The following is a 72,089-nucleotide window of genomic DNA, read 5'->3' as shown; positions in this document are numbered from 1 at the left end:
ACTGGGCTGGGACTGCTAAGAACTTGATCCCATTGGATCTGCAATTAAAAATACACACAATACAGTTTAGAATTTTAGAGGTGATAAACAAAATTCCTCTTTTAAAACAATATTTTCAAAATTTCCAGCTAGTCCTATCCTAAGCCCACGAATATTCCCAACTAGAAAAAAGCTGGTCTTGACCGAAAACTTCCTTCTCTCTGTATTATGTTCCACTGACGAAATAGGCATAGGCCTACCTGGCTCTGTTTCCACTGACCATCTTCATTGTCAATAAGATTCAGTAAATGGTTCAAGCATATACGTGGCCTACTATAGCGAGGCCTTTTGTCAATCTTATACACCAAGCCAGCTTTGACAGATGTAGGATAATTATTATTTGTGTGATAATTTGGCTCTCGCTCATTCACCAGGACAAGACAATTGTTTTTTTTTTTAATTGTCTAGATCTATAAACATGTGAATCTCTACATCTAAGTGAGTTCCTCTTTAAGTTTGATTTTGATTTTAAAAAAAAGTTAGCTTGCTCGCAAGTTTAAATGACCCTTTGCCTTTCACCATAAATATGGTCAAGTGAGGAGGACAATAAATATAAATCAATTGGATCAGCCCTCTCTCTACTTATACTTATACAATTCAGAATGGGGCACTTTAAATTTTGTCACCCCTTCCCATAAAAAAATTGCACTCATGGTATACGATAACTGAGCAGTTTGAAACCTGACAAAGAAATGTTGTCCCCCCAAAATAAGAATCATTTAACTCCGTTATATAATTTTAGTCCAACGGTCCAGGCAGGGACTAGAATAAAGTTAATTTAAATCTTCGTAGAAAAAGTCAAACCAGACAGATCTAGAATTTCATTTTTAGAAATCAAGATCTAAGTTAGACCTATCCTAGGGCCTTACTTTTTAGTAAAAAAAGACTAATGTTAAAATCTGTCTCAAACCATTCCACCAGTGGCAGTGGGCAGTGGCAAATCTACCGATATCAATATCATTCCAAATAGATTTAGTTCATTTAAATAATTGATTTAAAATTAATATCTTTTTTTAATGCAGAGAATTATATTGATTCATATAAAGATGGAATAGCGGTGTCAAAAAATCAGTAGGCTCAGGCCCAACTTTAACTCAAGCTTGTCAGTGACATCAATTCCCAACACCTAATGACCTAGCCTACATCGCCATCGGCAATTTCGCAGCCGGCTGGCACCGGCGGTATCAATGCCCATTTCCCGCTCTGACTATATTATTTGGCTTAGATTTAATGCAGCTTTGCCGTTACTGAACAAGTCCACATCTACCCCTGATATATGACAGTGTACTGAAATACAGATTTAATAAGGACGGACATGAAGCATTCTTATTAACCAACTTAGTTCTACGAAAAACTATTATTTTCTGAGAAAATATGTCAGTCAGATCCGGAGTCACATCTCAGTAATGGAAATATGGAAATTGTGGTTTCCGTAGTAAACTACACAAAGTACATAAGGCCCTGACTGCGACGCCGAACCCCAGCAGCAAACACATTACAATTACAACCGAAACCAAAGCACGTAATTGAACTTAACTTACTTTTATTTGTATGGAATGCCATTACTTTGATATAGATGTTCCCTCATAATTTTCTGCTCAACTGAATTTCACTCAGAAATCATGATTCCGGATACTAATTCTATAAACAGATAATTAGTCTTGCTATTGTATTTCAAATGTTGAATTTCGCAAAGTAAAAAAGAACGACACTTCGCACAGATATCGTAGGGAATTGTGGGAAGGAAAAAAATGTTTAATGCATGAGGACATGAATAAAACATTAGCGTTTTATCCAATCATACAAGTGCATTATGCGTATTTTGACGTCATTACTCATGAATTAAACATTGACCTTCCAAAATCAACCTTCAAATTGGCCAAATGGCAGCCATGTTTGTTATGTACAAAACCTATGGAAAATCAAAAACGCGCGAAAAGAGTTCCCTCTCTAGCTCCCTTCGGGAGCTTACGTATACGTAAGATCGTATCTCTGTGTTTAATACTTAGTAAATGCTACTCTCTCGACTATACAGAAGCTGTTTGTTTCTGACTCATAATATAACTTGAAACAAAATAGACATTATCAAATATACATACTAACATAAACATCTTACAATTATTATGCCAACCTGTCAATATAAGATATCTCGACCAGTTGTCACATCAAATGGCACTTTAAACTTTTTTTCTTCAAGAACATCAGTTAAGCTGATGCGAATCGTGCCTGTAACCATCTTTATAACTTTTTCTTAGAAGTTTGATGCATATGAAGTGATAGCAACATACATGGCCCTGGGAAGTGGGGGATGCCGAAGCACCCGCAAGATTTTTCCGAGGGGTATTGCGTGTATAATTTAGCTTTGGCAGCACCCCTTGGAATTCTGGAAGAGGTAGAATTATCTTCCTTTCTTTTTAGTATAACCATTTTTTTTTGCTTGTCAAATTTCTCGGGACCAAAATCACCTTCATTTTTTTAGTAAAACCCTTTTTTTTATTTACTTTAATACTTTAATTTTTAATTGATTTTATTTTTGTGCTTGTCAAATTCGCATCAGCACACCCAGCAAAAAATCGTTCCCAGGGCTCTTGCAACTTATTATATTTGTTTTGCTTCATTATATTTTTGTATTTATCTATCTATCTATCTCCTATAGCTCAGTGCAACACAACCGAGTTAATTGAAGACGATGACATAAAATCAACCAATGATAGTGACAGTGGAGTGGAAAAAAATGTTTTTAATCACGGGGAAAATGCTTATTTTGAATGTGCGGATAAAGGCCAGTTTACTGGGTCCGCTGTGGGTACATGCGACAATGGCACATTATCAGTGAGCAGTGACCCATCATGTTTAGGTAAGTCGGTTCAAAGGTTTGTAGACTTAAAAGGCACTTAACAATTTTAGAAGATGTAGGCTTATTTTTATCATGGACTTCACTTGATAGAAGGGCCGGCCGGCTTTCGGCTAACATAATCTTCAACAGTCTTGATCAGTTGATCATAACAAGATTTAGATAATTGATGACTTGTATTAAGGTAGTGGGTTGTAATTGACTTTATGATTAAGATTTGAGAAAAGAAGCTATAATCCGCGTCCCTCCAACACTATGTTTTAGATTTTTAATTGTGAAGTCATGTGATAAAGTATTACATTCAATAAAGTTTGCTTCTCTGGGCTCGTCGAACATTACATACTCTTGTTGTCTACAATCAAAACTCAGCAAGGAAGGAGTGCATTTTGTGATTCATGTATCAAGTGTATCAAGAGTGGTTACTCTTGGAAGCGTTGCCAATTTTAAAGAGTTGAATATGCTATCAGATACTAAAAATTATCAACATCTAGTGAAGAAAATCATGCATACTTGTATACCATTGGAATGGGATGATGGGCTTAAATTCAAGTCCGGCAAAATCCATAAGAGAAGCCCTAGATGCGTATCTTTAAAACGGGAGACCCGACCAGAAAATTTTGTCTAATGGGACATTCCATACAATTCATGTGGAAATTCAAGATTGGCCTACAGTGCTCCGGAAAAAAAACGAAACAAGGATATCGTTGTTTCATCATCACGTTATTTCAGAAGTATGAAAAAAGGGCGATGTACGCACGTAGAGTGAAAAGGGTAGGCTATACTTCTAGTCCTATCGAGAAAATGAAATATCAGAGGCATTATGTGTGGTAGGAAAACAAAAGTGGCAAATACTTGTTTCGGGTACACAGACCGAAGGATGTTTATTAGGGGCCATTTTAAAAGTCCATTTATCAAGGCCGCCATCAATTTCATGCTTAACCGCTCACGATTGCGTTCTCCTGCGCTCATAAGTATTTTTATCATCATCAAAATGTCAAGTTGTTATTGTCGTTATTTTGTGATAATTATTAGTTATATATCATCTATGTTATCGATTATTTTGTATATTGCATAGAATGATGTCACATTTGATATTGTTTTATTTTGAACGCAGAAATAAAGGCAAACAAACACCGACAGCCCGTGCCTCGGAGCCATTTGCCAAATTATGATCTTGGGTATTTGCTTAGTATTCGTTTGTAATGTTTCTTCAGTTCCAAAAAAATCACAAGAAAGAGTTTTTACAGGTTGCTGTATGAATATTTATATATTCAAGCTTACTGTCCAGTGCCTGCTGATGAAGATGGCATGATTGGCGACGGGCTGTACTACGACATTGCCGACGTCCCTGAACTCAATGAGACCACCACTATCTACTATGGGAACAATGACGTAATTACTTATAAGTGCCTAGATGGGTACGTCGGCCCCCAAAACTGCTCAACTCCTGACTGCAGGAGTACATGTGAAGATGGATCGTGGAATCCCGATCCACCTGAAATTCTGGTGTGCGTTGGTAAGTATGAATTGAATGGGTGGAACTTTGATGGTGAGATTAAAATTATCATCATGAAAAACATCTCTGTTTATTGATTTGGTAACAATTATATTCCCATTTCTTTCTAACAATATCCATATACCCAGTGTGTATATAATGATGACCCCCCCCCCCCCCCCCCAGAATGTAATGTGGTAATTTCAAGTTTGTAAAGAAAATGCTATCACATCTATATTGCATCTATGGGAACAGTAAAAATAGTTACTGGTGTGTGATTTTTTCCCTTGAAATTATGTTCTCTTTGTTTAACAGTGACATAGCCCTCGCGTTATTTGGAAAGGCATTGGTCTACATTAGCCTTTCTCGACCCACGTGAGGTAGATAACTTAATTCATTCTATGAAAGGGTAAAACGCCGTAAGTTGTGGAGCGCCTGTGAGGCCACATCAGGCAGATATGAGCGCTGTCTATCAAGGGTGCCGCTACATAATAATATATCTTCAATATATTCCGATGATTGTTATTTCTCCATTGAGTTATCAACTATTGCCACACATTTTTTTGTCTCGCCTGCATATCAGAGCGAGACTACAGGCGCCGCTATTCCGACGGCGGCGGCGACGCACAGTGGGCCGGGGCGAAACCAAAGTGCGCCCAAAGTCATTTTGGGCAATTTCAGATTTTTATTTTTGATCATACTCAGTTGAAAGACAACACTTTGAAGAATACTTATGTAAAATATTTTATTCCGAAATGTGCATTAAGGTTGTTAATTTCCTACTAATAAATCTTAAAATGTGACATTTTGCGAGTTTCCGCTATGTAATGACCAAGTTGGGAAAAAAATCATTTGACTGAAGGTTTTTCATGTATGAATCTGAAATGGCTTCCACATTATCCTGATATATTTATTGTTAAAAGCATATTGAAGGAAACAAAAACACCAAAAGAGAAGCAAATCTATCGGAAAGAGTAAAATGAGAGAAACAATTAAAAAAAGTTTCATCAAAATCGGTCATGAAATCAGCAAGTTATAGACGTTTAAAAAGTCTTGTACTTTCTATGGGGATCCTCAAATTGGCAAACGTGCTTCAAAATGGCTGATTTTGTGGAAAACTCTCCATTTGTTTCGTACAAAAAATTTCAGTTTTTCCCCTTATTATTATTTCCTCCTGACCTAGACATATGTGGTGTTAATTATGTTTTCCCATGACATATGTTGTGCTCAGAAGGAGGCAAGATGCAATTTGACTAAGGTCACATGACTAAGGTCAAAGGTCATAGGGTCAATGGACTTAGACCATGTTCGGGAATAAAAATCGAAATATTAACCAAGGTTAAGTTTTTTGAATTCGTCATAACATTGAAAGTTAATGGATCTAGTTTATGAAACTTGTATATGAAAACGATCAAGTATCACTAAACACTTTATGTGAGTTTCAGGTCACACGACTAAGGTCAAAGGTCATAGAAGGTCGCCGAATCTTGGCCATGTTGGGAGTATTTGTTTAATTGCTATCATAACCTTGAAAGTTTATGGATCTAGTTTATATAACTTAGACTAATAAGAGTAACCAAGTAAGAGTAACCAAGTATTGAACAAGCTGCGTGAGTTTCAGGTCACATGACCAAGGTCAAAGGTCATTTAAGGTCAATGAACTTTGGCCATGGTGAGGGTATTACTTAACTGCCATCATAACTTGAAAGTTTATGGATATATTTCATAAAAAAAGAACGAAAGGTTAATCAAGTATCACTCATTGTTTTGCACGAGTCTTAGGTCTAATGGTCAAGGTCAAATGTTGTTTAGTGTAAATGAATAATTATAGTGTTTGATTACCATATGAATGGTGCTTTTTTGAATAGTTATTCAATAGTCGTTTTCAAAGTTAGCACGGCTGCTATATATGGAATCGTGTAATGCAGGCGAAACTGCCAAAGGCGGTCCACTTGTTCTTATAGTCAAATGCATTTTTTTATGATTGTGATAGTGAAAGTGTATTAGGGGTGGTGCTAAGGCGGCGGTTATAATGGCAATAGTAGTAGTTGTAGTAGTAGTAGAAGTAATAGTATTCATGGTAGTAGCATAAGTCGAGGCTGTAATTGTGTTAGTAGAATAAGCATAAGAAAAAAGTAGTAGATATGAGGAGTTGGAATATTACTAAGTCAGTTAAAGTAGAAGTAGGAGTAGGAGTAGTATCAGTAATAATAGAACATGTGGTAATGTTAAATTGATTATGGATTTTTAAAACTAAAACCTAGGACAAAATAGTAACAATGCGACAATACAGACACCAAGCCAAATATCAACAGATGTCACGAGATCATCAGCCAGGCTTCCAACTACAATGAGCTATGATTTCACTACCAATACTCTTAGAATGTCAACTACTGGTAAATTATTTCACATACTCTCACCATAATGTAAATAGATAATATTGGGTAAAGCATGGTACTATTAAATGATGCAGGAATTTATTTTCTAAATACCTTTTGTGCACATCTTGATTAATGCTCTGCATTTTATTCCCATATACGTTGAAAAGTTTGGTCAATTAATTCTGACTGCAATCATATATCACCACTGTGCTTTACCCAGTATCTTTAGGAGTAAAGTAGTAATGTGAGAAAGAAGAAGGAGACGAAGAAGAAGAAGAATAGGAATAAGAAAAAAATAAGGAGAAGAAGAACGAAGGGAAGAAGAAGAAGTTGTATTATTAGCAGTAGATCAGCAGTAATATTATTAATTGCAGTAAAGCAGTAGTAGTAGGAGTAGTAGTAGTAGTAGGAGTAGAAATAGTAAATAGCTGTAGCAGTAGGAGTTGTAGTAGCAGCAGTAGCATACTATTAGTTATTCTATAGTAGTTGTTGTAGTCGAAGTACCAGTAATCACGGTAGTTACAGTAGTAATAGTAGTAGTAGTAATAGTAGTAGTAGTAGTAGTAGAATTAGTAGTAGTAGAAGTAGTAGTAATAGTAGTAGAAGAAGAAGAAGGAGAAGGAGAAGAAGAAGAAGAAGTAGTAGTAAGAAGTCGTAGTAGCAGCAATAGAAGTATAGTAGACAGTAGTTATAGTATAAGTAGAAGTAGAATAAGTGGAAGTAGAATATGTAGTAGTAGTAGTAGGAGGAGGAGTCGTAGTAGTAGTAATATTAGTAGTAGTAGTATTAGTAGATTAGTAGTAGTAGTAGTAGTAGTAGTAGTAGTAGTAGTAGAAGTAGAAGTAGTATTAGTAGTAGTATAGGACGGCTTGTCCTCACTATTAAAATAGTGTTTGTAAATTATTCAGTGTAAGAAGAACCAAAAACGAAATTTAGTTGTTGAGAGTAACAGGGCATAGTTTTTACAGTCGTAGAATAAAAAAACATGACGATTTAGAGGCGATGCGATAGAAGTTTAAAACCAGTGGCAAACAAATTCGTTACACGAGGAGTTAAAACGGCTTGCATTCGAACTCAAACTGACCATTAATGGCTAAATTCAGGGATATTAACTAAGATTAACCCAGTTTAAGTTAAATTTGAATGTAGCGAATATCTGTGTGAGACTGATCAAATTTGTGTGCTACCTTGTGGTGGTGAGCCAGGATGTGACCTTAAAGTCCTTCTAAATGTCTTAATAAAGTTTCACTAAATTATAAATATTTTCATATCAGTTTAAACTATTAATGCATTTCTAAAAAATCAATGGAAATTTTCTAATTCAAATTTAAGACTTAAAAAGGAAATGAATAATGTTTTATTGGGCATTCCAGTTGTTTTTAAAGTTCTAGAACCTTGTGGTTTTTAAACTCCCGAATGCGCTGGGAAGAAAATTTGTAGGCTCACAAGAGAAGTTAGTGATACCATGATTGCACAGTCGCATTAGTATGAACCTTTCATACACCTTTAACAAATCTTATATTTTCAACCAGAATTTAGTTCAAAACAAGTGTTTTATCTGCGTAGATCAATATTCTAATTGTGGGATTTAGATTCTGCTGATTGTTTTGAAAATGACACTCGTTTTTTAAACCTTGGAGTTTCTCATTAAACCAATAGTAGTTTTCTCTGAACGCCTTTATAATCTACTGGAATCCTTGCATGTGATTGGCGAAGAACAATATACTCAGTGAATACTCATTTGTTTGCTTTATGAAATGATCTCCCACTGACAGAAATTGATGAATGCTCTTCGAACCAATGCCAGAATAACGCCACCTGTGTGGATCAGATCAATGGATACCTATGCGAATGTGCTGAAGGATTCAACGGAACCAACTGCGATAACAGTAAGCAATAAAGCTTAGATATCGATGGAGGCGTATGGTGTATGTGTGTGCATGGAGTGTGGGTGCGTGTGAGTGTGTGAGTCTATCAGAAGGTGGAAGAGTGAAGGGTGTGTTATATCGGGGAGGCTGTTGTGGGGCTTTAGACAGACAGTGGAAAGGCCAAACCGAACTAAAACCTGATGTTATCACACAGTAATGTTTATTTCTCCATTCATGTATTTTCATAGAACTTAAACATTTTAAGTTTTTTGCTTATGATATTTTATGGTACAGTCACACCGAAGAAACTAATTCCAGACTGACAAAATATATAACGTTATTACAAATGGCAGACCATCGACCGGTTTGGTGTTCGTTTCATTGATGTTACTGTATCATTCAGCATCAAGAGTCATGCACTGCTCAAAGTGTTTAAGTTTGGTCTACAAGTACATGGGCTACTCCTCAGATAACCCATCCCATCCCATTTACCCACTTAATGAAGTTTGGTCGTATTTCAAATTCAAAATGTTTTATTCCCTCAGTAAAACCTTACATAAAAACAAATATAATACAAAGTTAAAATATATGAATTACAAATCGATGTACAAGACAGTCTAAAATGGCATTATGGTTCAAATTCGTACTGAGGGGTAGCAGCCAAAAAGGAAAAAGAATCTTTATATTTAGGTCAACCCATCAGATAACGAAAAGGTGACATACATGTAGCAAATGCAATAATAACATACAGTGATATAGCAAAAACAAACAAAATAACTTAAACATACACATAAACAATGAACCAAGACACCAAAAATGCCATGCCTTACTATATTTACAATGATCAAAATAATACTAGTGGTCAGGGGCGTCGATCCGTTTTTCAGATTGGGGGGGGGGGGCAAAATCATAAATCAACGTTCCAAAGGCGTTCGATCGCACAAAATGAACAAACCACCCCCCCCCCACACACATAGGCCTATATATATATATATAGGCCTACATATATATATATATATGTACATGATTCATGAGAAAGAGACACATATCTCACCAACAAATTAATATGCGAGCGCGAAGCGCGAGCTGAAATTTTTTAGTATACTGACCTGGAAACGGGAAAAAGGTACCTGTTTATTTATTTATTTATATTCTGACCTGAAAGCTTGATATTCTAAGCGTTTTGAGTACCAATAATTAAGATGGGTATTTAAATGAACAATAGATGCGAAGCGCGAGCTGAAAATTTTGACATTTCTAACTGAAAAAATGACAGTTTAATGGACGTTTGAGATTACTTTGTAATTCAAATGGATCTTTATGTGACATAAAAATGCTAGTGTCATCTGCAAATAAAATGTACTTTAAAACCTCAGACGTATTGAACAAATCATTGATATAAATAAGAAACAACAGAGGTCCAAGAATTGACCCCTGGGGCCCTCCACACCTCAATGGCTTCCTTTCAGATTTAAAACCATTGACTATGACAAAATGCTCCCTATTTCGCAAGTAACTATGGAACAAAGCTAACACAGCTCCTCTAATACCATAAAGTTGTAATTTGTAAATCAAAATATCGTTATCAAGCGTGTCAAATGCTTCACTTAAATCTAAAAATACGTCTAGCATCACTTATTCATTATCAATAGCATTCGTTACATTGCAAATAAAATTGGTTACAGCATGATATGTGGAGTTCCTTGCTCAAAAACCATATTGATTTAAAGACAAAATATTGCACTTCGTATTAAAATATAAAAAAACGATTGTATATGCATTTCTGAAAGACCTTTGAAAAAACTGGCAAGACGGAAATTGGCCGATAATTTAATAGCACTTCTCGAGATCCATTTTTAAGAATTAGAACTACAAGAGCTAATTTCAATTTATCTGAAAAAAAACCCACCACAGATGAAACATTTATCAACCATTTCAGACAATGGTTTACATATAAAAATATTGGTTTTCTTAACAACTTTCAAACTAATATCGTCATAACCGTCACTGGTATTGCTCTTGAAATTCTTAATGGTCCAACCATCGCTCTGTCTCATTTTCATTAACTGTGAGGGTCCATTTCCCCTTTATACCTTTTTTTATTTTACAACGGAATTTTTTTATCATAAACAGTTCTTCTAATCATAGAGATCAAGTTGATATTATTCGAATTGGTATACAAAATGGTAAATAGGCTAAATGTAAATTGTATAGACGAAATGGTTGTAGATCAAATAGGATTAGACAAATTGGGAAGAGCCAAAATGTGAAGTAGAGGGTAGAGGTTGCAGGCCAACCGACAATTTACTATTTTAATAACCATATGTATGAAATGGAGTTTCCAGTCAAAATTATTCATGCAGTGTGACTGATGTTTAATAAAGTGTGCTTGCTGACCTTAATCATTCATTTTGATGTCATCACTTATATGCCTTCTTAGGCCGGCCGTCGGTTTTGACGGGTGTGATTTTTTAATAAAGAATAAACAAAACAAAAAAACTAAACTAAGAACCGATTTCTGTTTCCTTTTTTTTTTGGTTATTAGATATTGATGACTGTGTAAGTCATCCCTGCCAGAATGGAGGAACTTGTGAGGACAAAATAGATTCGTACGAATGTCAATGCCTTGACGGTTTTAATGGTGAACTTTGTGAAAATGGTAAGCACATCTGTAGCATCATCTAAAAAGATGCAAATATGTATTAATGTATGAAATGTTTTCATGTCGTCCGTATAATGATACTGATGGATATCAGTAGCTGTTTTACTTTATCTAGGGTTTTTATAAAATAATTTTCCAGTTTCGTAATAAAATATGACATTTCCTTTGCAGAAAACAACTACTTCTCTGTGTACAAACGGTTAATGATCGCATGCGGAACCAGTTGGTATAAAAAAGGCAAAGTTAACCATGCGCTCCTGAATATGATGGAATAGAAAGGGGGGGGGGGTATATGTGTGTTATCGCAATAGAAAAGGGGCAGATAATAACCTTTAAAAAATACTAACAATACTTGAAAAATATTACGCCTTATTAAAATACTGAAAATATTACTGTCGTTAATCAAGGAGATGAAGAGTAAGCTTCTGTTGACGAACAAAATTCTTTCAATCCGATCAAATTATAGGTTGTCCACTATTATCTTTGTAAGTGTTGATGTTGAAATAGCGTACGATTCTGAAAATTCACAATAGTTGATACGGCGCTTTTCTTCCACGTTGTCGTGAAACTGTAATAAATGCCATTAGAGATGAGTACAACCCTATCAAAATGTGTAACGTTCATGCAGCTTTAAGCAACCTCTTGGAGCATTTACCTCCTCCAAAACCATTTTGATTTATACCCATGCTTAAGACACGGATTAAAACCAACGTACCTGCAATAGTGTATGTGCACCTTGGCATCACAATCACATCACATCACAATTATATCAAAACCATTTTCCTCGCCTTCATTTTGCAGAAATGACGACCATGGTGATGATGACGACGACAGAAAACGTTACAGCGACTGAAAGTGGCTTGACGACGGTCACTGATGATGTGACAATTACCACTTCAGGTATGACGACATCAATTACCGGCGCGACCACTGTCACTTTAGATGTAACAACGGTCTCCGTCACGTCAGATGCTACCACAGACACTCCTGATACTTCCACTGTCCTGTCGGATGCTACGACAGTTAATGCCGACGTGACCACTGTTACATTTGATGTTACGACGATAACTCCTGATGTGACCACGGCCATGTCAGTCACTTCTGACGTGACCAGTGTCACAACAGATGTGACAACTGTCTTGTCTGATGTTACGACGGTCACTCTTGATGTGACCAAGGTCACTCCGGATGTGACCACGGCCATGTCAGTCACTTCTGATGTGACCAGTGTCACGTCAGATGTAACAACTGTTATTCCAGGCATTACAACCGTCACTCCCAACACAACCACTTCCCTTCCCGACACAAGCACTGTCATTTTAGATGCGACCACGACCATTTCAGGTGCGTCCACTGTCATATCAGATATGTCCACTGTCTTTTCAGATGCATCCACTACCATTTCTGATTTGTACACTGTCATTTTAGATGTTACCACCGCCTTTTCAGATGCATCCACTACCATTTCAGATGCGTCCACTGTCATTTTAGGTGCGACCACTACCATGTCAGATTTGTCCACTGTTGTATCAGATGAACCCACTACCAATTCTGATGTGTCCACTACCATTCCATATGCATCGACTACGATTTCAGATGTGTCCACTGCCATTTCAGATGCGCCCACTACCATTCATGTGTCCACTGCCATTTCAGATGCATCCACTTCGATTTCAGATGTGTCCACTACCAATTCAGATACGTCCATTGTCATTTCACATGCTTCCACTATCATTTCAGATGCATCCACTACAACTCCGGATGCGTCCACTGCCATTTCTGATGGAACTTCACATATACCAACCGCAACCCAAGCCACAACAGTATCGTCCACAACGGTTCCAGCGATATCTACTTCTACAACAGCGTTGCCAGAGACGACAGAGGCCAGCTCTGTTCAATCAACATCGCCTCTAGCAAGGGAGACCACGACAACTACACCAACAACACCCAAGAGAACAGAAAAGCCCCACACTACTCCTTGTAAGCCATATCGCAATGATCTATCTTTATTATAGCGAAAAGATCAGTCGATCAGTACAATGGACTTTTGAAGTTTCAATCATGTAAATAGAATAACGCCTGTTTTCAGCATTGAATTTGTGACAGAAAATGTTGGTTAAGTTAGTAACCAAAATAGAACATGATTAGGAAGTATAATAAGATGATGAGAACGCAAAAGTGATCTTACAGACCAGTAAGTTTTCTACAGATCGAGACCCTAAGCTTATACCTGACCAATCTGAAGTATAATCTAGGAAATAGGCGACGGGATCAAGCCCTGAAATTGCGGCTAAACCCTGTATTCGGGCCGTTCCTCAACATCAGACGATCAGTTTGAGCCATAAAATCGAGCCTTTCCTGATGCTTCAGACCCTTCTTCCATCCCCCTTGCTATTCCTGGAGGCCGTTTCATAAAGCTGTTCGTAAGTTAAGAGCGACTGGTGATCCTTTTTTACGCGCTAAACCATCGCCTATGGTGTATACCATTTACCAAGAAAGGATCACCAGTCGTTCTTAAATTCGTTATCTTACGAACAGCTTTATGAAACACCCACCGGGTGCATCTGTATTATATTCATCGAAAAAAACCCATTACTTTGATGTACCGTTGGAAAATAAGTTTAAGAATCCGGCAGTTGTTCCAGTGTGTCTTTTTGAAAATTCTGCAGGATTTACCTGACCTTGGTCATGTTTGTAAAGTGCCGATTTCAGGCATCCTTACCAATTTTGATATTCCAGTAGGCCCACTTATTAAATTATACTTACCTTTTTTTTTCTTTAAAAAAGTGCCTTGCAAAGGAGAGTGCCTACCCACCCAGGTGTGTAACGTAAGGAACAACAGGTGCGAATGTAGATCGGGATACTATGAAGATGAAACAGACTCAGAAACCCCGTGCAAAGGTAAAGTATACATTATGGGTGATTGAAGGGGACAATTACTCTAATCCTATTACAATATAATATTTCATTCATCCAGATTTCAAATTACGATTCGGGAATCCTAAAATCAGAATCATAATTCAATACAGGTTCATTTCTGCCATTGTGGATTAATGTGTGATATTAGTCTTGTATAACTGAACGTTTGGTATAATACCAAACGTTCAGTTATACAAGACTAATATCACACATTAATCCACAATGGCAGAAATGAACCTGTATTGAATTATGATTCTGATTTTAGGATTCCCGAATCGTAATTTGAAATCTGGATGAATGAAATATTATATTGTAATAGGATTAGAGTAATTGTCCCCTTATTATTTCCTTCGTTGTCTTTAGCTCGTGCCCTCTTTTCTTCCCTCCCCTATTTTTTTTTCTCTCTCCTGCCTTGTTATCTCAATTTACACGAGATGTATTGGTGAATACTATTTTTACCAATCGATGACTTTAGTTATTGAATGATCATCTACACAGTTATTTGTCAGGAGGAAATATGTTACTGTGTCCTTGTGTAACACTAAATTATATAGAAACTAATGACGTGTTCTCTATCAGCATTATTTCTTAACTGTTGATGTTTTGTTTAATCCATCAAGAAAGTGTGAGGTTTAGAAATGCTATAATATAGAAATATGCGATATTGATTTGCATATCTTTTTTTTAATCATATGGAACCTTTATGTTTTCTTATATCAACGTGTATCACCAGAACCGGTCAGTATCGACGTAATCCTTACGATCACTAAGGTCAGCGGTACAGCTGCTAATTTTACTGAAGAATTAAATAATTCAACGAGTAAAGAATTCAAAGAGCTTGAAAGCGAAGTCTGTCAACCGGTAATTATTGTTAATTAATTTATCAATTATTGGAAGGGTAGATCCATCCATTTCTTTTCCACTGAATAAATTTATAAATGAATTTTTGACTATCTCCTGTGCACATGTATGTGCATATGTATCTGTATGTCTCTCTGCGTCTGTCTGTCTTCTTCTTCCTTTTCTTCTTCCTCCTCTTCTTCGTCCTTTTCTACTTCTTTTTCTTCTTCTTCTTCGTCCTCTTCTTCGTCCTCTTCTTCTTTTTATTCTTCTTCTCCTTCTTCTTCTTCTTCGTCATCTTCTTCTTCTTTTTTCTCCTTCTCCTTCTCTATATCTCTCTCCCTTCCCTTTCCAGTGCCTTTATTACCATCGATTTTCTCGACTCTGCTCTTCTACAATTTTGTTATTTCACATCTTATTTCCTACTAACTAAAACATTCAATAATTATATTGATCATGATGATGTTAATTTTGTGATAATGATGATAATTTTAATGATAACAACAAAAAATGAAAATGGTAGTAACGATAAGAATAATTATGATGATGGTAACGATGATAATAATAGAATATCTATTATAATATTCATAAAATGAAGACGACGATGGTGATGAAAATAATCAAGATTTTAATGATGAGTTTGAATAGTTGGTTTTTCCAGCATTGATTATCAGAGAAGCATGTCATAATTCTGCGATTTTATAAATACATAATAATATTCCGCCTGAATGTAGCGCTTGATACATCGGAACGATGTCTCTGTATAGGCGCTTTATTTATATGTTATCAGATACTAATATTACCCGCACACCATGTATGCAACTTCTCCACTCCCTGGGGACGATTCTAACCAGACTTTCCAAACTAAATGATTGCTACATGGGCTTTCATATACTTTCCCTATAAATGTCTAGAAAATTTGAAATAAGTCCCTATCGTACATTTTCTCTTGTATTCAGTTTAATGAGATTTACGCCGACGATCCTGAGTTTTTGGGATGTCAAGTACTTAATTTCAGTAAAGGCAGCATTAAAGTCAACTATGTTTTGAAGTTTGCTGAAAATACAACACAGAATCCCTCAACTGTCAATCAGACGATACAGGATAAACTTGTAAATTCTAATGGATCATTTGCTGACGAATTCACAATTGACCCCGATACCATCGTCGTTGAACGTAAGAGCTAAGTCATATTTTGAAGAGTTTATTATTTTTGTAGTTTACTTTAATCTCCTTTATACATTGATTACTTGCAATGTATTAGACATGTTAGATGTTAGGCCTACATTACATAATCTATGCCTATGCTTAAACCGATGAAGCTGTGAATTCTGAAAGTTTCAACAGTCAATTAAGGTGTTATGTTTATATAATTTTGGAGCGCCTTACTGCCCCCGCTCCGGGAGCCCATACTGAAATGTATAAATTTTGAGAGCCAAAGATTATCACATTGCGCCATTTTTTTTAAATTTACATGGAAGGAGCCAACATAATTACTACCAATCCGTTCGACTTTATTTTGCTGTGATGCCCGTTTAAGACGGAAACAGCATGTTTAAATGCAAAAAAAAAAAGATTCTAGATATAGGATGGAGCGCAGCAACCTTTGGACAAAAGGGGGGTGGGGTTCAAGCTGAATGTATGTCTCTTGAGCTGCACTTATCTGGTCCTGTTACATGGGTGAATATTTCTTTCCTTGACGAATGGTGCCCTTTTATTGCGCGAAATCAATTTTGCTCCCCTCCCAGCATTCCGACGCTTAATTACTACTACTTCTACACCTACTTCTGTTGCTCTACTTTTTTTTCTAATGATTCTATAATAATTTCTTATTTTCCAGCTTTGAACGAATGTAACAAGGAACTTGACGATTGTGATGGAAACGCAGAGTGCATAGATTACGATGAAAAAGGATACACGTGCGTATGCAATCCTGGATATGAAGATAGTGTTAAAAGTTTGCCCGGCCGAGACTGTATTCCACGTACATGTAAATATTAATAGAATTTGATACATACTGTATATTTATTGACCACTAATCAGAATTTGTTTAACAATAATGAAACAGAAAATTGTACGATATTGATGGAAGTAGCACTATAATAAAATTGTTTAAAAAAAAATCCTTTTCGTCTTTGTTTTGTTCCCTTTTCTCTCTTATTCTTTCTCTTCTATTCTGCCCTTTCTTTCTGTTCTGCTTTTCTTCAATTTTCTTCCCCCCACCTTGTCTTAATATCTTTTCTTTGCTTATTATCTCTTTTTTCTGTTTTGTTTTTCTTCAATTCATATGTTTATTTTACCTGCTGTTAATACATTTATACCAGACAAAGCTGCTGTTTCAATGGTAAAAAATGGTTTATATCTAAGAATAAATTAACATAACGCCTTTTATCTCTTGATCAAAGTTTGATTAAAGCCAAGTCAATCTCGACGAAAATAGATCAGCGATTATTTCCACACCATGGATGGACAGAGAGTCAAGGATATTCCTTATTCACAATATTTGAAATTTGAAAATATAATAATTTATAATATTTATAAAATTTGATAACGAAGTACTTGATTAGACCTAAACAATAATGGTGATTCCAAATGATTAAGTTGATGTCTTGTTTTTAAGATACAGGAGCAAAATTAAAATATTTCTACATATATTTTTTTAAAAACAGAATCATGTCATCGATTCTCTAATTAGCACACAGCCAGTGTTGTTCTTATGAATTTGTGGAAAATTAATAAAAATAATCATCTGATTTTGAATCGAATTTCCTTTAAGATTGTCAGTGTTATAGCGGTTAGTCTATTCTTCTATATATTCAGACCAACTTGTTGTGGGTGAATTTGACATTTTATAGCCATTTTAAGATATTATCATTGCACTTAATGGTTAAATATATTCATTGCCTCCACCCCTCCCCCGTCTATGGTAGCAACCGAACCTCTATCGACTGAGTCCCAGACAAATAAACCCGAGACTACCACAGAGCCTGAAGAAGCAGGACTAGGTTTGTACTCAGTTTGAATAATTAGACCAATAATGATATTCCATACTTTTAAACTCCCATTCCAAAACATACAGGGTGTATTTCATATACGAATTTAAGCTCCGTTCCTGTAAATAACTAACAAATTATAGCGAATGTTTATCATGGTTATGATTATGAAATGTTGAAATAATTCAGTCAAGACAAATTATATATGTAATGCGTTGAGATACGATGGTATTTAAGCTAATTTTTTATATTAAAATAAAGTCGAATCCCGTGTTATCTGCAATATCAAAGTGGAGTGAAAACCGCCAAAGACATGAAAGAGGGAATAGAAGGAATAAAAATCAGGAGACGCTGCTCAGGCTGACCTTCCATCTATAAGCTGCAATTCGACTTAAGGGGGTCTTGAACAATAAATTGAAGAGTACTAGAAACATTTAATTTGCAAACCAGATTATGCCAACATATCTAATTCACAATTCCTAACTCGATTTTTGTCTCGCCTGCATAGCAGAGCGAGACTATAGGCGCCGCTTTTCCGACGGCGACGGCGGCGCGGCGGCGGCGTCAACATCAAATCTTAACCTAAGGTTTAGTTTTTGAAATGACATCATAACTTAGAAAGTATATAAACCTAGTTCATGAAACTTGGACATAAAGTTAATCAAGTATTACTGAACATCCTGCCTGAGTTTCAGGTCACATGACCAAGATCAAAAGTCATTTAGGGTCAATGAACTTAGACCATGTTGGGAGAATTATTTTCAAAATCTTAATCGAAGGTTAAGTTTTTGAAATGACATCATAACTGAAAAAGAATATAGACCTAGTTCATGAAACTTAGGCATAAGGTTAATCAAGTATTAGTAAACATCCTGCATCAGTTTCAGGTCACATGACAAAGGTCAAAGGTCATTTAGGGTCAATGAACTTTGGTCAAGTTGGGGGTATTTTTGTAATTACTATCATAACTTTGAAAATTTATGGATCTAGTTCATGAAACTTGGACATAAGGTTAATCAAGTATTAGTTAACATCCCCTGTGAGTTTCAGGTCACAAAACCAAGGTCAAAGGTCAGTTAAGGTCAATAAATCTAGGCCATGTTGGGGTAATTGTTGAATTGCCATCATAACTTTGAAAGTTTATGGATAGAGTGAATGAAATGTGGACATGGGTGTAGTTGACAAGTCTTAAGTCACCGTTCGAATGTCATCTATGGTCAATGAACGTGGTATTATGTCATTATATGAATGGTGTTTTTGTGAATGATTATTTTATAGTAGTTTGCAAAGTTAGCACTGCTGCTATATTAAATCGCGTAATGCAGGCGAGACTGCCAGAGGCGTTCCTCTTGTTTCCTATATAGTGCGTATCAAAAAAAAGTTTACACTTAGAAAAAATCCTGTACAATTACACATTTCTAATATGCTGAAGATTTTTGCACATTTTAACATTGGTACAGATCCATTTAAGCAAATGACGATATAACTGTCGAAGAATATTTCCGCTTCAGTGAGCACCACTTACTTTTGAAAAATTAGTGAAAAATAATTTGCGCAGAACTTTGATATAGTTCATTGTAGTTATGCGAATAAATGTAGACCTTAATCATTGGGAACACATGGAATTTAGCTAGTAAAATTGATTTGAAGATATCTTTTACCTTTTTTAACTTGTTTCCTTGCCCAAAACACTTCGAAGAGTACATTGCGCCCCAACCCACTCCCCCCCCCCCCACACTGAGGCCGTCGCGACGATATTTGCTTTACACTGAGCTGTGATTTACATGAAATGGCTTAGGCTTGATTTTCATTTTGTTAATCATTTTCAAGCTTGGGAAAAGTGTAGAGAAACAAGTATTGAATGAAAATTGAAATGTAAACCCACTTTAAATGATAAAAAACATAGTGAACATATGCTGTAGATGTCTGATATAAACTTTTGTTCAGATTCAGTTATGTCCTCAGATCCAGCTGGCACAATAAGGGTAAATGTTGTGCTTACTAAGTGTTGAAATTTCAATTTGGGTGAAAAAATTGTTACAAAATGCTTGAAAGTACCCGTTTTATTTTAACTGACTTAAAAGTGCAAGGGAAATGTATGAGAAATGTTTCGCAGGGTAAGTTTGATTTCGCATTCCCCCATGACACAGCATTCTTTGTGATAAGCGCTATATAAATGATGTTAATTATTATTATTATTATTATGAAAACGAGCATTTCTGCGCAGATTTCTGCGAGCTTTACAAAAATGGACAGTGCTCACTCAAGTGTAACATTCTGTCAAAACTTTTACTTTCATTGGATAGAATGTGATCCATACCCAATTTTATATGTGAAAAAATTACCCACATGTTGCATATTTTTTAATTCCCAGGGCTTTTTCAAAGTGTAATTTTTTTTTGATACTCACTCTAGATTTATGTGGTCCAAAAAGATTCAATTTGGACAGATTTACCTGTAATTTCTTTCATCTCCCTTCAGTGCCGTGGAATGTGATAGTTGGCGTAACGGTACCCATCGTTGGTATATTGACCATCACTACCATCGGGTTGACCTGTTGGCAGTACCGACGTCAGCACCGGACGTCGCCGTCGCCCTCGAAAAAGATGAATACCTTTCCTTACGATGAAGAAGATAAAAGAAACTCTTCTGCAAGACCGGATAGTATGAGGATTATAAATAGCGACGGCACAGTACAAGAGGTTGGTTTGAGTGAGCTCTGCTGAGGTTCCACAGTGTGTTCACAGTGTGAATTCACCTTTACACTGTTAAAATTTGAGCATGTTAACATTGTAAAACAACTTTATTACATAGTTTACTATATGGACACATTGTGAACACCCACACCACCAGAGGTGTCCACGACAGTAATCTTTCCCCTCTCTCTCTCTCTCTTTTCTTTTTTGGAACATTTTAACAGTGGGATCACATCCTCTCATACTGCACTTTGTGAACATACTTTAAGCACTCGCACTGTAGAGGGGTCCAGTGTGAAAGTATCTTCAGATTTTTAATTTCGAGAATTTTTAAAAGTGTGAAACACATTTTTTTTTACATAGACGAATATTCTGAGCACACTATGATCATTCACACTAGAAGGTGTCCACAAATCTTCACACAGTCAATTTTGTTAACTTTTGCAGTAGGAATCATTGCTTGAACACACTGAACACTTATACTGTAGAGGTGTCCATAGTGTACAAAAAAATACGTTCACACTGTTAATGTTGAACACAGTGTGAAACACATTCCTGCATAGTGGATGATATGACCACACTATAAACAGTAACTAAAGAGGTGTCCACGGTATAAAGTTGTCTTCACACAGTGAAATTTGAGCAGTTTAAGTGTGAATCCTCCCATACTCCATTGTGTAAACACACTTAACACTCTCACTGTAGAGGTGTCAAATCACCTTCATACTGTTAAATTGGAGCATTGTAACACCGTGAAACACGTTTTTACGTTGGCGAAAATGATGAATACACTGTGAACACACATACAGTAATATGAGGTGTCCATACTATGGAATCATCTTCACTCTGTGAAATTTAATAAGTTTAACAGTGTGATATGATCTCATACTCTACTGTTTGAACACACTCTGAACAATCACACTGTAGAACTGTCCACAGCATATTCATACTGTAAAATTTGATCATTTTTATAGTGCGAAACACATGTGACCTTGGGCTACATCATATGAACACACTGTGAACTCATGCGATAGAGGTTTCCACATGATAATCATCATTCTCTGATTTGTATTATCATTGTATGATCGTTACCATTATAAGTGTAATGATGATAGTATTAATTTTCACCGATTATCAATATGAATATTTTTTTTCGTTACTGTCGTTATTGTCAGTATTCTGATGATTTGTTCATCTTGATGAATAACAGAAAATGATAGGGTTGGAGATTTACTCTAATCCAGCTCTAGAGAATTCAACGTTTTTTATTTATTTTTTTCCATAGGTGGTTTTACCGTGGCGCAATTTCGTACCCGAGGCCGAGTTCATCTTCGGACAGGACAGCAACAAAAGACAAACACAAATGCTCCCCATGGTCGACTACCCCAACGACTACTCCGGGTCGACTTCGGATGAAAATTACCCAATGAGAAACATCCATGATGCATATGACAACTACACCTACGAGCACCACGATACAAGAAGAAACACATCTGAAATAGATCATGTAGATACTGGCAATTTTTTCTGAACGAACATAAATTTTGTATATAAATTGAAATTTTCAATGAAATTTGTAAAATAAAATAAAAATAACATGAAATAAAATAATATGAAATAGAATTTTAATCTCATTTAATAGTGTCTTACAAATCTTAACTGAGATATTCTGGAATAATCTTATTATGCAATGAACTTCCTCAGAGAAAAAAATTAAATGAATGAATGTAATTTCTCTAAAAATTATTTTTATATATAACACTCTCGACAGAATTTTCAATTCTTTTAGATGATCACCAGGCAATGAAATAAATAAATAAATTTTGTATTTCATTGGGTATTTTTAAACAGGGCACATGGCAAAAAAGACTCTGTGATTGACTTGATTAAATACAATCCTTGCATGGCTAACATTTAGAATGACAACATATCATCAGAGTTCTCTCTCTTCCTCCCTACCCCCCTCCCCCGCTCTCCTTATATTTCTCTCCCTCCCTCTCCCCCTCTCTCTCTTTCGCCGTCCCCTTTCTCTGATTTTAGAATTATATTGTTGTCTCGATTTTAATGTTTTTGGTTGATCAAGACAATTATCAAATGGATTTTCGTTTCTCCGTCCGATTCTTATTATGATTATGCTATACTTTATCATGCTCATTGTAATGCATAGGGGGTAGCCTGAATATACGTCCCACTCATAGGATTATTTTTTTATACATTATGTTGGAATTTTAATGTTGGTATTCGGATTCTTGTATTGTTCGCCATATATTATTTTCATTTCATATGTGTATATTACCATTTGATCTATCTATTTCAATACTCGTTATATTAGGCAAACTGGATGAGTTAGTACAGTAATTTGAATAGCCTGATATTAGACCGACTAATTATTAGACTAATTGGTAATTTATTGGACCAAATACTAAATAGACAATATGACCTTATTCATATGGAGTAAATATAACTATAATGTATATAAATTCCAAATTAGATTGTTTAACCATCTTTTATGTCCAGCTAGGATGGTCATTGTTACATAGCTTATTTAGAAAAAAAAAAGGTCATTTAGCTCTGTGTAAACGTTTTGAACCTACTTATTGGTCTTCCTATTATCTTATTATCTTATAATGGTCAACATGCATGACGATAACTCTGTTCTGTGTATTTATATTCTGTGGGGATACAGTTCTTTTTCTTGGAATGATAGAGACTATTGTTTTTTACATTGTCATTTAGGATAAATATCCTTAATTCAAAATCAGATTTTAAACCAACTATTGACGTTCAGAATGTCCATTGGTTCTTGACAACTTGATCAAAGTTATTGACCTCTTAATTCGTTTTTAAACTGATAGGTCATCCTTTTTTGCCATGTTTAACATGCATGACGTTAATTATTCATTTCACGTACTTTCTATTGAGATAAGTCTTATTCTAGAATGATAGAGAGGAGGACTTTGTCTTTCACTCTCATTGGGATAATAATAATACTGTCAATTCAAATTCCAAAACAGACTGTCTAACCATCTTTTATGATGCTCAAAATGTTTCTCTTTTAAATATTTTTTAGGGGTGGGAAGGCTTGGGTGATTGTTTTTGTATATTCTTTCTTGAAATGTATTCGATTAATTTTTTTTTTTTTTTTCGTAATCATATATATGTGTTGTACATGCATGTATTTACGTTTTAAAGGACCCCATTGAAGAACATTGATATTTTGTTAATACCGCTGAAATGGGCCATCCTCCATATTTTATATGATGTATACGAATTTGAATATGTATATATTTAATTATTTTATATGGAAATAAATACAAACAGACAAACAAACAGGGAGGGGGGGGGGTAATCTATTAGTACCATACTAATTTTAGAATGCTGTAAATCGTGTCTATATATGCTTTTATTTTTTTTAATTTTTTTTCCATTCACCTTGATAAGAACAAAGAAAATTGGGTTATCATTTTCTCTTATTCAACTTCACGGCTTCAAATTTTTACAGAGTAAAGAAGAAGAAATACTCTTTCAGATTAGTTTTTTTCTGATTTTTGGAGACTAAATTACTATTTTGGCTTTTTAAAGAGAACCTTACCTGGCGACTTATTGATGATTTTGGGGGTGGTAGGTTACATAAATACATAGGGGCCTGAAACTGGGTTTAAAAAATTTTGTAATACATTCTACCTATTAAATGAAAAGGAAAAAAAAATCGAAATGACTTTAGCACCTTTATCTGTATGTTGAATGTGTGTGTTAAATCAGATTCATTTTACGAGTTGGTCTTTTGCTATTTTGGTTCATAGCAATACTCTGGAACTTCGCCCTACATGCACTCCTAACCCATCCCCCGATTTTGCATTAGTCCGAGTTACTTTGAATTCATCGAACTGCTCACATTGCCCTGAACCCCCGCACAAAATCCATAATCAATCCTCACCAATGGCGTGGTGCGGGCGCTGGGGGCCTTCAATTGTCGTACATAAAACGAGCAAATAGGGATTAAATAGTCGAGTTTTGTTCAATGAAAACTCACTTGCCCATTGGTAAATGTGAGATGAGAATGAAAACAAAAATAGGATCATGATTATCAACAGTGGCGTACCGTGGCTCACGGCATTGAAAGGGGGCACCAGCAAATTTTGAGTCACTTAGTGAGCCACGTATACTGACCTTAAATAGAGATATTTTAAGGACTGTGCCATTAAACGGATATGCATCTGACTCTCTTTTATATTTAGACCTAAAAGGGACATTATAAGCATTTTTTGTAATTATGATACGTACCTGTCTCTCTAAACCAAATGATGCGAGCGCAAAGCGCGAGCTGAATTTTTTTTAATATTTTGATCAGAAAGAGACATTTTAAGGATCGATTTTAGGAATTCATGAAGAGCATACCTCACCAATCCCCTAATATGCGAACGCAAGCACGGACAGGAAGTGTTTTATATGCATACCTTTAAATGGGACAACCACTAGCTTTAAGTAGCCATGAAAAAGAAGCATATGTCACTACATAAAACAATAATAACTCGAAGTGCGAAGAAATATATTTGGTGTATATTGACTTGACAACAGTATGTTTTAGTACAACAGGATTATATATCTTGTTAAACAGGCAATGCGGGCACCAGGAATGATGAACACATAGGCCCTGGGCAAATTATATTTCATCAAGTTATAAAAAATATTTCTTATTTAATGTAAAATCATATATGTAATATAATATAATAATGTACAATAATTATTTTCTTTCCCATTACGTTTCTCTTCCTTTCTCCCCCTTTTTCTCCCTTTGCTGCGTTTTTTTTTTTTTTTTTTGGGGGGGGGCAGCCGATTGGGGGGAGGGGGGGGGGTACGTGCCCCATGCCCCCCGTAGTTACGCCACTGATTATCAAGAATAATGGTTCCATAATTATAAATTGATCGTAGGCCATCACAGGCCACAATATAAACTTCCAAAAGCGTGGGAATATCACAATGATGAATATGAAAATGAAATATTTTTAATATTCTTTAGGATTATATTGGGAGATGATGCAACATTCCAAATTTTGAGCAAAATTAATTTATGAAATATTTATTACATTGTTGTGTTAATTAATGTGATTTAAATCCCTATAAATCGATAAAAAGTTAAGATTAATGTTTTATTAACGGCATCGCATGGATTCTATCAGATCAACATGATCAATAACATCAGTAACTCATCGTATACTTATGAAGAATACGGTATAGGCCAAATATTTTTCGTACAAAATCCCCGCTTCCACAGAAATACCATATGACCCTTCCCATTCGTTCATGAAAAAAATTATAATCATATATGAAAGTCATTGGAATCACATATTCATAAATGGACTTATTTCAACTAAACTCCCATAGTGGATATAACCTTTGCAATAAACTAAACGTATAGGGATTTGTCACGATCAAATTCTTGTAAGAATAGGTTGATCGCGGGAGCGGAGAAACCGTGCGAGAAATCTGCATTTTTTTAGAATAATAATGATAATAATACATAAAAATAATCATCATCATCATAACATTTGCAGGGTGCTTAATACAGGTGTTTCATAGTACAAGCGCTCAGTTTTCTTCCTATCAATCATAATCGGGGTGAATAAAAATGTAGTCTTAACAAATCAAAAACAAAATTTAAAGAAACAAACAACGAAGCGTTACTAAGATCTGCACCTCCATACACCCTAAACTAATATCTAGACATTGAAAATCTGGGCCTTTTAGCAAGGTCTTAAATTGATCGAGAGAGTTAGCATTATGGATATGATAATTTATTCCACTGGATTGGAGCAAAAACAGAGGAGGCTCGATCACCATAATTTTGTATTTGAATACCGGTTATGGTTCTTACGCAACCTCCACACAACTCGTCAAAACTTACTCAGTACTTCATGATTGCAACTTAGAGCCTAAAATGAATTGCGGCCCTTCCAACGGCGCCGTTGATCTCCGACCTTAGCGGAGGAAGAACAGAAGAGAGATCGAGCCTTTTCTGTTTTTGTTCCATTCCAATGGAACAAATAATCATCTTACATCAGAGAGTAATATCAAATTGCACCCTTTTCCATGTCCTTTTCTTACCCCCTCCCTTATTTTTTTGTCTTAGTCGTGATATATATATATATATATTTTGGGGGCTAATCGTGCCAATGGCTTCCTCTTTAGTATTCAAATGAATTATAAACGGTGCAAAAAACAAACAAACAAAACAAAACATCCCCATCCCCCGTTTTGGGGTCTTCTAAAGAAATAGCTTACTAATACTATAATTTGTATCGGTTACGTACTCGTAAATACAGTGCGTATCAAAAAACAAAAAAACGGGGCAGTTTTGAAAAGTCTATAAAAAAATTGTTTCAAATTATGATATCTATATTTTGATGTATATAGATGCTCTGAAATCTTAGCTTTGAAATGCAAAAAAAAATAAACAATTGTTCATGCTTGAGCAAACACGGGACGTTTTTGTCGGGGGTTCAAAAGAGGCTTTCGCCAGAATGGCAGAATATGAGTAATATGATGATCAGATGTTTTGCTAACCGACAGACTTCCTCTTATCCTTTTCATTATCTGTGCCATATTTTTCGAATTATGCTGTCAATATTTATTTACAAATTTATTTATATACTTGAATTATTTTGTTTTTCATTTAAACTTTTTTTTACCTTTGAATTTTCCTTCATAAGTAAGAAAAGAAGACTTTTTGTCAACCCAAGCAAGAAGATTTGTAATTATTCAAATACTTTTATTATGTGAAACAAATTATGTTATGGTACCTTTAAAAGACATGAATCCATTTTCAGGGGATTATTGATTCCTTGACCAATGTTAATTATATGCTTGTCAAGGACAAACAAGAATTAAGGGATTCATGTCTTTCAATGACAATGGTGTATTCGGAGTCAATTTTGAAGGAGCTAGACATGGCAGATCGGGTAGAATGTATTAAAAAGTTGTGAGTGAGCGAAGCGAGCACGCAAATTTTTCTACTTTTTTATTACAATATCAAATTTTGTGATAGATTTTGACAAAATATTCAGAAAATAATATCATAGTTTACTTTCTATCTGCCCTTTTATTTCCTTTCCACTTTTTTTCTTGGTTATGATTTTTTGAAAATGAGGGGGGGGGGGGGCATCTCCGAGCCCCCGCCCATCTGTATGGCTCTGTTCAAAAGGCACCACAACATTTGTTGCACACAATGAAAGTATTTGAAAAAAAATACACGCTCTCCAATACTTCGGTTGAAAAAAATGTTTTAACTTGAATATTCAAAGCTAAAAGAGAACATATTAAAAAGTAACAAGATTTGAAAAATGAATTTTGACCACATAATTTGAAAATTATGGCAAAGATAGTGAAAAGGTTCGGAAGTCTGCTGATTAGCAAGAAGTCCGGTCATCATATATATCATTTTATGTCATTTTGGCTCAAGCCTCCTTTTTAACCCCAGACAAAAACATTCCGTGTTCGCTCAAGCATTAATAAAACTAAATTTTTGAACGGCATTTGAAAGATTAGACTTCAGAGCACCTATTAACACCAAAATATAGACATCATAATTCAATTGAAACAAAAAAATTAATAGACTTTTCAAATCTGTCCCGTTTTTGTATACGCATGCACTGTATAGTAGTTTACAAATATATGATTTAAAAGAAATTACCCTGGGTTAATCAAAAGAAAAGATTTGGAAGATATAAGAAGAAGATAATCGGATCGTCCCATCCCTTATATGTTTAAAGAGTAAAAAGAAAACATTTCATACTTTAATGGGAAAGTTCACCAAAAGTTTGTGGCAAACATGCAAAAAAAATAAGAAGAAATATTCGGTGAAGATATGAGGACAATCGAAAGATAAAAGTTGGAAGTTTTGAGTTTTTGATTTATGACGTGCTAATCATGCGAGCACAAGTTTTATTTTCAATGGTTTATGAACACTTATATATATTTTCTTTCAAGAGTGGATGTGAATTACTTTGATGATATACTAAGGTACATTATACGTTTTCATCTAAAAAAAAATGATTTCGCGAAATCGGGAGTCTGCTACAAAAAAATCTCTCATTAATTGCAATTTCATAATAAAACTTTTCGTCAGGGTGACCTAAAATGAGCACCCGATTTTAATATCTTGGTTATATAGGAGTACTTGGCTCTATAAGTTTTACCACCGCGAAATGAAAATTTAAATTTTGATAAGAGTAGCTAGGCCTACAACCCCCCTACAACATACATTTTTGTTTTTCTGTCATTCTTCATCCCTTCCCCCATATTTTTTCTAAAACCATCCGAAAAGTAAGCATCTGATGATTTTGACCCTTTTTGCATGCATGGTCACTTCGTTTCGGCTCAGCCCCCACTTCGAAAACCGTTCCGCGGCACCTATAGCTAGTCTGCTGGGCAAACCCTTCACTCGAGTAAAGGGTCTGAATTGCAGCCTTCTCATGCCTTGTGTACTGATCGAAGGCCATTGGAACAGCAAGTTTAGTAACTAGTCTTTGCGTGGAGGCACACTTGTTGATCAAAGTTCCAATCAGGGTCTGTACCTGCAGACTAGCACCTAGCTTGGGCTGCTGCAGATTCATACATCGACTGTACACGTTGCACGTTGGCGTTAGTTGATTGGTTCTGTTCAGTGTCAAACTAGTACAGTTCATAAATAGAATAGTACAAAAATAAATTATTATACTTTAAAGCTTAATAATTTAAATTTAAATTTATTTTTTCGAGTTTATAATTATTATCATACTTTTTAAGGATTACCAAATAATTACTTTAAAAAAAAAAAAAAGAGTTTTGAATTAAATATCATCTTCAAATTGGCTAATTAAGTCCTTCAGTATTTTGACCAAAATGGCAGTCGGCGTGGCACTTGTTCTCTGCGGGCTTCTGGCCATCCTTAGCACTGTTCAGGGTGGAGGAAAGACCCTGGTTCTCCTAGATTCAATGACTATGCGAGAGTCGCATTCGATGTTCTTCAAATCTCTACAGGGTATGTAATATTAGTGTTATTTGTTTCACGATGAATCAAATGTTTGAACTTTTAAATTCACCACAGTCCCACATGCAAAAAATCATGTTGGGCGTTATTCATGAATGTAGGGCCAGCGCCAGCCACAGGTAATTAATCGTATTCATAACTAACTCTAACGGTTCTAACCTAGCCTGGATGCTCCTGGAGAGTTAACCCAGGGAGCTCCGGCACGCGTGTATAGCTGCCAACTTAGATTTTAAAAATACTTGCATCGGCCGATAAATATCATGAATCGTAACCATCGCCAAAGGCATCGGTCGATAAATTAAATGTAATTTTTATTAAAGATCGCTTTTTGATATTTATCGACCGATGCAAGTATTTTTATTACGATTCCTGATATTTATCGGCCGACGCAAGTATTATGCAAGCTCAAAAAATAATGCTAATAACGTGAAAGGTGAAGATGTATTTATGCTAAATATTTTTGTTAACGGTAGAGGCGCACGGCCAATATTGGAGACTGTCTCCAAAGTCAAGAGTCCAATGTGGGAGATTATCTCCAAGTCCAATATCAGAGACATTTGTCATTGGTAAAGAATTTGGGTATCCAATTTCAGAGACAGTCTCCAGTTTTGGAAATTGGAGACCAGTTTCCTTTGTTTACATTTGCTGCATAGCTGCATAAGGATTACCTTGGCGGCAAATAAAAATGTGATAAGCAGATTCCTCATGATAAATAATCCCTTTTCACCGTCTACTTTAAAAATTCACTGTCTACTTTTGTTTTGATAAGGATTTTTGTTGTCAATCACACACAAGACAAATGGGCTTCTGACCTCAGTGAGAACATTTTGGGTGGAAAACATTATGCTTTTGTTGGTGTTGTTTCTTTTGTCCTTTTGCAAAGCAAGTCTCCAATGTGGGAGATTGTCTCCCCTATTGGAGAGAGTCTCCCATATTGGCCGTGCGCCTCTACTGGTTAAAAGATGTTATGTAATCATTTACATCCGATGAACGCGGATTTTAACCCTAAAAGCCCGGGTTCCGCCCCCCTCATTTTTCACGATTAATCTGCCATGCAAACTTTTTCAACCTCACCGCTCGCTGACTTTTTACTTTCAAATCTCGTGCAACTTTTGAGATCAAATTGGCGATGCCCGGGTACGGGATTACGAAATTACTCAACATTATGTAAGTGCGTGTCAGACCCAAAACTGCTCAAAAACGTGAATTTATGTACAAATCGAACGCAAATTGTGTATTTAGCCGAAATTCATAAATGTATCATTATTTCTACTTTTACTGATTAAATTCAATAAATTTAAGTTTGCCACAATTTCCATTGAAAGAACAAGAAAAAACGAAGTCGAAATGCAAAGAAATACATAAGAAAATAAAAAAACAATAAAATATATTAAAAAAAAATTGCGATACCAAAATTTATGACATTTTAAAGTTTCGCTTAATTTCACAAAACAGTTGTATGCACATCCTGGTTGGGATGCAAATGAGGAGACTATGACGTCATCCACTCACTATTTCTTTTGTATTTTATTATATGAAATATTCTAATTTTCTCCTCATTGTCAAGTGATACAACGATTAATTCCTCCCTGAACATGTGGAATTAGTATTGTTTAATACTATATGGTTCAGTCAAATTGGTCCTTATTGTCAAATCTATAAAAAATGAAATATTGTATAATTCAAACAATAAAAAACAAAAGAAATAGTGAGTGATGGACATCATCGACTGACTTACCTTGTTGTGCATATCACTGTTTTGTGAAAAATAAGCGAAACTTTAAAATGTCATGTAACTTTCTTATTTTACATCCGATTTTGATGAAATTTTTAGCACTATGCTAGTTTGATTTTTCTCTATTTATTCAAGTCAGCATTTTCCTGGGGTGGACTTGACCTTTAAGTACATTTGATCGGGATCCCACAAAGAGTCTGTGAATAAAAAATTAGCAGTTTTGAGGCAGTATAATTGTTGATTGAGCAAATGTTATATTTCATAAATAACTTAGCATAATTAATTAATTAAATGCAAATCTTATTTCAATAAAAGTATATGAATACAGATACAAATTTTGACCAACGCGAGTATGTGACATCGCTATGATGCATAAAAAATGCGTATTGATTATGTTCTTCTTTTTTTCTTTTGTCGATAGTTATCAATATAGGTAAGATATTTTTAGCGAGGTATCGACAGAGAATCTTCTTAATGATAACAACCCTAAAGAAAATATTGACTTTGGAAGAACATTTCATATCCAGAATGTGAAATATACCAGTATATGAGTTGAGGATGTTTGTTCTCCTGTTTCAACTTTCCAGATCATCTGGGACCGACGGACTCGTGCGCATTTAGTTAGTATATAATGGTTACATTAAGTCTAACCAGGTGGATGTTCATATACATGTACATCAGTACATGTACACATTTGAAATCACTTCCTCTTTGTGACAAAATCATGTCGGTAACTTTGCATCCTCTCATGATAAAACTTGTCTTTATAGTCAATATTCCTATATTATTTTTTTTTCCTGTAATGTAGAGAGGGGTTTTGACCTGACATACAAGACTGCTGATGACCCCAACCTGAAGCTAAGCAGCTATGGGGAATACCTTTATGAACATCTAGTGCTATTTTGCCCATCAGTAGAAGGTAGGATGATCCTCTGTTTCAGTTTCACTTATATTTCTGCATTGCTCTTATTGTATCAAATTAATTCTGAAGGTTGTGATGTCCATGTACATACATATATATGTATATTGTAGAATTTGGGAAGTGTTTCAGGATTTTATCAGTGAGTTTCATCTACGAATTTTCACTTGGCCAATCAGAAATCAAATGCAAGGATTCCAGTACATGTAGCTTGTATATGTAGACGTTACAGTTGTCATTGAAAATTACTGGACTATTTGCGTCATGAAATGCTTCATTGTAGAATTTGTTTTCATTTTCAAAAAAATATATTAATCTGAGCCCTTACATTTTCCCTTTTTAATGCAATATTAACAAATATCAGTGATACTTCAACTTACATAAGGATCAAAGTGTTTTATATATTTTCATAAATTTCATTTTGTGCATCTTAAAATGAGTTGTGAGAGGTTTTGTGATAGGAAGGCAATAGAATAACAATTTAGAGAATAAAAGATAATATTTCTCATCAGTGATTAGCCAATTAGATTCAAGGATTTCAGTAGAAATAGTGTAATGCACTGACTATTTGTTTCATGAAATGCTCCCCCTGATTTTTCTTCTTAAAAAAAAAAAAAAAAAAAAAAACGCTTAGATTTCGGAGATGTAATGGATGTTCTATTTAGAGCATGAAATATACATTGAGAACATGTGGAATAAAGTTCTATCTATATATATTTACAGTCATTGTATATCGGGTATATTTAGTAATTGCTAACATTGTCTTTTTGCAGAATTTGGTGGAGATATTGGAGAAAATACTTTAACAGATTTTATTGATGAAGGAGGAAACATTCTTGTAGCTGGTAACGCAGATATAGGTAAGTGGTTAGGAAGAGTTGGTTATTAAAGGGGAATCCAACCCAAATGAAAAGTTGTTTTTAGAGGAAAAAGAAAAATCAGATGAGTTCAAAGTTTGAACAATATTGGACAAACAATAAGAAAGTTATGAATTTTTGAAAGTTGTAAAAATTGGTAATCACTTTAATTACCCATGGAGACTTCAAATTGGCCGCATTTGTGATGTCATAGTGATGTCATAGTGATGTAAGGCAAGGACTACTGTTCCACTCACTCCAACATACATGTATGTAAAATGGCTAAAATGTCAATTTTTTTTCAAAAGTTTTCGTCAAATATATTTTGCATTCATGGCAAAATAAAACAATATGCTACCTAGGTTATATTTTGGTTACCGCCCTAGGGGAATAGGTAGGGCCTACTTAGAGGAAAACCACAAAATCCTGATAATTAAGTACATGCCTATGGGCAAGTTGTCCTTGCCCTCTTGTCATGATTTTCTTACCCAGTTGCCAATTTGAAATTTACAGTCTTAGGAATATCAATTTTTAAGCAGCCATAACTTTCTTATTGCTTGTCATGATTTCTTTCAAACTTTCACCTTTCTGTTTTTCTTATATTTCTTTTTCCCAACTCTACCTTTTTTTACCAAGGTTTTTATTCCCCTTTAAGCTTCTACTGTATATTGGATATTGCTGTCAGATTGTTAGTCTCGAGATAAGAAATTAATTCTACCTTTTCTGTGATGTACATATACTGGAGAGTGAATTAGAAATGTATTTAGGGGACAACATGCATACAATCTCTCTGAAAATATAGGCTGTGTTTGTGGGGGGGGGGGGTTGAAATGGCTCATTACATCGGTTGTTTCAAGGATGGACTGAGGTTCACTAGTGTTGATGGAAAAATTCAATTACATAGTAAAGAGGAATGAAGAAGCTTTCACCTTTTTTTTGTTCAGTAACCACCAAAAAAAGTAAAACCCCTCACACATGAGTTGCTTGACTTTTTGAAGTGTTTTTAATTTTGTTTTATATCTTTATGTTCCTATACACGTAGCTGATTTGACCTTCCTTTCACATTCAATTACTTTTATACATTTTTTTGCAGGAGAACCATTAAGAGAACTTGGAAGTAATTGTGGACTTGAATTTGATGAAGAGGGCACATCAGTTATTGATCATCTTAATTACGATGTTAAAGATGAAGGATATGTGAGTGTGATGAAGTGTGCTTTTTACCATAATTTTTATGTTTTGAAGACTGGGGCTCTGTAACACAAAGGTTTGCGATGACTTGCAAATATGAAAGAACATCTGATTGGTCCCTGGTCAGTATTTTAAACTTAATGCGCGTGTAACACAAGCCTTGAAATAAGCAGCTGCAGACCAAGGGCAATTTTTCAAAAAAAATTGCCCCCGGCTCACAGGCTTTTTACAGGAACCGGGGGCAATTAAAAAAATATATATATAACGGTGAACCACACCGCAAATTTGTATATAGTAAGCGCAGCTCCTGCAATTTTTTAATTAGTACATGAATAGCATGCTAAGTATTAGGCTTATTCAAACATATTTAAGAAATCAGATTTAAATGTTTAAGTGTGTTTTGACACCCTCACTCCACATCCCCTTTACAACCACACACACATGGGCTTATTTATTTCTCATCTTTAATGAACCACGAACAATGAACCCCCCCCCAAAAAAAAAAAAAAAATCTAAATAAATGAAAAAAAAAAGAAAAAAAAGAGAAATGGAGAAAGAGAGAATTCAGATCAAATAATAAATTTAGAAAAAAATAAATAATTTTTAAGGTTTTTTTCATGGTTAGAATCACGGGTGTGGGTGAGTGTTTGTGTGTGATTGTGACTGTGAGGTGCACTCGGATTGCATATGAATTATGTTAAAGAAATGAAGAAATGAAATCAATATCTAACTCAGTCTATTCAAATTCCAGCACATAGCCACAGGCTATGTACATGTATTGTAGGTTCATGTACCTTAAGTTTTTCACAAGTTATTTGAAAACGCAGATCTCCACAGAAAATGCCTTTCATTCTGGGAGAGTCTAAATTCGGTGAAAATGTATTCATTGATAACTTAAATATTCATCACAATGAAGAAATCATAATGTTTTTTGACAGTTTTCAACAATTAACATGAAATCTAAACTATATCTGAAAACGGAAAATCACCATCACTTTATAGGCCATTACTGATAGAATTCTCACCCGGAGCTCTGGCAGAGAACATGAATAATAATAATAATAATAATTATAACATTTGTAGGGCGCTTAATACAGGTGTTTCTAAGCGCTCAGTTTTCTGCCTATCAACTAAATTACCGGGGAAAAAAAAAAAAAAAAACACCTTGATGTATTCAAAGCAAAATTTTAAACAAACAAATGCAACTATAAAGATGTGCACCTCAATATAGACCAACCCACAACTGATACCTATACATTAAAAAGGTGGGTCTTTAGCAAGGTCTTAAATTGATCAAGGGAGTTGGCATTATGGATGTAAGATGGTAATTTATTCCACTGGATTGGAGCGAAAACGGAAAAGGCTCGATCCCCATAACTGGTATTTGTACGTGGTCCTAAAGTAAGCTGCAAGGTTGTTGAAGAACGAAGTGGTCTGAGTGAGCTAGAAGAGCGGAGAGAAATGAGATTAGAGAGGTATTCAGGAGCTAGGCCATTGATTATTTTATACGTCATGAGAAGAACTTTGAAAATGATGCGTTGGCGTATTGGAAGCCAATGAAGTGATTTCAGAATAGGTGTAACATGTTCAGATTTTCTTGAAAGAGTAACAAGCCTTGCAGCACTATTTTGAATTCTTTGAAGTGGGCGTAAATGTGACGGTGGGATACCAGAAAGAGCAGAATTGCAGTAATCAATGTGGGAAGATACAAAAGCATGGGTAAGTTTAGCAGTTGTGGGTTGGTCGAGTAGCCTCCTCATTTTTCCAATCTTAAAAATACCAAAGGAGGCAGACTTACAAATATTCTTAACATGCTGTTGAAATGTGAGATTCTTGTCAATTGTCACCCCAAGATCCCTTACCAACTCATTACACATCAAAATACTATCGCTAGTGCTACTTGTGGTTGAGAGCATTGGGAAGGACTCTGTGTTTCTAAATTTGGAGGAGATGTGGATCATTTCAGACTTGCTTTCGTTAAGACAGAGTTTGTTATCATGTGACCAGGCTTTGATGTCCTCTAAGCAACTATTGAGCTTCTGTGCAGCTTCATGTTTACCAGTGGGTTTCAAAGTGATGTAAATTTGTGTATCATCAGCATACATGGCATGTCGAATGTCCCGGTGAGAGTCAATGAATCTTGACAGAGGACTTGTGTACAAGATGAAGAGGAGCGGGCCAACCACTGAACCCTGCGGAACGCCGCAGACCAAGGGGAATCTCGCCGATAGGGTGCCGTTGATGGTAACTTGTTGACTTCGATTGTGGAGGTAAGAACGGAGCCAATCAAGGACAGTCCCAGTTATACCAAAGTCATTTTGCAGGCGATACAGTAACAGTTCGTGGTCGATGGTGTCGAATGCAGCGGTGTAATCAAGCAGAACGAGCACTGCCTCCTCGCCCCTATCAACAGCCAGGAGAAGATCATTGAAAACTTTCACCAGGGCAGTCTCTGTAGAATGGTGATTCCGATAAGCTGACTGATTGACTGGAAGCATGCCAAATCCTTCAAGGTGATCCTTTAACTGCGAAGTCACAACCCTCTCCAAGACCTGAACATGAGCTCAAACTGGCTAGCTAACAAGTCCACACTCAAGTGCACGGCGTCCTCCTATTTTTTTTTTAGATGGAGCCTTGTTTGATGATTTATTGTCTGATATTTACCCCTCTCCAAGAAAGAAATTAAAAAGCTATAATTCACAACTATAAGCTAAGTGATTTTGGATTATTAAGGCTCCGTTTTGACAAGCAAAGTCGGCGACTGTGAGGATAAAAGACTCGCAAATCGTATGTGCTGTGAACAGGGATTTATCTCCTGTGCAATTCAAATTACTATATCGCAGAATTGTGATATCCCAACTGGAAATGTGTGCATTAGAAATTGCATATGGTGAAGTATAGAAAAACTGTTACCACTACCGGAAGCACGAGCGCACATGTATTACAGAAAAAAAAGACGGACGTAGCCATAGAGATGTATACTAATTACGCTAGAGTGCGGAGTCGCCATAGGCGCGCGTACTTAACGTCTGTGATTGCGCGGAGCGTGGTCGGCCATTGCTCGATAGGTCTAGATTTGCAAAAGTACCCGGATGTACACATAGCTCGTACAAAAAGGGATGCCTTCTCCGGGTTTTATCTTGAAGAAAAGAATCTAACCTCATATACAATTGAAAATATGAATGACAAATTGCATCTTAATAAACTATTAGTGTGATTACATGGGGATCAGCTATTGATATGTCTTTTTACCTGAATTTCGGGATGAAATTCTCAAATCATTTGCATCTACGATTACCTGTCCGTTTATAGGCCTATTATAATAATAGACAACATATTGATAACACATAAATAAATAGATAGATAAATAAAATAAATTATTAATAGTAAATTTTGACATTTAATTCAAAAGACAGTTAATCAGCCCATCTTCTATGGATTTCCCTACCTTTAATTGGCTTTAACTGTCATCGTCCTTTGGCAATTCCTTCATCCAAATGATTCCATGTTCTCATCGACCAATTTATGTCGGATATAATTTTGTAATTCCAATTCATTTCACTTCACTTCAATTCATTTTTTAAAATTTCATTTCCATTCAAACATAATACAAAGTTATATAAATCGGATAGGCCCTATAACAATTTTACAGATTAACATTCTTATCTCGTAAAAAAAAAAGAAAACAGTATAGGCCTATAAAATTGAGCATACATGGCCTACAACTATGTAACTTGTCTTAATTTGCATGAAATATGTACTAGTAATAGTTTTTTTTTATGTACAATAATTTGTATAAGTTAGTATTTTTATCTTATACTAACTATAATGAGCTATTTTAGTTTCATCAGCAAGTATAGTATTTCAGGGCATCTCATTATTTTTTTTTGCATGGTGAGCCTCCCGTTACACCATCAATGGTAAAACTATATTGGGTCTTCAGTGGTTTCGTTAATTTTTTTCTCATAGGAATATGATAAAAATCTGCAGGCCTATACGGCACCGATAATGAGATATTGATTTAAAAAATATCTAGAATGACTTTTCATTGTTCCAAAATTTTTGCTTTTAATACCCTTCTCTTTGAGTTAGAATCGGTTTATTTTAGTCGCTTTGTAGGGGGTGGGGTGAAGTGACATACGCATTCAAGCAAATTCACAATCAAAATAAAAGTATTCAAGTATACAGGGGGCGCGACCGGACCCCTCCCTAAAGTGAAAATGAACAGTACATAATAAAATTTGATTGTGATTTTATGCATCCCCCCCCCCCCGACCACCACTTTCAAAATCATTCTTCGGCCCCGTAATAAACTGACATTATAATTTTGTTCATCCATGGAAATCGTATCATTAAAAAAAATGAAAAAATCAAATTCAGTATATACTTTTAAAATGACCATAAAAAAAAAGGGGAAAAAAATAATCTGCAAAATGCGTGTTTATATCTGTTTATACACAGAGCCGAGAGGCCGGTGCCAGAGTTAGGAAATCTTTGTCTTTAACATGATTAATTAGTATTCAAGCAACACAGTCACATTTGATTAACACAATTTCAAGACAGGTATTATATTTGAGGTTAAATTAGGATGATCACTCAACAGCCGACAATTTGTAATATCTTATTCAAAGGATTTGTCAGTTTTACAATAGGCCTATAATTATTGTTTAATATGTTTGGTTTTCGTACTCACAATTTTACAAAAGTTTTTATGATAAGTTTAAGTGTGCATGTATCTCGTTCAGTAATTGTTATCAATTGGTTTTATACACTCAGTTGCAGTAATAATATACTTCGTAGTATAATACAAAAAATTATTATATCCCCCTCCCGCTCTGTTTATTCTCATCTCCTTCTCCTCCTCCTTCTTCCTCTTCTTATTATTCGATCCTTGATTGTTTACATAATATTGGTTCAATCATAGGATCACAAACACAATATCTCAGCCGGTTTGCCGATCAGCATGGTGTTTCAGCAGGTTAAACACGCATCGTAATTTGTTTATCATGTTTACAAGGCAATACTGTAAACACAATTTCCCTCAATATTAGGCCTCCTGTATACATTGCAAAATTGTACGACTGCTTGCGCGCATGAATTCGATATGCAAATTTTGCTGTCAACAAACTTTTCTACATTGATTTGCAAGTAGGAAAGTATATGATCGGATGGTTGCCATCAACATTGGAAATATAAATCATAAACTTATAGATTCATCAATTAACTGGACCAATGTGTAAATCATTTTCAAATATTATCAATAAAAGGTCATTTTATGACTCACGAGTTATTGTGATGACGGTTACATCGACATTTAAATCCATGGGGAAAAGGAGTTATGCCCATATGATTTCTATGTGTAGATCTATACATGTATATATGGAAAATAAATTATAACAATTATTCTAAAAAATGAAGAAATAAATTATCAGCATCATGGTTATTATGAAACTACTTGAAAAAATGCAATTGTGTTTTTTATCTATACATTGTGTCTCAGCTATCAGGCGCGGATCCAGGATTTTCCAAAAGGGGGAGCCGGGGGTGAATAATTCAAAGGGGGGTACACTTGTGTTTTAACGGCATTTAACATTACAAATTTTAACTGTGCCTCTCAAAATAGGGGGGGGGGGGGTCACGAGTCGGCTCTGCCCCCTCCCCGTTAGATCCGCCAGTGTCTCATATGCATTAGACACTGTGATATGGCCTGTAGGCCAATTTAACTTTCTTGACTAAATTTCTGAGGTCAACTTGAACATGTTAAATTTGTTAATCAGGACTCCCTAGAACAATATGCCCAGGCCTACATGTTATTTTTGATATTCATCCCTTCCAAATCATTAGAAAATAAGAGTCATATTAGTGTATCGAAATGTTATGACCAAAGCAAAAACAATTGGGGATGTATCATTGGCCTGTATATTAGCCTATGCACTATATTGATATTCCTATATTATATAGGCATTTTTGTTCTCAGTTTCGTTAGATTTTTTGTTAATTTAAACTGTAATTCTGTACATTCAGTACTATTTAACTTTTCCATTTGCTTTCGCGCTCATATGTCATCATTTTGTTCCGTTTCTGTGCTATCACAGTACATGGCCCATAGGTACTGTACGCGCATGGCAGGCTTCGAAGACCTATCGAGTAATGGCGGCCGGTCTCCGCGTAATCACAGCGATTTGACGAAGTACGCCCTCTAGCGTTATTAGTATACATCTCTATGGACGTAGCTCACTTTTTATGGTACAGAAAAAAAGACGCACTTGGCAATTTGAAACTGTGCTTATCGTAAATTGAAAGTTACTTGATTTTGGCTTTTCAGATATTTGAATTACATGTATGATATGGCTTCACTGCTCACTCACGGCGGGCGCAATTACCTGGAAAATATTTGCGCCCGGTCGTCAAAATTTTGATGATTTGGGGGCTTTATGGAATATGGGCGCAATTGATGGCTTTATGAGCGCAATTGATGGCTTTATGAGCGCGAATTTTGCTCAGCGCCCGCTTATTTCAAGGCTTGGACTGTAACATTGATATTGATTAGTCAGTTCATTTAGCGATTGATCGCTAATATTTGTGTTCGGGAGCCCTGGAGAGATTATTGAGGGTTATATCTTTGATATACTGTTCAAACATGATTATTCATGGTTTACATAAAATGTGTCAATTTGTTTCTAATAATTTGCACACTTCATACTGGTATACTACAGCCACAGATTTGAGCCAGTAGTTCGTTTTATTCATTTTAATAAATGAAATCGATAAAATATCGAAGAAAACATTAAAAAAAAAAAATGTTTTATTTGTTATTATATTCTTCAAGCTGTAAACTTGGCATTCTTTTAAGAGAATGCTTGAGCATGATTGCATATCCAGCTGCTGTTATTTCATATTATTAAATCGAATGTGGATATATACACCTACATGCAAACAAATACTTTTTCATTTTTTGTAGCACACATTGGTTGTGGCAGATTCAGAAAACATGATAGATGCTGAGACAATTGTAGGTCCAAAAAGCAACAAGCCTGTCCTATTCAATGGAGTTGGGTATGTATCAATGAATTTTCTTTGTAGAGTTGAGTTAATTTAATTTGTAATTTTTGACATTTTGCTTGTTCATAGGAATGTAGATTAATGCTTTATCTGCTTGTTTTTGGGGGAACAAATATGTTTTCTTTCTACATGTACAATGCTGTTGTACTGGAAAACCCAAGTTCATAAATTTCTAATGTGTGTAGACTCTATGTGACCCTTATTTACAAGAGGACATTTCCAACATCAGCAATTAGTGGTGAGATATATTTTTTTTCAAGATATAATTTGACATTTTGTGGGATATAGTTTCTATGAATTATCAATTATTCATTGAAATACACATTCAGAAAACTAAGATTGGATTATTTTTAACTGCTTTGCCTTTCAAAATAATTTTTTTCCTCAAGGAATTGCTGAATATCCTTATGAAATATTTCTCACTAACTAGGTTGATATCAGGGCTGAGTCAAACCAACCGGTTCACCAGTTTCTGACTGATGCTGCCAGTCACCATTGCAATTTCCATCACTAAAATAAGGAAAATAAATAAGAAATTCTCAGAGTCAAACACTGACAATCAGTTTGAGAAGTAAACTTCCTGAGAGTTTCATATGATCAAACAAGTAGGATTATGCAGCGTCTCACCTTTCTCGCTTGAATTTATTGGCCCGTAACTTTATGATATGGTTGCATTATGTATGGTTGGGCCTATTTTTGTTCTGTTCCGTCGTAGTTACTCCGCTGCATATTTAATGATTACATGTACACAAAACAAAGCAAAGACTAAAAAAGCATCTTCTCTCTCCGCGCCATTAACATCTGCGCACTTCCTGCCCGGTTGACTCCCATTGTGGGGCATTGGGCAGTATACCCAAAGAGGAAGTTAATGCAACAGATTGCATGCTTGAACTTGTGCGTAACTTTACGAAAAGCTTTATAAAATACCACCCGGTGATATTCCAAGAACCCTTTCCTCTGCAGCCTTATCGCCGACCCTGACAACCCCCTCATCATCGACGTCCTCCATGCCTCGTCGTCCGCCTACTCACACAACCCACAGGAGCCTGTGGAAGATTACCCCTTGGCTGTTGGCAAGAATACCCTTCTTGTTGCTGCTCTACAGGCCAGGAACAACGCCCGGGTGGTCTTCAGTGGTTCCGTAGAACTCTTCAGTGATGCCTTCTTCCAGTCGGCTGTCCAGAAGGCATCGTCAGGCAGCAAGAAGTAAGTGTCCTTCAGTCCGTTAAAGTCTTTTATATGTGATGCACAGCTTTATGCCTGATTGGTGAAGTTTCCATCATGGGAGGGAATTTCCTAAATGAGATAACTTGGCTCATGTTCATATACATGTGGGCGCGTAGTGGTCTAGTGGTTCTGACTCTCGCCTTTCAAACAGAGGGTCGTAGGTTCGAATCCTAGCCATGGCGTGTTTTCCTTCAGCAAGAAATTTATCCACACTGTGCTTCACTCGACCCAGGTGAGGTGAATGGGTACCTGGCAGGATTATTTCCTTGAATGCACTGAGCACCGCTGATGGTAGCTCGAGCTAAAGCCGGGGTAATAATAGCAGCGCTTTGTATCCTCAGGCAAAAAGCGCTTTATAAATCCAGCTATTATTATTATACGTGAGGTCATTATTTGAAAATTTTTAAAGATACATGTAGGTGTTTACTACAATTAATGGTCTAGTATTGGCATAGGCATAAACTTCAACTACATGCTATTCATTGAGAATGAGTCTAGTTTTTATCAAAATGTAAGATTGCCGATTGGTCTTCATCCCATTCGTCTACATTGTGCATTCAATTTGATCTCATGTTCTACAACCATCTTGTCTGCTAACCATTTGCTCCAATCGCCATTTAGCTCATTTACTGTTTTATATTCTGCTAGACTTTACCAGTTTGTATAATATGTATACTTGGTATAACACTATTTAGTCTACATGTATATGGTTATATCAACTGTTTTATGAACCAATTTTTCATTTGATAAAGTAGAAATAGATAGGTTAAGTACATGTAAATAAAGTTGAAATTAGTCACTGGGTAAATTAATTAGAATTGGACTACATGTAAAGTGGGTATCAGACCAAGTGGAGTGTAGACCATACGTCAATTAGACCCAGCTGAAAGTAGACCAAACGGGTTTAGCATATGTGGTATTAGACTGTCTAGAAGTAGACTAATCGCTTATAGACCAAGTGAATATGAATCTTTTCAGACTGATTCTCCTATCCAGTATCCACCCCTTTAATGTTAAATTCATGTCATTTTCTATTGAATTCCTTGAATATTTAGGTATGCCGAGTCTGGCAACCAGGCCCTGGCGGTGGCCCTCTCTCAGTGGGTCTTCAAAGAGCATGGTGTCATCAGGGTTAGCCGTGTCACCCATCACAAGGTTGGAGAGACCACCCCACCTGCATCATATACCATTGAGGATAAAGTGGTAGGTAACCATTCCTGAGGGAGGGAGGGGTGCAATTTATGTTTTCTAGACATGTTTTTAGCTCATCAGGCCCGAATGGCCAGATGAGCTTATGCCGTGGCGTCTGGCGTCTGTCGTCCGTCCACAATTTCAAAATGCTTCTTCTTCGCCATTTCAAGTCCGATTTCAATTCTGCTTGCTTTATATGATAGCACTAGGTGGGGGATTCAAAACTTCTACACAGAATTTTGAAACTCATTAAATATGCTAATTTATGCACATTTTTCAAAATTCACAAAAAATGCTTCTTCTTTATTTATTGACCGATTTTGAATTTTTGGCTTCCATCTGGTAGAGCTTTATGAGGTTCACCAAACTTCTACACAGAATTTTAGAAAATTTGACTAGAACAATTTTTATGCTAATTTATGCAAAATTAATGTATGCATATTTTTAAAAATTCACATAAAATGCTTCTTCTTTATTTGTTGACCGATTTTGATTTTTTTTTCTTCCATCTGGTAGAGCTTCATGAGGTTCACCAAACTTCTACACAGAATTTTTAAATTTGGAGTAGAAAATTAGTTATGCTAATTTATGCAAAATTCATACATCACAGAAAATGCCTCTTCTTTTTTTGTTGACTGAATTTCAAATGCATCTTCTTCATCATTTCAAGTGTGATTTCAATTCTGTTTGCTTTATATGATAGCATTAAATGGGGGATTCAAAACTTCTACACAGAATTTTGAAACTCATAAAATGTGCTAATTTATGCATATTTTTAAAAATTCAGATAAAATGCTTCTTCTTTAATTGTCAACCGATTTAGATTTTTTTCTTCCATCTGGTAGAACTTCATGAGGTTCACCAAAATTCTGCATAGAATTTTGAAATTTTCAGTAGAAAATTATTTATACCAATTTTTGCAAAAAGTATTCATTAATCACAGAAAATTCCACTTCTTTATTTTTGTTCCATCTGAGAGCTACATGAGGTTCACCAAGGTTCTACACAGAGTTGAGAAATTTTGACTAGAAATTATTTATGCTTAATTTATATGAAATTTAATCATAGATCACAAAAAATGCTTCTATGTCATTTCTTCACCAACTTCAATTCTATATCCTCAATGTATATCACCAATGTAATTCACTACAGTGTCAACTGGGCTGAAATTCAAATTGTGTTAAATTTCGTTGCGAGATGCCGGATGAGCCCCACATCATTGATGTGCTAGTTTTTCTTGTCATTACAAATTAGGCCTGTTGTGTATTTTTTTGGCAGTTCTATACATGTACCTTGGCCACCGTGAACCAATCCATGTTGAATTAATATGTATAGGTTAGCTAAACAGGGCACAGCAAGAAGAGGGAGTTGTTGGACCACTTACATCAGTATTCTGAAGAAAGTCACAGGCCTTTATAGCATTGATGAACTGAGGATAGTAATGCTAGATAGATAGGTCTGAAAGCACTTCTTTGTTCGTGGAACCGGAGATGGTATAGGCTTAAGCCAATCCATGCCCTTGAATTAGTACTAGTGGTATATAAGTAGTCATGAAATGCTGAAATTTACCAAACAAAATGTTGATGTCACACTTTTTTAGTCTTTATATTTTGAATTGGTTGTATCGAAAATGTTTCCTTCTATCTTCACCCGATGTAGGAGTACAACATCTGGCTTGACATTTTGGTCGATGGCGAATGGCGTCCTTTCTCTGCCAAAGATGTCCAATTGGAGTTTGTCCGTATTGATCCATTTGTTCGCACTTCACTCAAGAGCAACAGTAAGTCATACGTAAACACCAGGGGCCCATTTCATAAAGCTGTTCGTAAGTTAAGAGCGACTTTAAGAACGACTGGTGATCCTTTCTTGTGGTAAATGATGATCACCGTCATATGTTGGTGATTATTTAGCACGTGAGAAAGGATCACCAGTCGTTCTTAAAGTCGCTCTTAACTTACGAACAGCTTTATGAAACACCCACCTGGGGCCTGTTGCATAAAACTTTTTACCTGAGAAAACTCTGGTAAAAACTGAAAACTAAGGTTAGTCTGATTTCTGCCATTGACTTTAACACAGGGCAAAAACTGCGGTAAAAACAACCTGAGTTTTCTCAGGTAAAAAGTTTTATGCAACGGGCCCCTGTTGTGGTAACAGTCTAAAAGTGAGTTTAAACACCAAAAGACTACAATAAAGTTACCACCCAAATGTTTGTATGTATTAATGAAAAATAATGTGTCAATGATTCTTGTAGGAAATATTTATTACTGGGAAATGGACAACATGAGCATAGGATTTCAGTCAGATGTTGGGTCTGTTCCTAAAGCAATAATAATTATGCACTGTCCCACATGGGCATAATTGTGTTGGTGACTTTGTCTTCTGATTAACACCTTGATTGAAAGTCTATTTCACTGTTGCTTTGTCTGGCTTTTGTGCAGCAGATAATTCTAGATAATTAAACCTTTTTCAGAAGTGGTGTGTCAAAGCTTGGCTACATTTCTTATAGTATAAAAATATTATGTTTTATGCTTCAACACTAAAGTTGCACTTTGAAGATCATGACATGTTGTCACTTTTGATATATGATGTCTTGATTCTGTATTTATGCTAATGAGATTTTTGTGTGATATCCCCTTGACAGATGGCCGTTTCTCCACAGTCTTCAAGCTTCCTGATATCTATGGTGTGTTTCAATTTAAAGTGGATTACAATCGCATTGGCTACACTCATCTTTTCAGCACCACACAGGTATGTATCTACCAATAGACATCTACCAAACATAAATGCCTGTTGTGGCAACAATCTAAAAATTAGTTCAAACAGGATCAAAATAAAATGACCACACAAGTATTTGTATGTATAAATGAAAAAAATATGTACCAAATGGTTCTGGTAGAAATTGTTGCATCTGCATGTTTAAGTACCATTACCTCCCCCCCCCCCCCCCTTTCTCAGATTCCCAGGAAATGTCAATCGATTTTTAGTTGAAAACCCCGTTAGATTTTCGGGGCAAATGTCATTTGAGAACTATATCTTGGCAATTTCATTTTACAAAATTGAACCGCCAGCCACCAAAGGCTTGTACATTCTACATACTTGTGTTAGTCATTTATGTAATAATCATTCATTCATTTATAGATAGATTGATTGATTGATTGATTGATTGATTGATTGATTGATTGACTGATTGACTGATTTGATTGACTGACTGACTCACTGGTTGGTTGATTGATCCATTCATTCATTCATGAATTAATTAGTTCTTTCATTCATTGGGTGATTGATTGATTGACTGATTTGTTGGATGATTGATTGATTGATTCATTCACTTAATTAATTCACTAATTTATTCATTCATTTTTGGTTCATTCATTATTGCTCCAGGACATTTTCAGCAGTATGGTTACTCACACTTGCCTTTTGTTAATTCCTCCAGGTCTCAGTCCGTCCTTTTGAGCACACCCAGTTTGAGCGTTTCATCCCGTCTGCATTCCCTTACTACGCAAGTGCCTTCTCTATGATGTTTGGTGTCTTTGTCTTCAGTTTTGTATTTTTACACCATCGTGACAGCGACAAGAGCAAAAAGGAGTAATCCACCTCTGTCTCTTTCACTTCTTTTCCTTGTTCTTTTAGATAGTCCATTCCTTTTCTTGTTTATATGCATCCAGATGTGGCAGAGGTACTTCTGTTTGGAAAAAGAAATAGATGTTTGTAGAGTCTATTGGGGTCTTTGTCAACTTGATACTTTTTAAAGTTAGAGTAACTCTGCCAACTCTGTTTGCAGTCTCTTGGAAATTTCTTTATAAAACACTCTTGTCATATTAATGCAAATATAATTATAAATAAAATTGAGGAAGGGGAAATAAGAATGCATTTTTTCCATTCTTCATTCTAACATCTTTTGAATAGTTATAGAAGGGTTATGAATGGGTAATGGGTGCAGATATATTCTGAGCAGTATTTTGGATTGAATTGAACTTGAATTTGGACAAATCAAGGATTCATCATTTTTTCATGTGAATCAGCATATTCATAGGATGTATTTTTTTCCATTACATACTTATGCCCCACTTTGCTTCCAATTTTCACCACGGCTGCTTTATACATGAGTGAGGGCAGCAGTTCAGAGTTAAAAATTGACTCACCCATTGTACTTTCATTTTATTTTTGTTTGGGATATGTTGGGTACAGGAATTTTATACTAAAGGAACTATTTACTTTAGAAAACATGAATGTGCAGATCTTACACATTCGGTTCATAGGAGTATTAATTGTGGTCCAGCATTTTAAATTGGACAAAACCGGCAATATCAGTTGTCAAATAGGTCTTAGGAACAGATTTGTATAGGTAGTACTTTATCAAGCCTCTCTTTGTACATTTTGCTCTTGCTGTTACTTAAGAATCAAGGTCACAGCAATTATCTTATGGTTCATCAAGCAAGCCTATTAGCCAGGATTCGTGAAGGCGATTTGAATTCATGGTTTGAAAACATGGTTTATGCAGCTCTCGTGCATTGCTCATGCTTAATTCATTGCCTTATTCACACTAAGGCACTGAATAAATAATGCACGCTTTTATCATAGCGCATACTACTCTAAATGAACACTTGTTATTAAGGTCAAGCCTAAATGAGCCAACAACAGTTCATGTACATTGATTAATATTAACAGTGGACTCACTATTGAAAAAAAACACCACAATTTGTGTGTATCATTTTTGCACGCTTCAATAAAAGCACACATTCTTTATTTGATGCTTTGTCAATATATACATGCTGACTTAATCGACTAAAACAGTGGATTTAAAACCAAATAGGTGTTCTTTTTTACAATTTGTATGAAACTGTTAGCAATGAGGCCATTCTTTGTTGAATTGTCAGGAGAAAGATTGAGTTCTAGAAGAAGTACTTATTTCGATTGTTCATGAAATCCTATGTAAGTTCTTGATGAACCTCTTTGTGAAACAGCTCTGAGTCTGTAACATAGTGATTGACCGTGGGGCTAAATTGTATGATTGATCATACACCACATGTCAATGCAATTAATCGTATAAATCGACCCCACAATCAATCGCTAAACTTCATGTTACAGGCTCCTGGGTCCCGTAACACACAGATTAGTGATTAATTGTAAGCTTGATTTTCACGATTGATTGTACATTGTAGTCAATGGAATCAGTTGTAGAAAAATGAACTATGATCATTGCTAAGCTTTGTGTTACGTCCTCTGGTGTACATGTACCTCTCCTTGGTAGAATCGGTGAAATTCGGGTTAATGTCTTTCTGAAGTAAGTTTGTGTGCACTGACAGGGACTGGAACCCTGTACCTTGTGATGTAGTTTGGAGACCCAAACCATGGGACAGCAAAATTATTCACAAAATGTCTTGTGAATAATTTTCACTGCCAAATTTCCTCTGAGCCAATCAGCTGCGATGGTTTTGGTAGCTTGTAACAATTTTTCAGTAAAAAATCACTGATCATGTCATTTGTATTAATGTATCATGTGTCATATGATCATTATGATCTCAGAATATTGGAGGTAGGTGGACATCAATACTGACTCATTTAGTGGAGTAGAATTATTGTCAATGTTTGTGACTTTCCATTGCTATTTGTACAATTTCTGTGAAGTAAAATTGACTGGAACATGCAAATAATTTTGCATGTTTGTATAATTATCAGCTTTTTTGGAATAAAAAATATTTGCGGCATGGTTGAATTAAAAAAAAGGCATTCAGTATGTTTGTCTTTATGGACAAGTGGGTTGTCCAAAGGAATTTCTGAGGAAAGTCTGAAGTATTTTTTAACACTGGTGCAAAAGGGATTGAAGAGGGAGAGAGAGAGAGAGAAAGACAGACGGAGAGGCAGAGAAAGCAAATGGCGAGAGATTTATAGTGTGTTTTGGGGGTTTGTGAGGATGTGTTTGTGTGTGAATGCATGAGGGGAGTGTGTGGGTATGTGATGTTTAATATTTGAGTCGGGGGCGGCGCCTGCATGGGAGGGGAACAGGTGACCCAAAGTTTAGGTCATATTCTTTTCTTAAATAATTATACAGTGCGTCACAAAAACGAAACCGAGATTTAGCGATGATTTATCATAACTCAAACAAATACAATAGACAAATGACCTACCGTTGTAAAGCTTAGAGTCTCCTTTTTGCTCCTTTTTTCTCTATTTGAAAATCGTAGGGGAAACGGACAGTTTCCCTGCCCCCATGTGTTGACACTCATTCAATGTTATAACTTGCATTGAATCTCTGGTGTTATGCTTTTTTTTTTTTTTTTTTTTTTTTTTTGGGGGGGGGTCGGTTTCTTATCCATTTCGGGAATGATATGATCTAGATTAAATAGCCACTTTGCTTTCCGACCCCCCCCCCCAAAAAAAAAAGCAACAAATTAAGAGTTTGGTTGCCAAAGGGGTAAGGTGCACTTTGGACTATTCCGAGAAAAAAAAAAACATGTTTTTTATTCTCAATTGTTGCAATATTCTTATGAGAGACTAGATTGTCATGATGTACTACCCTATCATGTGAACATAAATTGGGTATAAAAGAAATCTACCTGTCTTCAATTTTTTTGTACATATGTTAAAAAGAAAAAAAATCATTGTGGACCTAACCCCTTTTGCAAGCAAACTGAAATGACTTCAATCTATTTTGATTAAAGCCACTTTAATTCACGTTTTCGTGTGAATTTCAAATTTTCTTTTGTATCATCAGAGCGACTAAAAATTTAGAGGTTTTGAGACAAAAAACAAAATTCATGAAAATGGACCTAACCCCTTTTGACAAATGAGCTCTTCAGAAGAGTTTGGTTGCAAAGGGGTTAGGTCCACTCCAAGAAAATCATTTTTTAAATTCTCCCATATTGCAATATTCTTATGCGAAACTAAATTTCCATGATACCCTACCATGAGAACAAATTGGGTATAAAAGAAGTCTACCTGTCTTCATATTTTTTTTAAATATTCTTTTCCAAAAAAAATTTGTGTGGACCTAACCCCTTTTGAAAAATTTGATTTTTCTTTGCCATTTTAGATCACTGTTTAATGGGAATTTTAATTTTTCTTTGGTATCATCTTTGAGCTACTAAAATCTAAATATTGAGACCAAAAAAAATCAAATTTGATGAAAAATGGACCTAACCCCTTTTGCAAGTGAGCTCTTCAAATACAATATGTAACGTGAAAAGGGGGAGACCTAGTGTATTACTAAAAATATACAGGTGTTGTCATTAATTGCATAAATGGGGGAATCGTGACCATAAGTAGCTGATACTTCACTCATTAAACTGATCTCATAATGCAAAGTTTATCCATCTTAATATCGATCATTGGTCGTTGACTCCATTCTAAATTTAGACAAGGCGGGTGCATTTATGAATTTTTATTTTATTTATTTATTTATTGATATATTCATATTCCACAATCATCAAAGTACATTTATAATAAATCATTTTAACAATGAAAAAAAATGCATAACACACAGGATTGAAACGTAGCAATGAAATGAAAAAAGTGGAGGGGTCTACTAAAAAGCAAAGCTTGTAAAATGTAGACCCCCTATCAAAATTTTATACAAGGGTAATATGATATAAGTAGAGTAAAATAATCAGCAAAATTCTATAAAATTATATATAAACACTGTAACACAAATGGATTTACACTATATACAAAATTAAATATTGACTTTAAAATAATCAATACTACCGTGGGTAAGTATGAGGTTCACAAAATATTTGATTGAATCAATAAGAATTCAGAATAAATTTTTTGATGAGTATTTTAAATCGGTTTAGATTAGCTGCCTCTTTTATTACTCTGTCCAGAGAATTCCAGAGTTTTGGTCCTGTGAAAAATACAGTTTTGCTAGAAAATACTGTTCTACTTTTGGGTAAGTGATAGTCATTTGAATGTCTCGTATTATATGAATGTAAAGTATTGTTTCTCATAAATTTCTTTTGTATGACATTAGGTACACTATTTCTATCTAGCTGATACATGAATTGGAATAGTTGCAAGCGGTACAGGTCATTGACTTTAAGGATACGTTTATGACGAAACAATTCATCTGTATGAGCTCTAAAGGACATATTGCATATTATTCTCAGTACTTTTTTCTGAAGTAGCAAGACTTTATTGAGTCTCGTTTGAGAGGCATTACCCCATGCCAGAATTCCATAATTAAGATATGGACGTTCATTCATGAGTGTATGCTTCATTTATCAGTGTCTACTGAACTGACATTTACTGCATGCATAAACCACGACTATAAACTTTTCATGTATCATTTTTTCACATTTAAAGTAAAAATAGCGTTTCCTATCCAAAATTATGTTGCATACATAAGTTGACCAAGTAAACTACGTTAAGAAAGTTAATTGTTAGCTTGCAAGTAGAAACACATTAAAGGGATGGTCCAGGCTAGAGATATTTTTATCTCAATAGAGTAAAATTCACATAGAAAAATGTTGAAAATTTGATCAAAATCGGATAACAAATAGCGAAGTTATTGAATTTTAAAGATTTGCGTTATTCCGGTGAATCAGTTCTAGGCACATTTTTGTCTCGCCTGCATAGCAGAGCGAGACTATAGGCGCCGCTTTTCCGACGGCGACGGCGGCGGCGGTGGCGGCGGCGGCGGCGGCGTCAACATCAAATCTTAACCTAAGGTTAATTTTTTGAAATTACATCATAACTTAGAAAGTATATGAACCTAGTTCATGAAACTTGGACATAAGCTTAATCAAGTATTACTGAATATCCTGCCTGAGTTTCAGGTCACATGACCAAGGTCAAAGGTCATTTAGGGTCAATGAACTTAGACCATGTTGGGAGAATTATTTTCAAAATCTTAACCGAAGGTTAAGTTTTTGAAATGACATCATAACTTAGAAAGTATATGGACCTAGTTCATGAAACTTGGGCATAAGGTTAATCAAGTATTAGTAAACATCCTGCCTGAGTTTCAGGTCACGTGACCAAGGTCAAAGGTCATTTAGGGTCAATGAACTTTGGCCAAGTTGGGGGTATTTGTTGAATTACCATCATAACTTTGAAAATTTATGGATCTAGTTCATGAAACTTGGACATTAGGTTAATCAAGTACCACTGAATATCCTGTGCGAGTTTCAGGTCACATGACCATGGTCAATGGTCATTTAAGGTCAATGAACTTTGGCCGTGTTGGGGATATTTGTTAAATTACCATCCTAACTCTGAAAGTTTATGGATCTAGTTCATTAAACTTGGACATAAGAGTAATCAAGTATCACTGAGCATCCTGTACGAGTTTCAGGTCACATGACCATGGTCAAAGGTCATTAAAGGTCAATGAACTTTGGCCGTGTTAGGGGTATTTGTTGAATTACCATCCTAACTCTGAAAGTTTATGGATCTAGTTCATACAACTTGGGATATAAGAGTAATCAAGTATCACTGAACATCCCCTGTGAGTTTCAGGTCACAAAACCAAGGTCAAAGGTCAGTTAAGGTCAATAAACTTAGGCCATGTTGGGGTAATTGTTGAACTGCCATCATAACTTTGAAAGTTTATGGATAGAGTGAATGAAATGTGGACATGGGTGTAGTTGACAAGTCTTAAGTCACCGTTCAAATGTCATTTATGGTCAATGAACGTGGTATCATGTCATTATATGAATGGTGTTTTTGTGAATGATTATTTAATAGTAGTTTTCAAAGTTAGCACTGCTGCTATATTAAATCGCGTAATGCAGGCGAGACTGCCAGAGGCGTTCCACTTGTTATGAATATTCATTAGGTGGGCTGATGTCATATCTCCACTTTTTTCTTTTGTATTTTATTACATGAAATTAGGTTTATTCAAATTTTTCTACCAAGAACTAAAACAATTGGATTGACAACTGATTAAGTGCTTAAGTTATTTATTGCCGCAACTTATTTCATCACAATGGAGACACACCATTTACACATGTATACAAAATAAAACAATTATGAGTTCATGTAATAACAAAAGTAGAAGGAAAGTTGGGATGTGACATCATCAGCCCACCTAATGAATACTCATGACGATGTGCATATAACTGTTTTCACAAAATATTGATAAACTTCAAAATGCAATAACTTCGTTATTTGTTATCCGATTTTAGTGAAATTTTCAGCATTTTGCTTTGTGAATTTTACTCCTTTTATTTAGATATAGATATTTTCAGCCCGGATCATGCCTTTAATTACCCATGGGCGAAAGAATCGTATGGTAATTCGCGGAAGAGGCAAGCATGTGGGCGATTCCAAGCAAAAGCGGACATTTTCCAAATAATAGCTCTTTTTCAAATCTGGATAAAAATTTTCTTCATATGGAAGTTCATAAATACAAAGGGTGATCATGATTAGCATCATTTTTTTCTTACCCATCTCCTTATAGCAGCATCCGAACCACATCAAAATTATAAAGGGGCCTACATGTGACTTGGTATATCTATTTTTACTTAATTTCAATGTAACATAAAACTATCGTTTGTTTTGCAAAATTTTCAGTTAGATAATCTGAAGGTCATTTTTTTACATCATGTTACGAAATTTTTCAAATATAAGCTGCGGGAAGGGGTAAAAAATTCAAATTTGTGGTGCCGGACAAAGTGTAATGCGATTGACTGGAGTTTTTTATTTGAAGAAATATTAAAAAGTAATCAGTCACTATTTTTCCATGTCCTTTTTGTGTAATGCAACTGACCGATTTTTGAGACATCATGGCGTCCACAATATACAGCATACGATCTTAATGTATGTATTGTTTAAAATCCTCGGATGCAAAGATATAATAACAGTATAAACTTGACAAAAAACCTGCCCCTGTAAAATTGACAGCACAATTAGCAAATACACGTAAAAGTGTAATGCGACTGACCATGGAATCGCCCATATTCATGTAGCGAGTGAGGAATAATGATTTTAAATGACCGAAAATTAATCTACAAATACAGTACATTTATTAATATTATTTTGCTAAGCATGAACTGCTAGCATTATATAAAAAATGAATTATGATGATTGGTTATATCACCAATACAATTGCACGAAAACCTGTCCTTGGTCATGTTGGCACGCTTAGGAATAATTATTTGGCTAACAGGATGTGCCCCCTCCAATTTTTTTTCTCTCATTTTAACCCCCATCCCTATATCCGAAACAAGGACCGACGCCCCTTATGAAAAGGACATATTTGAAGAACCAATCAATTTAGAACAAAATAAAAGTTAAACATAATATTGGGGCGCTAAGGTGCCAACGTAATGACAAATTTATGTTTCGTCGCAATTTATATATACACAACAAAAAAGTAAGTCCCCCCTTATTACAATAGCTCTATATGTTCTGAATAGATGTTATGGACGTATTTTACGTCGTTGCTTCAGTGAGCACTGTCAGAAGGCAAAAATGTCACTTTTCAAAAGCCACAAGCCAAATATCATGACTTTGATTCCATTTTATTGGAACTAATTCCATATTCTCATCATGAAAAATAGTCAGAAGGCTTGTAAAAGGTACTTTCTAAAAGACGATACAACTCTTTTGGCTAAATTTTACGGTTGAATAAACACAGGTCCAAATTTACTATAATTGGATTTTTTAACACATTTCTATCAATAAAAATGATAGAATATGATGACAGATATTTTGGGGAAGAGTATCTTCAACAATATTTATCGTTTCACGGTTCAATGAACATTTATTGAAAGCAAAAAATACGATTTTCAAATACCATCATGATCATAGGCAAGTATTGTTACATTTTGGTAACTGAAAATGATCTTTTCTCAACTTTTTTCGTTATGTTCATGACCAACTAACATGCTTCAAATGATTCAAAATTAAACATTAACGCTTGAATGAACATGTGGAATGTGATTAGCTCTTTTTTACGTTATTGGAAAAATTCAATTTGTAACTATGGATATCTGTCACAAACCTCCTTGCATAGTTCATCTGATTTGATTTTTATGAAAATCCCGATGTTTAATGCATCAGTGAGCACACAATATGCGAAAATTATGCAAATGAGAAGAAAGTTCAAGGCCTTGGCCCCACTCTGTGCCGTATCGAATGGTTATTTTGGTGTGCGCGCCTTTTGGATATAGTGTTACTTTGAAGCCATGTCCAAAGTTTCATCAAAGAACTGTTGGCAAAAGTAACAAAAACCGTCCATGAAACAAACCCTCATTTCATATTTGTTAAAATTTTGACTTCCCTTCTCATAGACTTGTGTACATTATGGGTGCATATGTTTAAGAATAAGTAACCCCTTGGTGGAACTTTTTTTCAAGGCTGTTTTTTGCAATGTCGTTTGGCGGATATGTTTATCAACCTATGGGCAGTATTCTGTGCAAAAATGAAATCGATTTGTTATTTATGGATGAGTGAGCACGCATCAAAGTGGGAAAATTGGTAGTTTCAATGTCACAGACTCATTTTAAAGGGCAATAAAATGAATATTGGGGGCAAATTCGGTTTTAAATGTGATTTTAATTGCTGTTGTTTTTATCATCCATCATTTCTATCACCACACACTTTCCGAACTTTAAACATTTTCATGGTTGAGCGAGCACATTCGAAAACTTAGGAATGAATAGGTCTACTCTTTATACTGCATAAATGTATTCTTTTCCTAACAATTTCTCAGGATCAGTTGAATGTATGGACAAATCAGTGGTGGATCCAGAATTTTAAAATGGGGGAGGGGCCTATAATCGGGGGAGCCACCAACATTTTCAAATGTTAACATGATCTAACAAGTTGTAGAGGATACTACCATAAACCCCTATGATGATACGTCACAATACAGGGACCGCGGAACGGTTTTCAAAGTGGAGGGGGGGCTAACCATGCAAAATATCACAATCGTATGGTCATTTTTACATTTTTGTACATGCTTTTGGAAAAAAAGTGGGGGGCTGAAGCCCCCCCCCCCGCTTCCGCGGCCCCTGCAATACATTGTGCTCACTCAACCATGAACATACGATATCAAAATTTGATCTGAAGTGGTTAAATGATGGATAGTAAAACAGCATAACACCATAAAATTCACCTAAAAATAACTTTTGCCCAACTTTGTATTTGCACTATCTGAAAAACGACTCTTGTGACTTTCAAAAATTGTCATTTTTAGTTCAATCTTTAATTACTCATGCATGACTCAACCGATCAATCTCATTTTTACCCAGGGGTTGCTTAATGAGTGTAGAAAAACCACCTATGAAATATCATATCTGAAAATAATTCGGTTCAAAAGTTACATGAGCAATTTGATTTAGGGGGACTTACTTTTTTGTTGTGTATATATGTCAAGTGGTTTAGTGCTGTTCAATATGATTAAAATATACATTGTATATTGTGAATGTCTCAGAGTTGTCAAAATAATTCGGGGGGGGGGGGGCAAATCATTCCCTGTGCCCCCCTCCATGATCGAGGCCCTTGCCATTTGTATGAAATAATGACACGGTAAGCAGCATGCCTAAATATTTTGGCAAAATCATGGCTCGATTCTCTCTGTCGACATTCGATCTTCACAGAGAATTAAATAAATAAAAAAAAAATAAAATAAAAAAACAGTATCTGAATGGGGCGTTATAATGTGTAATTTTCCAGGATATATATGTATTGCAAAAAAAGTATTGAACAATAAACACCTCTGGGGCCCGTTGCAGAAAGAGTTGCGTTTAAATGCAAGCAAAAAAAATCAATCGCAAGTCCCAAATGCGCGCTGTTGATTGGTTGAAAATCAAGTTGCGCATGATTTTTAGAGTTGCGATTGATTGCAACTCTTTCTGCAACGGGCCCCTGGTGTGAAAAATAATTTCGAATTAAAAACATTATGGCAATTGGCAATCCCCAAATTCACCTATTTTGTTTTATACTTTTACAGAATGTTCAGTTTTGTAAAACCGCATTCCAAAGGACCCCTGTAGTTCATGAAAAATCAGTGTTGTATTCTACCGATCGAAACGAAGATGTACGGACAAAATGAAAAAAGTAACACATTTGGTAGCTTTGCAAACTAGGTACATAGACAGTAAATTTAACAGAATTGCGAAACGCAGATTTAGTTGATGGCGTCACTCACCTAGCCTATATTTTGTTACAATTCATAATTCTTTTTTTTTTCAGTTGTGAATAGGGTTCAAATCATCAATATGGCAATGTTTGCTGTTCAAAGTAGCGTGCTACAGTCTATTTCACAGTTTGCTTTCTCATGAACTGATCTGTAAAATTAATTGTGACTGGATGTCTGCCCCACCACTGCTTTCGCATGATTTCCATTTCCTTTTCAACATCATAACCATGCTCGTTTGAGTGTCTGCATGTGTGTGTGTGTGGGGGGGGGGGGCAGGGCTGTCCCTGAGTACTTTGAGAGGGGGAAAGAGCTAGGAACTCGAAAAAGGGGACGTCATTTAGGATTTCTCAATTGAAATAGAGTGACATGGCCCTTGCAGGTATCTCTTTTTAACGGCTTTATGTCTCATTTCTTCGGGTTTTCCTCTCTCTTTGTCTTCTTAAATGCTTGAGAACCATAGCGCAGGCAGCCGCTCCTGCACTGCCCCATTGAGATAATGCTTCTTTTTTTTAATTATTTGCTTTAAATTCACCAGTGAATATTATATATCCCTATTTGTTGTTATTCGATTGGTTGAGAGCCCAGTACTTGACTAATCATAATTTCACCAGACAAAATAAAGAAATCCATCGGAGATAAGAAAAAAAAATAGTTAGAATTAGAAGCGCTCACAGCCGCCGCGCATGCCATGCCACTGCACTGCAGCCTGATCTAATCTAGCGGCGAATCCGGTGACTGGCAGATACGGTACTAGGCAGACAATCCGCCGGCGGATCGTGTTCCAACTCCGGCGGATCAGTTAATTTCTCCCGCAATTCGGCAGACGTCGTTCTTGCACGTAACGTATGCACGTATACGTCAAATGGTACGTCACCGCGGCGCGCGATCTCGCTAGGCTCCACCTCTCCGATATTGCCAGAGACGCGCATGCGCTGCCGAGGATGACGTCATAATGAATACAAGTAGTCAATCTGAACCAAATCCGCCGAGGAACCAAATCTGCATACATCAAACCGCGTCAAACCCGGCGGATATGGTTCCAATGAACGATCTATGCCGTTAAGAACGATATCTGCCGGCGAATACGGTATCCGCCGGTGGAATAACCTAATCCGCCGCTAGCTTTATACATGAAAAGCTAATTTGCATGAATTAGCTAAGTCTATCTAGATTTCGTCCGGATCAGCTGGAGATATTTATCGTTCAAACTTTAATGAGGAAGGAATATAAAACAAATATACTGGGCGTTTCTTTCGAAAGTAAGTGAAAGTATTCAACCTCGGTGGTCCGACAATTCAACTATTTCCCCCCGGGGCTTCGCCTTTCATGAAAAAACGTACAGTAATTGCCGAACCAACCTCGGATACAATATTTGAACTATACATACTTTCTCAAACCCGGTATAGTTGTATATTAGTGCGTGGTTCGCTATTTGCGCAATAATTATCTGGATTTCACTGAATTCAGCGTCAAAGCCTTAAGATGAATTCAAATCTTCGTTTGTCACCCGCTTTTTCTCATTTTCTGTTAATTACCTGGTGGGTGGCGAAGGGCGGATTTATCGTCATGCCTGTGACAATACCTGTCATTTGTCCTTAAAAGGTACATGTTTATAACATGTTATGAAATTTTTTGGAAAGGGAAACAAAACTATTACCAAGATGCTCAGGATAAACCCTATTTTTATCGATTCCTTTCTTTTGGAAGAAAAATCCATAACACAGGTTGAATAAAACAAAACCAGCAATATACTGATCCTTCAAAATGCAAACTGGTAGTAATAGGCTACTAATGATGTGGATAGAAACCACAGACGCAATTTACGTACTGATATATAAGTCTCCCCAATGCCTGTTAGCTTTTGTAAAAGTTTTCCCCTTTACTTACTTTATTCTTAGCGAGAACAAGATTGTTTGAAATGTCAATCTGTTCTTATGTGTAGGCCTGTCTGATAAAGATGCTTATTGATTTTCCAAGTAGAGCTGAAGGTATCCGCTTTACTTTTACTTTGAACGCCTGGCACGTACTGATTGTCGGTGGTAATAAAACATAGATTTACACTGCTAGAGCAGATAAAAACACGAGCGTATAGATGCAGGTAATGGGCTCGGACACCGTCAATAATTCCACAACCAAGTAAAAATGAATATTTGGAAAAATAATATGTTTTAGATTTAGATTTATTCATTTTCACCTTCAACAATATACAACAATTAATCAACATGATCAAAGAAGCAATACACAGTCAAAATATAACAAACAGGATCATCTGTTTAAGAGCTTTTCAGAATCTACCACAAAATTAAATTTCTTTTTAATAGGGAAAGATTTTTTTCTCCCTTGCTATGTATACATTTTCGTGCATCCTCATTTTCTTCTTACTATCCCAATTTATTGAACCTAAATAGAAACCAGAAAAACGGCACCCATTGCATCTATAGAATGATCAACTGCAGAGGGTACTTCGTAATTGAAAAACATGTTTAGTATGGGGAAATGGATCTCATCGTTAAAAGAATCAAGGCAGAAATTGGAAGAGGAGTTACACTATCGTCATCGAAAATTGAAGCTATTTAGACAAAACTAGCGGTATTCAATTTGAAAAGGGAACAATAAGGTTGATAAAATTATCAGAAAGTGAAAAGGTATTTATCACGAATAAAAAGGGCCATAATGCAAATACACTTGAAGCATGACATGTCCTACAAAACATAGAAAAGAACTTATTTTGCCGGGGTGCAAATGTGTTTGAATGTGTGGATACGAGAGGCACGTGCATTTCATACTTAATTCCGTTTGATCCATGTTCTAATCCTTCCATTTTTACAATCAGTTTGTGAATACCCATACCGTACTTAGTCTTTTACCAGTTTGTCTAATTAAAGGTCAAGTCCACCCCAGAAAAATGTTGATTTCAATGAACGAGAAAAAAACTAGCATAACGCTGACAATTTCATCAAAATCGGATGTAAAATAAGAAAGTTATGACATTTTAAAGTTTCGCTTATTTTCCACAAAACAGTGATATGCACAACTCAGTGACATGCAAATGAGACGGTCGATGATGTCCCTCACTCACTATTTTTTTCTTTTCTCTTGTTTGAATTATACAGTATTTCAATTTTTACAGATTTGACAATAAGGACCAACTTGACTGAACCATATAGTATAAAACAATGCTAATTCCACATGTTCACAGATAAATTAATCGTTGTTTCACTTGACAATGAGGAGAAAAATATAATATTTCATATTTCATTACAATAAAATACAAAAGAAATAGTGAGTGGATGACGTCATCAGTCTGCTCATTTGCATATCGACCAGGATGCGAATATAACTGTTTTGTGAAATTAAGCAAAACTTAAAAATGTCATAACTATCTTATTTTACATCCGATTTTGATGAAATTTTCAGTGTCATGCTCGTTGGATTTTTCTCTTTTTATTCAAATCAACTTTTTGTTGGGGGTGGACTTGTCCTTTAATAGTTAGGCTATTTCATTTCTTCTATTATCCACTTGGTTTGACATACTTCATATACGGTTGGATGATCAATTTATGACTAAATACTAGTCTGACAAAAAGTTATAAAAGTTACACTTACCCGCACTGATAATCCACCCATACCATCTGGTAAAATCAACTCATTCGCACTCGTCATCTACGACACGGGCGTAAATTCGTGACGTCATATGCTATTCAAGTGGGGATGGAACAATAGATCCCCCACGAACTATAGGTGTGAAGCGAGGAATTGCCCCAGTGATCTACCCAAACTATATGATGAATCCTCTCATTCGCACTCACCATCCATGCACATTATCATACGAATCCACTTACGCACACTATTATTCACCTACACTTTTTGATGAATCCACCCACCCACACTATCTAATGATGCCACTCGCCCAAACTCACTCCACGTACATATACGTCCAATGAATCCACTCACCCACACGTCACCCACCTGCTCACTCCATCTAATGAAACCACTCACCCACACCCATCATCTACCCACACTATATGATGAATCATCTCACTCGCACTCACCATCCACGTACACTATCATACGCATCCACTCACGCACACTACCAATCACCCACACTATCTTACAAGTCTACGCACTCACACTCATCCACCCAACCCATTTAAAGAATCCACTTACAGTACCCACACTCATCATCCACCCAAACAATTTCACGAATCCACTCTCCACACTCACAATCTACCCACATTATTTAACACATCACGTCCCACACTATCATCATCCACCCACCCGCACTCCCATCCATCAACACTATATAATGATTCAAACCACACTCCCAAAGGCCGATACTCATGATTCACCCGCACTATCTTGTGAATGCATTCACCCACACTCAGCATTCAAACACACTTTTTAACAAATCCACTCACCCACACCCTATTTTTGAGCAAGCGCCATGAGCGCCCAGCTGATCGGATACCGGCGCTATAAAAGAACCCGTCATCACCATCATCACTCATAATTCACCCATATACTATCTAACAAATCCACTCACCTACACCCACACTTACCAACCACTCACGGTATCTAACGAATCCGCCCACCCACATTAACGAATCCACCCACCCACAATAACGAATCCATTCACCCACACTCATCAGCACTCTCCACTCACCCACACTAACAAATCCGCCCACCCTCACTAACGAATCCACCCACTCATACTCACCAACCACACACGGTATCTAACGATTCTAATAATTCTACGCACTCACGCTCACCAACCACACACGGTATCTAACGAATCGAATAAATCTACGCACTCACGCTCATACACCCAACTTATCTAAAGAATCAACTTACAGTACCCACATTATCTAATGAATCCACTCACCCACACCTATCATCCACTCACATTGTCTAATGAATCCACTCACCCACACTATCTTATAAATCCACTCACACACTCACATTTCACTCACACTATCTATTGAATTCAATCACACACACACTCATCATCCACCCACACTACAATGTATTTAACGAATACACTCTCCCACACTCATCACCCACCCATACTACATGTATTTAACGAATACACTCTCCCACACTCATCATTCACCAATATAGTATCTAATCAATCCGCTCACCCAAACTCATCATTCACGGACACTATTCAACAAATCCACCCACCCACACTATCTAATGAAGCCACCAACCCACACTCAACACGCACCACACTTACGAATTCACCCACCCACATTCACGGTGACCGAACACGGCCGGTATCTAATTAATCAAACCACACTCACAAAGGCCGATACTCATCATTAACCCCCACTATCTCATGAATGCACTCTCCCACAGTTATCATCCACTCACACTTTCTATTAAATCCACTCACCCACACTCACCATTCACTAATTATATTACTATCTTATGAATCCACTCACCCACACTCATCATCCACCCACACTACCTAATGAATCAACGCACCTATCCACACTAGCTAATGTATCCACTCAGGATCTCGGCCATTCCTCCTCAAACAAACTCACCACACATGTACTGGTTATTTGCGTGTGATATAAATATGTGCAGAGTGGCACTTTCGATATAATAAGATATTGATTGCTTGCCTGTACAAAGATAATATCGCTGTTTAAATTATAAAAGCTAAAATTCACCAAAACTCCGTCACATTCTCTTGAATAATTTTCACATGCATTATATCTACTCACTCATGGGCTTTTTTGAATAAATACGATTTTTTTTCGAGGGGGAGGGGGCAACTTAAAAAAAAGACAAACTAAAAAGTAAACAGCTTACCCCCACAAGGGGGGCAAGCTGCCCCCCCCCCCTGGCGGATTTCACCGGGGAAAAAACGGAAAAAAGAGAAAAGGGAGGGAGAAAGAAAGAGAAAGGGGGAGGAAAGGGGAAAAGGAAAAGAGAAAAAGGAAAGGGACAGGGAAAAGTAAAAAAAATAATTATATATATTTTCAACAATGGAAAACGGAAGGAAAGCGGGAAAAGGAACGAAAGAAAAACATTAGGGAAAGAACAAGTCATTCCGAAATAGGCCTACTAATACATTGGCAATATTAGGGTGAAGGGAAATAAATTAAAAGATGACTAAGTGGCAAACAAAAGCGGGAAATGAAGGTAGATTGGAATTAGCCAAAACCTAAATTGGAAACCGAAAAAAAGGGAAAAGAAAAAAAAAGAACTTATAACACGACCGGGCTGCCAAATATTGAAAATAAAGAGCGGAAAGAAAAATGGACTGCATACCACATTGTTGCTCTGCCCCACACCCCACGCAGTAGGGGCTCTTTATCTTAACCTTCAAAGGGCTCTATAATTCGCCCCCCCCCCCTGTAGTCACCCTTCCTACATTAAGCTTTACGTTCAATCACTGGCGTAAAGGCGGGAGGGGGTGTTTTGGTTCCACACTCAAGGGAAAATAAAATAAATTATAGAAGGCGACGTAATGAAACGAATGGAAAAAACTAAAGATGTTATTTGCTGAATATAATAGAACAAAATCTATCACATAAATCGAATTTAATTTAAATAGGCAATTCTTTTTTCAAGCTCGCTTTCCTCGCTGGCGGCTTTTTACAAATTTTCTCCATTGATATATTGTGCCCCCTCAAAATATTTGGTTCATTACGCAACTGCGTTTTTTTTAATGTGTTGTGAAAGAGCTATACTCTGTATTTACCTGTTATTTGATTAAAAATACCGGCAATCTGCAAGGTTTAAAATGGCTTTGATATCAAGAATTACCGTCGTCTGCGTTCCGGACCCCAACCGCATAGCACTGCCGTATAGGCTTGTAATTATAGAAGGGGGCCATGGCCCCCAAAAGTTCTACAACCAAGAAGAAAAAGAAGGAAAGAAAAGCAAAGGAAAAGTATAGGATATGATTTTATTTACTGAATATGATGTCAAAAAAATATCTCAAAGTCAGATTCTCATTCTCATGAAAAGGTGATTTTTTTCTCGCTCGCTTTGCTCGCTCATAAGCCGTACTGCGCTCCTCGTTAAAAAAAAAACGTCTAATGGAACTGCCGCATAGAGCTTAACGCACAATCATAAAAAACCTGTACACAGTGGAGTACAGACCCCCCCCCAAACAAACAGGAAAGGAAGGAAGAAGGGTAAAAAATATTATTGTTTGTTTGTTTGTTTTTATTTCCGTCAAAAAAAAAACATAACAATATATATACATGTAAAGAGATGCAAGGAGTAACATATACATACATAATGAAATAAATTCTAAACATTGATTAAAAAAGAAAAGAAAAATTAATGATTGAAACATGTAAGAAAGTTAAGAGATCAAACTTAAGACAAAAGACGGTTGGATAACCTATATTAAGCTGCACCAATTATATGTGCGGCTGGTCCTCCATGGGGACCAAATAAAAGAGGGAGAGAGAGAGTCATAGGGAGAGGAACATGAGAACAGAAAAAGAAAAAACAAAAGAGCGAAAGGAAGGAAGAAAGAAAAGATAAGGTAGAACAAAAGAAGGAAAGGAGAAAAAAAAATCACTATCAATTTGCTTACTCCCACCCGACTACCCCCTCCCCCAGAAAAAAAAAAAAAAAAATAAATCAATGTCTCAAATGTGACAACGCTGATCTATAAGAATTAAGGTCATACAATTACGAATATTATCTGGTATACTGTTAAACTTAGCCTCCCTATAGAAAAATGTGCGTTTGCAATAATTAGTTCTAGGTTTGGGGAGGCACAAATTATTTTTTCGAAAATGGTAAGGTCTTGAGGTTTAAAATATGTATGTTGTTAGATATTTGGGAGCCAAATCATTGAGGATCTTAAACATCATTGTTTGAATATGAAAGTTTTGCCTAGACTTCAGGGTTTGCCATTCCATTATTTCATGAATTGAGTCAGTAGAAACATGTGACCGATTATTTATATTAAGGATAATTCTACCAGCTCTATTTTGAAACTTTTGTAGCTGATCAGTATATTTGTCATAGGAAGATTGCCATATTACATCAGCATAATCCAAGTTGGGCAGTATAACACTCTGATAGATAATTTTCAAATTATTCCTATTGATAAATTTACTTAATCTACGGAGGAACGAAATCATACGACCCACCTTTTCACTTAAGTGGTTAACATGAACATCCCATTTCAGTTCTGAATCAATATACACACCCAAGTATTTCAGCGAAGATACTTGTTTGATGGTATGACCATCAATTCTTAAATCTAGTCCATTGTGTTTTTTTTAGCATATGTTTATTTCCAAAAAGCATGCACATTGTTTTGTCATAATTAATTTTAAGTCTATTCGTGTCCATCCATCTATCAAGCATTAGCAACTCTCTATTTAACGTTGATTGAACTATGTGGGGATCTTTATGAGAAACGTAAATCACAGTGTCATCTGCATAGAAATGGATGTTGCATGACTTGAAAATAGTAGGTAAATCATTAATAAAAATTAAAAAAATCAGCGGACTAGTATCGATCCTTGAGGAACCTCTTGCCTGATTGGTAATTCTTCAGAGTTGCAGTTATGAATACATGTTACCATTTTTCTATCTGAAAGGTAGCTTTGAAACCAGTTCAAATTCGTTTCTCTAATCCCAGCTCTTTTAAGTTTTTCAAGCAGACATTGAATGTTAACCATGTCAAAAACTTTTTGGAGGTCTAAGAAGACCGCACCCGTGTATTTTCCATCATCAAGATCTATTAACCAATCATCCGTGACTTTGATTAGGGCAGTAGAATGTTTAGGACGGAAGACTGATTGGTCCAAAGTGAAAATGTTATTACAATTTAAATGTTGTACGAGCTGTTTATGGATTAATCTTTCAAGAACCTTCGATAAGCAAGAAAGAATAGAAATCGGTCTGTAGTTATTAGGATTTGATCGATCACATTTTTTGTGTAACGGAATAACTTTACCAATTTTCCATTTCTTTGGAAAGACACCTTGAACGATGGATTCATTCATAAGATAGCTGACTGGACGTATAAATTCATTTATGGACATATTTAGGATATGAATGGGTATTCCGTCTAAACCCACGGATTTCTTATTTTTCAGTTGTAATACTTCTTTCAATATATCACTTTGACTTACACTACAAAGTTTCAATAGATGTTCAACTGTCATACCAGTAACATTTTTATCATGTACTAAGTCATTTTCTGTCGAAGAGGCCAGGTTCAACCAATTACCTATATTTGAAAAATATTGATTAAATTGGTTGGCCATGGTTTGACTTTGACTAGATTGAGGTGGAGACGAAGAAATGTTCTTGGGTAACAAAGAAGGTAATGTTTTCCATGAATTATTAGAATTTTTATATTTGGTTAGTTCTGTATAATAATCTTTATTAGCCTTTTTGATTAGAGATGTTACTTTATTCTTTAATACACGAGAATCTTTCCAAAAACTCAAATTTTTGGTTTTGATAGCCTTTGTTTTAGCCATGTCTCTTTTCTTCATTGCTTGAAATATACTTTCATTTATCCATGGGGATTGAAGTTTTCGAACCCTCTTTGTCTTAAGAGGCATATGTGTATTTACAACTTCTAGGAATAGCTTTTCAAATTTATCAGTGGATTTATCGATATCATTTTCCGACTCAACCTCAATCCAGTTTATCTGAGTTAAATCAGACTTGTACTATATCAACATCTTTCAAATTCCTGTACGTACAATACTTGACACCAGAATGAGCATGATAGGATTTCCAAACGAGATAGCCCATCGAATGGTCGCTAACACAATTATGTATGACACCAGAGGACTTAATCATAGAACTATTGCTAGTTAACATGTGATCAATAAGAGAGGCAGATTGACTTGTAACTCTGGTACATTCAGTAGTATTGGCAAAAGATAATGATAATGCGTTGTTAATCTGCTTGTATCGTCTCGTGGTACAATCGTCAACCTCTTTCAATATATCAAGCTTAATATCACCCATATGATAATAAGATGGCAGTCTAGAGTTTCCGAATATTCCAAAAAGTTTTCATAGTGGTCTAAAATATCAGACTTAGAATTCGGTGGTCTAATTTGAGAGCATTATTGGTTTAGAATTTTGTATATTCATGACAACAGGTATGGCTTCAAAATCTGACATAGGAGAATCCTCAATTATACTGAACTTTATACTTTCATGAATATAAAATGAAACACCACCGCCTAATTAACATATTCCTATCTTTACGAGCAATGTTGTAATGTGAAACTTCTATTTCATAATCATTTATGGACGTATCAAGTCTCGTTTCATTGAGAGCAAGTAAATGTATGTCATTGCAACTCAAGATAGTGCGTATCTCATCGATATGTTTATAAAGACTCACTACATTCAACTGAGTAAATGTAATTCCTTTGCCTGAAAGGTACGAGTAAATAAAGTCACATGTAAGATAATTGTTACATTGGGTAGATCCATGCTTACCATTAACATCATTAGCCTGACCGGTTACATCAATATCAAAGTCAAAGAATGGCAAATGTTGCATAATACACCTAGGGCATTCCCAGTTATTAAAATGATGGGATACATTATTGTACAAGTTCAGTGGTACGTCGGCACAAGATATGTGTACCCATTTGCCACACGAAGTGCACAAAAAAACCTTTGTTATTTCTCTTAACGGCTAACTTACATGAAGCACATGGATATTGTACAACCATTTAATATAACGTTATCGAGACCGAGATCAACAGAAAAAAAATTATAATCCAATGAAAATAAGTTTTAAAAAAGAACTAAGACAAATACGGCTTGAAATAGATATGATAAAATATGTTAATGAAGTGAGTTAATGAGTTTATTTTGTTATTTTATAAGAATATACTCCTGTACGTTGGCCTTATTACGATTACACGTTGACAATGAGTTGATTATTCATTTTGTTTAACAATGCTATCAATCAAAAGGCTAAAGTATTGAATTTAACTTAGAGAATCGTAATTGCTGATACATAGGGAGTAAGCATTTACATTTTCACCTTGTGTTAAAATTGTGGATCCGCTTACAGGCAGCATCAACTATATATAAGGAAGATTAAGACCATTGTGTGTTCTAATAAGTTACCATAACATATATTGGATAATCTGAAGGTATAAGCTCTCTGAAGGAAAGTCATTGAGAGATTCCCAAATACAAAGGCCCAGAACATGGGTCAAAGTACTGTCAGATATTTTCAGGATGTAAGAACTTGTAGTTGGAGAGTGAGTTGGTTAGGATGTCAGTAAATCATCAGAGCGATTCAAATTAACACCAGCCATTCATTAAATTGTGAATCCACTTCCATGCGTCAACAAATAAAAAGATTAAGACTTTATTGTCTTAATTGTCTGGATATCATGTCAAAATCTATCAAACGATTGGATTTTTGCATTAAAATTGTCAAAAGTTATATTTTTTGTGAAAGATTAAATCTGCCCAATTTGCAATATCTGGCCCCCTCAAAATATTCGCCTTATTACACCATTACGCCTGTTCATACCATGATTGACCGGGACATTTTTGGCTTTTGCCTCCCCCTCCCCTGGCCACCGACCCCTGTTACATCCCTGCTGTAAAATAAAGAATATAAACGCCCCGCAATACCACTAATATTCAATCAATATACGGGATGAATATAAATAATTCAAAAGATAATTTGGAATAATAGTCCCGATTGTGCTGGATGCCTGGCTAGAATACAGAAAGCACAATTTTATGGATCTTTTTAAAGGTCTTTTAGTTACTCTTTCCGACGATTTTCTCCTTCTGATTCATAATTGCTATCAACTTAAAGGGGGAGTGAACTGTGTGTGTCTCTCATTGACTGTGTGTTATAAGTACATAGTCTTAAAATATACGTTTTCAGATAAAGTATTTACTACAGAGAATAAACTGACCTATAATTGTATTTGTATAGAGAAACTAAAATGTTTTGACAGGAAAAGTAATTGTTTTGCTACTTGGTAACATAATTATTGCGGTATAAATGTATTTAGTATTCAACATGTTATTATTCAAGTGGGTCTATAAAACTAGACTACACTAGCATAATGGGTCAGGAAACTGACCAGGTATGAGTTGAGGACTCGGGATGGCGCTATTGGTTCGTATCTGCTTTAAAATTCATAAACCTATATATATGCCCACGTTTAGATTCCCCGTTATGGGAAATTTATACGTTTGTGCATATTTTTATCAATCTAATGTAACGTCAAGATACAGTGCATTTTTTTTGTTAGGGCCTGGAGTTTTCACAGGCGTTTTTCGTTTTTTGTCTGTTTTCGTTTATGACATAGTTCAAGTTGATCTTATTTTGGTTTGTTTTCATCCATAAATATGCACCAGATTTTGTCTTTAACCTTAAGAACTATCTTTTCTTTTCTTGCTTTGATGTATTGTCCTTATCGTGTCCTTATGTGTCCATCCCATATGTTCCTTCTTTCTCTGTCAACGGGAGTCTTGTATCATGTTTTCTCCACTTTCACAACTAAGGAGCAACGATTCTCAACCTACACCATGGCTAGGATGAACACATTCACATCCCAGTCTTTAGAGCATGGTGAAGCTATCAACAACCATTCCTTCTTGTTACAGCACAGGTCTGACGACCGCCCTCCTGCGAATGATGACCTACTTGATACACATACAACTGATCGATTAAATCAACAAACACCAGAATATCATTATCATATTGACCCTAACGACACTCTTAAAATACCATCAACATCCAAATATTTCGCTTTAAATCAATTTCTTCAAAGCTGCTCACATAACAATGAAACATTCTCCATTATTCATATCAATATCAGAAGCATCAACAAAAATTTTGACCAACTCCAAAACATGATCGAAAACACTCAACTAAATTTATCTGTGATAGGATTGAGCGAAACTTGGTTGCGGAATGAACCCCATCCAATTCATAACCTGGTAGGCTTTCAACTCTTAAATAACAATAGAAAAGATAAAACTGGTGGAGGCGTAGCTATGTATATTAAAAGAAATTTAAATGCCACGATATTATATGACCTGAATATAATGCATCCATCATTAGAAAGTCTTTTTGTAGAAATAACCACATCTGAAAATAAAAATATTATTATTGGTACTGTTTATCGCCCTCCGGGATGTCCCCATTCTGACTTTAATACATCTTTACAAACCATATTGTCCTCTAACATTATAAGAAATAAACACTGTTTTATTATGGGGGATTTTAACATAAACCTGCTCAATGCAGAAGAAAGCTCGCTCAGTCAGGATTTCTTAGACTGCATGTACTCACACTCCTACATCCCACTAATCAATAAACCAACCAGAATAACCAACACATCTGCTACACTCATAGATAACATTTTCACTAATCTAGAAGGGCAATGCACGTCAGGAATATTATTGTCAGACATAAGCGATCACTTCCCGGTTTTCTCACATATTTCTTTTCACAAACATGTTACCTCACAATACACAGCAGGATCTCGCAAAGCAACCCAAGAAAATATCAGTAAATTAAACAATAGTTTAGGACTTTTGGACTGGTCTAATGTCTTGGAATGTCTAGATCCTCAAGAAGCTTTTGAGTTGTTCATGGATTCTTTTATGGCTTTGTATAACAGAGATATACCTATCACACGCACCACTAACACTAAACAATATAAAAAGGCACCTCGTCAGCCTTGGATAACTAAATCTCTATTACGCTGTATTAACAGGAAAACATACTATTTTTTAAATATAAAGCAAATCCATCTATACACAATGAACATGAATACAAACGGTATAAAAACAGTCTTACTTGTACTTTACGACATGCTAAGGAAACGTATTTCTCCAACGAATTTGAAAAAAATAAATTTGATATCAAAAGTACATGGAAAACAATCAATCGTGTGCTCGATAAACACACTGATAAATCACACATTCATAAAATCAATACACATGACACTATTAAAACAGACGTAAATGATTACTTTGTAAATATTGGTCCCAATCTTGCCAAAGATATCGAACCCTCAGAAAAAGTATTTT

At 35.7% G+C, this 72,089-nt stretch overlaps 2 protein-coding genes and 1 long non-coding RNA gene across 6 annotated transcripts in view; 2 read left to right on the top strand and 1 right to left on the bottom strand.

The window, feature by feature from the left end:
- LOC129277706 (uncharacterized) overlaps positions 1-1,851 on the bottom strand; it is a 3,653-nt gene extending 1,802 nt beyond the window's left edge. Inside the window, exons 1-2 of the long non-coding RNA XR_010295688.1 lie at positions 1,581-1,851; positions 1-38 (exon numbers count right to left, since the gene is read on the bottom strand). The exon at positions 1-38 is cut by the window's left edge and continues 87 nt beyond it. This is a non-coding gene — a long non-coding RNA (uncharacterized LOC129277706). The remainder of the gene's footprint in view (positions 39-1,580) is intronic.
- Positions 1,852-2,695: 844 nt separating this feature from the next.
- Positions 2,696-24,465, top strand: LOC129275984 (protein crumbs-like). Of its 4 annotated transcripts, none has more exons than XM_064109219.1 (14): positions 2,696-2,896; positions 4,170-4,409; positions 6,653-6,784; positions 8,545-8,658; positions 11,183-11,296; positions 12,101-12,199; positions 13,040-13,282; positions 14,090-14,203; positions 14,955-15,082; positions 16,021-16,237; positions 16,902-17,051; positions 17,992-18,066; positions 20,536-20,756; positions 22,036-24,465. In XM_064109219.1, the coding sequence occupies exons 2-14, from the start codon at positions 4,202-4,204 to the stop codon at positions 22,279-22,281; spliced, it is 2,061 nt and encodes a 686-aa protein (XP_063965289.1). In that variant the 5' UTR covers positions 2,696-2,896; positions 4,170-4,201; the 3' UTR covers positions 22,282-24,465. The 4 variants fall into 4 exon arrangements, with proteins under 4 accessions (XP_063965289.1, XP_063965290.1, XP_063965287.1 ...); XM_064109218.1 differs by having other exon boundaries at positions 2,701-2,896; positions 12,101-12,643; XM_064109220.1 differs by lacking the exon at positions 6,653-6,784.
- Positions 24,466-29,188: 4,723 nt separating this feature from the next.
- Positions 29,189-49,737, top strand: LOC129276725 (dolichyl-diphosphooligosaccharide--protein glycosyltransferase 48 kDa subunit-like). Its single transcript, XM_064109775.1, has 10 exons — positions 29,189-29,769; positions 32,322-32,432; positions 33,206-33,292; positions 34,383-34,486; positions 41,442-41,536; positions 42,506-42,748; positions 43,825-43,972; positions 45,620-45,740; positions 46,602-46,708; positions 47,397-49,737. Exons 1-10 carry the CDS (start codon positions 29,631-29,633, stop codon positions 47,550-47,552), a joined length of 1,311 nt encoding a protein of 436 aa, XP_063965845.1. The 5' UTR covers positions 29,189-29,630; the 3' UTR covers positions 47,553-49,737.
- Positions 49,738-72,089: the final 22,352 nt, after the last annotated feature.

The sequence above is a fragment of the Lytechinus pictus genome, chromosome 14 (genome assembly GCF_037042905.1).
Source record: "Lytechinus pictus isolate F3 Inbred chromosome 14, Lp3.0, whole genome shotgun sequence".
Classification (NCBI taxonomy): domain Eukaryota; kingdom Metazoa; phylum Echinodermata; class Echinoidea; order Temnopleuroida; family Toxopneustidae; genus Lytechinus; species Lytechinus pictus.
This window is presented reverse-complemented; position numbering and strand designations above follow the sequence as displayed.

Bases quoted from the DNA above. Each gene is read 5' to 3' on its own strand.
- LOC129276725 (XM_064109775.1), top strand. From the start codon at position 29,631: ATGGCAGTCGGCGTGGCACTTGTTCTCTGCGGGCTTCTGGCCATCCTT. The intron at 43,973-45,619 runs GTAGGTAACCAT...CACCCGATGTAG, and splicing joins ATACCATTGAGGATAAAGTG to GAGTACAACATCTGGCTTGA. The intron at 45,741-46,601 runs GTAAGTCATACG...TCCCCTTGACAG, and splicing joins CACTTCACTCAAGAGCAACA to ATGGCCGTTTCTCCACAGTC.
- LOC129275984 (XM_064109218.1), top strand. From the start codon at position 4,202: ATGATTGGCGACGGGCTGTACTACGACATTGCCGACGTCCCTGAACTC. The intron at 14,204-14,954 runs GTAAAGTATACA...GTGTATCACCAG, and splicing joins CTCAGAAACCCCGTGCAAAG to AACCGGTCAGTATCGACGTA. The intron at 15,083-16,020 runs GTAATTATTGTT...TCTTGTATTCAG, and splicing joins AAAGCGAAGTCTGTCAACCG to TTTAATGAGATTTACGCCGA.